The following is a 72,089-nucleotide window of genomic DNA, read 5'->3' as shown; positions in this document are numbered from 1 at the left end:
TAAAGATGTGCACCATCATGCCTGGCTTATAATTGATTTTTTGTTTGTTTGTTTGTTTTTTGAGACAGGGTTTCTCTGTGTAGCTTTGTGCCTTTTCCTGGAACTCAACTTGGTAGCCCAGGCTGGCTTCGAACTCACAGAGATCCGCCTGCCTCTGCCTCCCAAGTGCTGGGATTAAAGGCTTGCGCCACCACCACCCGGCTTATAATTGATTTTTAAATCTTTACTCTTGCATAAATCTAACAGTCTTCCTTGAATTTTTCTATTTTTCAATAGGTTTAAGGTGTTTTGGTATGTTTCTGCAACCATTCAGTGACATACTTTCTACTATTATTCTTACACACAAACCATATACTCTCCCTCTCATTCCTACCTCATATGGAATCAAACCTCTCCAGTTTCTCTTTTTTCTACTTTGTCAGCCTCTATTCTCTCAGTTGATCTACTTCCCTTCTACTTCTGAACTTAGGAACTAATACTTAGTATAAACTATTATCCTTGTTCCACTATATACAGAATTTAAAGGCAGCACTTTTTATGTGTGGTTGTTTGAAAAAGAATCATTATGTAGCCCTGGATGGCCTGGAACTCACTATGTAGACCAAGGCTGACACGGACCTCACAGAGACTTGCCTACTTCTGCATCCCAAGTGCTGGATTAAAAACATGTGCCACTACATCTGGCCATAACACTGTCTTTTGTTTGTTTTTTGTTTGTTTTTTAACATGCCTTGCATAGTGGTCCTTTCTAGCCATTATGGTTGTTTCTGCAGTTGGAGTAGTACTGAGGATCACAACTCAAGGCCTCTGCACATAGACTATTTAGCTACTAACCTACAACCCAGTATACTGATGAACAAATCCCAGCCCTTACTATAAACTAGTTCCCTTTGCAAACTGCAAATATTAGAATTGAAATAAGACAGCAGTTATTTTAGGGAGGGGAGGAGGGAATCTAACAAGATAACCAGAGATATGGAAATCCCAAAGCACAAACATGAATTCGAATCATGGTAGAATGCCATCTTGGATAATGCCAAATTCAAGGAACTGGATTCCAATGACAGTGAATCAAATGAAATCAAAGTACTCCAAAAGACAATCATAAGAATACCTAACCAAAAAATAATACAAATAAAATCCTGAATAAAATAAGAGAATACAAGTAAATGTACCCCCAATAAAATTGAGGATTCATTTCAAGATATGAAAGAAGGGTGCAATAGCTATAGAAAAACTAAGAACATCAAATTGAAATCTTACAAATGAAGAGGTCATTAAGACAAAAACTCTGTAAAAAGCCACAGGGGCTAGCATGAGGTTCAGTGGGTAAGGGCACTTACCACCAAGCCTGATGACCTGAGTTTGAACCCTAGGACCCACAGGGTAGAAGGAAAGAATTGATTCCTCTGACTGTCACACGTCCATAGAGGCACACTCACACGCACATATAAGCACAAATAAATAAACAAACCTAGAGGCTGGAGAGATGGCTCAGAGGTTAAGAGCACTGGCTGCTCTTCCAGAGGTCCTGAGTTCAATTCCCAGCAACCACATGGTGGCTCACAACCATCTATAATGGGATCTGATGCCCTCTTCTGGCATGCAGGCTCTATATGCAGACAGAGCACTCATATATAAATAAATAAAGAGATCTTTCAAAAAAGAGAAACAAATCTAATTAAAGAAAATTTTAAAACCTACAAAAATATTATAGATCAAGTAGAAGGCAGTATCAACTTTTGGAAGACAAACATGAATGAGAAGACTCAGACACTGATAAAGAGAAAACAAACAAAAAGCATGAACAGAGCATGTAAAATCAACCCCCACCCAAAAGAAATTACATTTATGAAAAACTTAAGAGGACAAGAAAATATCAAACAATGGTGAAAGTAACATACTCAATAAAGCCGTAGAGCAGGAAATTACCTAAATATAGGGAAAGATTACTCTTCTGACTCAGGAAATATTTAGGATACAAACTGAAAAGATTGGGGAGCACCTACATATACCATATTATATTTAAAACATTAGCACAGAGAATAAAAAATGCCAGTAATGGAAAAAGTCCCATGAAAAAACAAAGTCACATATAAAGACAAAGTCAATAATACTAGAAATTTCAACAGAAACTCTAAAAGTCAGATGTTCTCCATCCTCTAATAGAAAGTAGCAGTCGGGAGGTGGTGTTGCACACCTTTAATCCCAGCACTCAGGAGGCAGAGGCAGGTGAATTTCTGTGTTTGAAGCTAACCTGGTCTAAAAAGTGAGTTCCAGGACAGCCAAGGCTACACAGAGAAACCCTGTCTTGAAAAAACAAAACAAACAGACAAAAGTAGCTACTGGAGCCAATGAGATGCTCAGCAGTTAAAGGCACTTGGTATGCAAGCCTGATGGCCTGAGTTCACTATCCAGAACCCACATAAAGGGAGGAGAAAATTCTGGCCACATGTGTACCTTGTCATGAATGTCCATACATTACATAAATGAACACACACAGTAATGCTATTAAACACACACACACACACACACAAAATTGCAGGCAAATCTTCATAAAGAACACACCTATAAAAATTGTAAGATAGGCCGGGCGGTGGTGGCACACGCCTTTAATCCCAGCACTCGGGAGGCAGAGGCAGGAGGATCTCTGTGAGTTCGAGGCCAGCCTGGTCTACCAAGTGAGTTCCAGGAAAGGCGCAAAGCTACACAGAGAAACCCTGTCTCGAAAAAAAAAAAAAAAATTGTAAGATACCTGAAAACATAAGTCAGCAACATATAAAAACCATCATTCACAATCAGGTTGGCTATATCACAGGAATTTATAGGCAAAAATCACACATAAAATGCAATATATCACATAAATTTACATAAATGTAGAAATCACAAGATCATACCAATAGAAGCAGAAGTTTTTACTTTTTCCCATTCAGACAAAGGTGTTACCAAAATCCAGCACCCATGATTAAAGTCATGAAGAAAGTAGAAATAGAAAGAACATCCCTCATAAAATAAAAACAATATAGAACAATTAGCAAACATTATAGTAAATAAGAAAAAAGTCAAAGAATATTCATTAAAGTCAAGATAAAGACAAGGGTGGTCATTTTCTCCATTGTTATTTCAACATAGTGCAAGACATCTTGAGTAGACCAATAATAAAAGGGAAGGAAATAAAATGTATACAATAAGGAAACATCAATGTATGCTGAATTGCACACAATATCAGATAAGAAACCCAAAAGACTACACCAGAAAAATTAAAAGTGATTTAGAAAAAAAAAAAAAGTCAGCAACATCCTAGAATACAAACTCAAAAGCATGACTAGGGAAATGGCGCAGTGAGTAAAAGCACTTGATGTGCAAGCCAGGTGACCTGAGGTCAGGATCCCAGAACTCATAAAGCACGTAAAAGCATGATGTAGTAATTCAAGAATCTATAATCCTTTCATAGCTATGGAAAATGACACAGCCAAAAGAATCTAGCAAAGTTCAAGGCTAGCCGGTCTATTTAAGAGGCAGTGTCTTAAAAGAAAGAATGAGTGTGTGTGTGTGTGTGTCTCAATCAAGGAAAGCAAGGAACACCTAAAATTTGTCCGCTGGCCTACACATGCACACCCACTCTTACACAACATATATATACAAGCACATACACATGAACACACACACAAAATCAGAGGCTTTCTGATGTCAATAATAACAAGCACACTATAAACGAAATCAGGAAAACAATTGCATTCAAAATAGATACATGCAGAAAAGCAATCAAAAATCCCTGGAATAACTTGTAATAAGAATAAACAAGGAAGTGAAAGGCAGTTATTCTGAAAAGTGTAATGGTAAAGAAAAACAAGTTAAAACAACACTTCAAAAAGGAAAAACCTCCTGTGCTATGGACTGGCATAATTAATGTAAAGATGGCTGTAACTCCAAAAGCAAACTTTGAAGTTCCATGCAATATGCATGAAATTTCAATAACATTCTTTATATATAAAACCAAAAGTCCAGCTAGGTAGTGGTGGTGCATGCCTTTAATCCCAGCACTTGTGAGGCAGAGGCAGGTGAATCTCTGTTAGTTCAAGGCCAGCCTGGTCTACAAATCAAATTTCAGGACAGCTATGGCTACAACAGAGAAACAAAACAATTAAAAAATTAGAAAACAGAAAGTTCTAGTGTATATGGAAGCATAAAAGAATATAGCTAACCAAAGCAATTCTGAGGAAAAAGAACAATGTTCATGTTATTTCCATATCTGATTTCCTGTTTTACCACTGAGTCAGTAACAGAAACATCGCCAATAGAAACATGTGACTCCCTGGAAGAGAGGACCCAGATGTAAACCTATGCAGCTAGACCCACCCATCTTTGGCAAAGATGCTGCCAACATACAACAGAGAAAAGACAGTCTACTCCAACAGCTCTTGCTACCAAACTGGATATCCACATTCAGAATGAATAAAATTAGAACTTCTCCCTCTGCATAAAATAATTAATTCTAAATGGATTGAATACCTTAATATAAAATCTGAAATTCCAAAAGCTTTAGAGGGAAAAAACAAAAAACAAAGAAAACATTTCAAGATAAGTATAGGCAAGGACATTTGGGGTGGGAGAGCACTCAGGGAGAGCACAGCAGGTGTGAGTGAAATAAAAAAAAGCTGCAACAGTGTGAAAAGACAGCTAACAGTCTGCGGAACAGGAAAACATCTTTGCTAGCCAAACATGCAATGACAGGACTAGTATGTAATATATATAAAGACAAAAAGAAAAAAAATAAATAAATCCTGCAACCCAATATATAAATGGGCAAATTCTCAAAGAATGATTTCTATCGTAGTAGTCAAACCTTTCTTGGATTCAGTTGGGTTTTTCTGCTTTAAGATTTATTTATTTATTTTACGTATGAGAGCTCTATCTGCAGGTATGACTTTATGCCAGAAGAGGGCATCGGATCCCACTACAGATGGTTGTGAGCCACCATGTGGTTGTTGGGAATTGAACTCGGGATGTCTGGAAGAGGAGTCATAACTGCTGAGCCATCTCTCCAGCCCCCTCGGATCCAGTTTTTAGTAATTATTCTACCAAATGTAGTATACATCATATAATAAAGCTTCAAAAGGCCTACAGAATTCAGAGCTACCTCCACAATTGAGAAATAAGACATTTCATGCTACCACTTGTTACTGCCTACTTGGAATATTTTTATCCTTTAATAAGTGAAAAGAGAAATCATTTGATTAGAGACAATGAAGTACAAATGAAGCTTGTTTGCTGAATAAATCATCTATACACTATCTCATTAACCTTTATTTTGATCTTTTTCTTATTTGACAGTAGTGGGTATCAAAGCCAAGGCCAACCACATTGGAGAAATGTTCTTGAAACTGACAACAGTAGCTTCATTTCCAACTCACTAATACTTGCCCAATGTTTACTCACCACCCCTCAATTTTCTCACCAAACTGTCAACACCAGCACTGCAACAATTAGTCTTCTTGTTACAATATAGACAGAGCAAAGATTCCTTCAACTTCCTTTGCTTAATTCTGAGTGCTGGCATGCAAAGGATGCTTGAAAACCACCATCTAATACATACATGCATCTAATATCTATATTATGTGTGTGTATAGATATATTATATATACATACATATATATAACATTTTACTTTTAATTACATGTATGTATATCCAGATATGTACAACTAAATGTAGATGCCCAAAAACATAAAAAGAGGGTGCTATATGCTGGAGTTACACGCAGTCGTGAGTAGACTGATAGAGTTAGGAACTCAACTCTGGCCCTTTGCTAAACCATCTCACCAGCCCACATAATTCATGTTTTCTGAGGAACATATAAGCTTTATTGAAAACAGTGGTGCTGTTTCTATTCATTACTAGCCTTACACTGAGAAAACATATTAAACATACTTGTCATTAATGTCCATTTAAGAGATAGATTATAAATAATTAACATGAATGGGCTTATGCACTTCCATCAATGTGAAACATAATGGACTAACCAGTATGTTTATATAATTTATTTATAGATATGTCTGTATAAACGCATTACCAACCTTTGACTTACATCACATCAGTGCAAATAGTTTCTTTATATATTTTCTGTTGATGCTCTGTCAGATAGTGTCTTACTGGTTTTCAATTGTAGGCTCAAGCTATTTTCCTGCTTCGGCGTTCTATGGAGGGCAGGGATCACAGGCAAGCAAAATTAGGACAAAGTTACTTGCCAATCATATTTTTCAAAAGTAAAATGTTGAAAAGCCAAGATGTCTTGTTAGGAATAGACCAATGATTAAAAATAATACACCTGCAATGTTATTACATTGACTTGTTTTATTTCAAGCACATTTAATAGCTTCAACTCCTGGCACTTCCTCCTTAAAGGCAGCAACACTACATTTAAAAATACTTGGGGCTGGAGAGATGGCTCAGCAGTTAAAAGCCCTGGCTACTCTTCCAAAGGACTGGGATTAAGATCCGCTGCACCCATATGCTCACAAACATCTGCAACTTCAGTTCCAGCATGCTTCTCTGGACTCCACGGGCACTGCACAAACATTGTACAGGTAATACACTCACACACAAAAATTAATACTTTGCTCATCCCGGGACAGAATGTTTGTTCAATTGATAAACAAAATAGATCCCAGGATAGGACACTGAATAATGTCCCGAATGGCACTACACTGCACACTGGGCCTGGCTTAGGTAAGTCTAAGCACAACAGATTTCTTTCAAAGCTGATGTTTACTGACACATGGGTGGGTTATGACAACCACCTTTTCACATGAGGAATTTATTGTGGCTTACCTTTTCCAAATGTTTATTACTAATTTTATGTAATAAGGAAGATTATGAAAGGCACAGGCAATATCATGAGTTAGACTAACGTTTTTAATAGGTTTTTTGATGAGTTACTTTGGTATACATATGTTCTCTGTGTTATGAGACAAACTGATGTTATAAGCTCGGCAAAACAGAACATACTTATGTAAATAATAAAGTTTTTAACAAATACTCAGAACTTATTGTATCTCTTTCATGTGGTTTATTTTAAGAAACACTCAACAAATTAATCTTCAATATCTTCACATTTCTTTCATAGGACTCAACCACATGAGAAATTTTCATAAATTTTATCTTATTGGTAAAAACACAACTTCCTTATATTTACAGACAATTTCATTTAGTTGGAATTGGTTCTTAAACCTCCCATGCTATGTTTAAACCCAGTAACTAGCACAGGCTTCATTTAATACTGTAACTGTCTAGCCTCTATTTTCTTGTTGCTGGAATGAAAGGCACACACCAGCACACCTGGTGTACAGATTCTCATCTTACAGAAAGCTGCATACAAGGCCAAAATTGTACTTCTGCAACTCTCATAATCTAGTATCTCTCTGCTTTCTTCGTTCATACCTCAAGATAAAAGTTGAGGTCAGACATTCCCACGATTTACGCTGGTAGAAATATTATTCAGAGTTTCTTTTCATTGTGAGTTCTTTCATGTCTAAGAAGGTATGTGGAGCAGGTGAATGCTTTTCCACACTGCTTACATATATAGGGTTTTTCTCCAGTGTGATTTTTTTCATGTATTTGAAGGGATTTGGAAAAAGTGAACGTTTCCCCACATTGAGCACACATGTATGGTTTCTCTCCAGTGTGAGTTCGTTCATGACTATAACAATCATCACGTTGGATGAAGGCCTTCCCACATTGCTTACATACATAAGGTTTTTCTCCAGTATGAATTCGTTCATGTCTTCTCAAAGAAGTTCCCTGACTGAAAGACTTCCCACACTGCTTACATACATAGGGTTTTTCTCCACTGTGAGATCTTTCATGTATGTGAAGGGATCTAGGGAAACTGAATACTTTCCCACACTGCACACACATATATGGTTTCTCTCCAGTGTGGATTCTTTCATGCTTGTGACATCCAGTAGCATAAGCAAAGGCTTTTCCACAGTGCTTACATACATAGGGTTTTTCTCCACTGTGAGATCTTTCATGTATGTGAAGGTATGCAGAACATTTAAATGCTTTCCCACATTGCTTACAAACACAGGGTTTCTCTCCAGTGTGAATTCTTTCATGATAATAACAAGCACTGGAGTAGGTAAAAGCTTTTCCACAATGTTTACATACAAAAGGTCTCTCCCCAGTATGAATTCTTTCATGGATGAGAAGTTGGCAGGAACGAAGAAATGCTTTCCCACATTGTTTACAAACATAGGGTTTCACTCCAGTGTGAGTTCTTTCATGATTGCAACACGTTCTGCGATCAATGAATGCTTTTCCACAATGTGTACATACATAAGGTTTCTCACCAGTGTGGATTCTTTCATGTTTGTGAAGCTGTGAGGGACGACTAAATGCTTTTCCACATTGCTTACATGTGTGCCGTTTCTCTTGAACGTGACTTTTTTCATGCCAGAGAAGGCTACAGGAATCACTCCATGCTTTCCCACATTGTTTACAAACATAAGATTTCTCTTCAGTGTAAGTTCCCTCATAATCATGATCAGAAGTGAAACTCCTACAGGCTTCGTTAGATTGTTTGTTTTCATAGGGTATCTGTCTCATAGGAGGGCTTTTATGTATCTGAAGCAACTCAGAATAACTGAAATCCTTCCAACATTTCTTATATTTTAAAGTCTTCTCCATATGTTCCTGATACTGGTATGGTTTCTCTCCAGTTTTGCCTTTGAAGTGTGTGTCTGAGGGGAAATGAGCAATGATGTCTCTTTCACACTCGGTTATTGCAGGAGGCACTTTTTCATTCACAATATGCTCTGGACTCTGTTGGTGGGTTTCTCTATTCTGATTACCACGATCATATTTACAGAGTCTCTCAACCATCAGAGTTCTGCAAAAAATAAAAGGAGTAATAGTAAGTACACTAAGAGGTAATGGCAGGAGAAAAGCCGGTTTGAGGCCCAACTGTACCACTTTAAAAGAGCCTTTCCCAGGGAAAGAAATAAGAGTATTGACTTAACTGGGTGGTGGTGGTGCATGCCTTTAATCACAGCACACGGGAGGCAGAGGCAGGCGGATCTCTGTGAGCTCAAGACCAGATGCAAAGCTACACGGAGAAACCCTGTCTCAAAAAACAAAAAACAAAAAGAGTATTGACTATTGACTTCATTTCCCTAAGAATTTATAAACTTTGGGAGGTCAGATGGCTCAGTAGATAAAGGCATCTGCTGGCAAGTCTGAAGCTGAGTTTGATCCCTGAGATCTGCATAGAGGGAAAGAACCCACTCCGGAGGGTTATCCTCTGACGTCCACAACCGCTCCACTGTGTGCATGCATGCACCAATGAACACAGATACAAATAAACACGTTTAAAACGAGAATCAAGAAAGGCGACAAAGCTACACAGAGAAACCCTGTCTTGAAAAACAACGACCACAGAAGTCCAGGCTGGGCTGGAGAACACTGTCGGTGGCGTAGAGCAGTGCAGACTGATTACACGCCTTTAATCCCAGGACTCGGGGAAGGAGCCATAGCCGATCAGCTGAGGAGTTGGTCAGCAAGCAAAACGTGACCTGAGAGCACAAGAGAAGGAGCCGTCCAGCCACCGAACCAGATCACCAGAATCATAAGCCCACCCTGCACCAATTGGGAACAGCTGCTCCCTGAGACAGAACCCACTAACACTGATTGGACTAAGCTGCTCCCTGAGAAACAGAAACCTAACAGCACCGATTCGACCGAGAACTCCCAGTGGACCAAGACTATCAATTAAAACAAGAGAGGCACCTTCAGACACAGACACTGCCTGCACCGAGCAGAAGAAGAGATGAATAGACGCCAGTGCAAAAATACAGGCAACAACATAAAGACCTATATGACAACATCAGAACCTAGCGATTCTACACCTGTAAGACCTGAACATACAAACGCAGAAGAAGCAGAAGAAATCAGTCCTAAAAATGACTTTAAAAAATGATAGAGGCCCTTAAAGAGAAAATGAACAACTCCTTTAAAGAGGAAATGAAAAATTCCCTTTAAAAAATGGAAGAAAAAACAAACAAAAAATTGGAAGAAATCAAAGAAAGCAAAGAAAAAGCAATTAAATAGATGAAGGAAACAGTTCAAGATTTGAAAATTGAAATTGAGACAATAAATAAGACACAAACTGAGGGAATACTGGAAATAGAAAATCTGACTAAAGGAACAGGAACTACAGATGCAAACATAACCAACAGAATGCAAGTGATGAAACAGAGAATCTCTGACACTGAAGACACAATAGAGAAAATAGATTCGTCAGTCAAAGAAAACACTAAAGCCAAAAAAGTAGTAAGAAAAAACGTCCAGGAAATTTGGGACACCATGAAAAGACCAAACCTAAGAATAATAGGGATAGAAGAAGGAGAAGAATACCAACTCAAAGGCATAGAAAATATATTCAACAAGATCATAGAAGAAAACTTTCCTAACCTAAAAAAAGAAATACCTATGAAGATACAAGAAGCTCACAGAACACCAAATAGGCTGGATCCACACCCTCAAAAAAAAGTCCCCTCAGCACATAATAATCAAAACATTAAACATACAGAACAAAGAAAAATATTAAGAGCTGCAAAGGAAAAAGACCAAGTAACATATAAAGGCAGACCCATCAGAATAACACCAGACTTCTCAATAGAGACTATGAAAGCTAGAAGGTCCTGGTCAAATGGTATGCAGACAGTAAGAGATCACAGGTGCCAACCCAGACTATTATACCCAGCAAAACTCTCAATCACCATAGATGGAATAAACAAAATATTCCATGATAAAATCAGATTTAAACAATACCTATCCACAAATCCAGCCCTAGAGAAAGCACTAGAAGGAAAAATCCAACCTAAGGAAATTAAACACACCCATGAAAACACAGGCAATAGATAATGCCACACCAACATACCAAAGAAAGGAAACAACACTGCCACCAAAAAATAACAGGAATTAACAATCACTGGTCTTTAATATCCATCAATATCAATGGTCTCAACTCACCTTAAAAAGACACGGCTAACAATGGATACGAAAACAGGATCCATCCTTCTGCTGCATATAAGAAATACACTTAAACTTTAAAGACAGACACTACCTCAGAGTAAAAGGCTGGGTAAAGGCTTTCCAATCAAATGGGACTTAAAAAGCAAGCTGGTGTAGCTATCCTAATATCTAATAAAATAGACTTCAAACTAAAATAAATCTAAAAAGATCAGGATGGACTATGGTGATATTTTATTTGTACTGAAATGTGATTTTAATTGTATGTTAATAAATAAAGTTGCCCTGGGGTCAGAGCTATTAGAGCCATAGCAAGAGCATGGTGGTTAGAATAGCTAGGTAGATTTCTGTGTGTTCAGGGATACAGCCAGTATTGGAAACATACGCCTTTAAGACCTGGAGGGCGGTACTTACAGGCAGTGACGAGGCAGTCATGTGTTTGGGTTTACAACCAATGAGAAGGCAGAACAGAAAGACTATTTAAAGACAGACAAACAGGAAGTAGCTCTCTCTCCCCGGGGAAGCTAGGAGCACTGCAGGAGGTAAGATTTTAGCTCTGAGCTCTGACCTCTCGACTTTCTCTTTTTTTTTGTTTTTGTTTTTTCGAGACAGGATTTCTCTGTGTAGCTTTGTGCCTTTCCTGGGACTCACTTGGTAGCCCAGGCTAGCCTCGAACTCACAGAGATCCGTCTGCCTCTGCCTCCCGAGTGCTGGGATTAAAGGCGTGCGCCACCACCGCCCGCCTCGGCTTTCTCTTTTACATTGGCTCTGTGTTTCTTATTTTAATAAGATGATTGGTTACATCTACATATTTATCACAGGAAAAATCCACCAAGATGAAGTCTCAATTCTGAACATTTATGCCCCAAATACAAAGGCACCCACATTTGTAAAAGAAACATTACTAAAGCTTAAATTGCACATCAAAGCCCACACACTAGTAGTAGGAGATTTCAACACCCCACTCTCACCAATGGACAGATCTACCAGACTGAAACTTAACAGAGAAATAAAAGACCTAACAGATGTTATGACTCAAATGGACTTAATAGATATCTACAGAATATTCCACCCTAACACAAAAGAATATACCTTCTTCTCGGCACCCCATGGGACCTTCTTGCAAATTGGCCACATGCTTGGTTACAAAGCAAATCTCAACAGATACAAAAACACTGGAATAACCTCCTATATTTTATCAGACCACCATGCCTTAAAGTTAGATTTCAACAACAACAAAAACTATAGAAAGCCTACAATCTCATGGAAACTGAATAATGCCCAACTGAAGCACCAATGGGTCAAGGAAGACATAAAAAAATTAAAGATTTCCTAGAATTCAATGAAAATGAAAGTACAATATACCCAAACTTATGGGACACTATGAAAGCAGTGCTAAGAGGAAAATTCATAGCACTAAATGTCCACATAAAAAAGTTGGTGAAATCTCACACTAATGACTTAACAGCACACCTGAAAGCTCTAGAACAAAAAGAAACAAACTCACCCAGAAGGAATAGATGCCAGGAAATAATCAAATTGAGGGATGAAATCAATGAAATAGAAACAAAGAGAACAATACAAAGAATCAATGAAACAGAGAGTTGGTTCTTTGAAAAGAATCAACAAGATAGACAAACCTCTATCAAAATTAACCAAAAGGCAGAAGAAAGAGCATCCAAGTTAACAAAATCAGAAATAAAAAGGGAGATATAACAACAGACAATGAGGAAATCCAGAGAATCATCAGGTCATATTTCAAAAAACTATACTCCACAAAATTGGAAAATCTGAAAAAAAAAAAAATGGACAATTTTCTGAATAGGTACCAGATACCAAAGTTAAATCAAGACCAGATAAACTATTAAATAGACCAATAGCCCATAAGGAAATAGAAACAGTCATCTCCCAGCCAAAAAAAAGCCCAGGACCAGATGGTTGCAGTGCAGAATTCTACCAGATTTTTAAAGAAGAGCTAATTCCAATACTCTTCAAATTGTTCCACACAACAGAAACAGAAGGAAATTACCAAACTCTTTTTATGAGGCTACAGTTACCCTGATACCCAAACCACACAAAGATGCAACAAAGAAAGAGAACTACAGACCAATATCCCTCATGAACATTGATGCAAAAATACTCAACAAAATATTGGCAAACCGAATCCAAGAACACATCAAAAAAATTATCCACTATGACCAAGTAGGTGTCATCCCAGGGATGCAAGGATGGTTCAATATACGAAAATCTGTCAATGTAATACACCATATAAACAAACTGAAAGACAAAAACCACATGATCATCACATTAGATGATGAAAAAGCCTTTGACAAAATCCAGCACCCCTTCATGATAAAGGTCTTAGAGAGATCAGGAATACAAACATACCAAAACATAATAAAGGCAATTTATAGCAAGCCAGCAGCAAACATCAAATTAAATGGAGAGAAACTCAAAGTGATTCCACTAAAATCAGGAACAAGACAAGGCTGTCTATTCTCCCCATATTTATTCAATATAGTACTTGAAGTTCTAGTTAGAGCAATAAGACAACAAAAGGAGATCAAAGGGATACAAACTGGAAAGGAATCAAACTTTCACTATTTGTAGACAATATGATAGTATACATAAGTGACCCCAAAAATTCTACCAGAGAATTCCTACAGCTGATAAACTACCTCAGTAAAGTGGCAGGATACAAGATCAACTCAAAAAAATCAGTAGCCCTCCTCTATACAAATGATAAAAGGGCTGAGAAAGAAGTCAGAGAAACATCACCCTTTACAATAATCACAAATAATATAAAATATCTTGGGGTAACATTAACTAAACAAGTGAAGGACCTGTATGATAAGAACTTTAAATCTCTGAAGAAAGAAATTGAAGAAAATATCAGAAAATAGATCTCCCATGCTCATGGATAGGTAGGATTAACATAGTAAAAATGGCAATCTTACCAAAAACAATCTACAGATTCAATGCTATCCCCATCAAAATCCCTACACAACTCTTCACAGACTTGGAAAGAACAATACTCAACTTTATATGGAAAAATAAAAAAGGGAATCAGGGCTGGAGAGATGGCTCATCGGTTAACAGCACTCTTCCAGAAGTCCTGAGTTCAAGTCTCAGCAACCACATGGTGGCTCACAACCATCCATAATAAGATCTGGTGCCCTCTTCTAGCCTGCAGGTATATATGCAGACAGAACACTGTATATATAATAAATAAATAAATCTTTAAAAGGATAAAAAATAAATAAATAAGTGAATCACTATGAACATTTAAGGGCTAAACATTTAACTAGAGGTCCTGAGGATGGCATATAACCAAATAAGGTTCTATAGTACTCTCAGGTGTTTCACAAACATTAATCGTATATGGCACTAAGCCAAGACAGCAGTTGAACATCATAATGCAAAATGGCTTTTATTATGGCATTTGAAATAAATGAATAATTGTTCACATGATTTACTAAAGATGAGTCTCAATCTAAACCCCAAATTCACTTTACTTCATACACTCCTTATATTCAAACCTTGATTAATATTCTGAAATTTTGTGCATAAAGGAAAGTTGTACAATGAATCACCGAAAATGTCATATAACTTCATGGATCTTTCAATATTTTAAGTGTTCAAGCTCACTGTATTAGAGAAGTTCTCAGATTTCCTATCACCACCAGATACTAGATGTGTATCTTTTTGTGACGGTAATTTACCTCAGGTCTCCCTTAGGCTTCTGGTACTCTTCAATATCTTCTTCTTCTGTTTTCCCTAAAGTAAACCCAAAGAAATTATTCAGATTTATTCAAAATAACATTTTTTTTGTTATAACCATGCATGTGACATTGGATAACATCATTCTTTCACTTTTTAAAAAATTACACAGATGAACAGGAAACAACTGTTATGATTAAAGTAAAGGAATTTGAGTAGTTCTGTTTTTACCTATGGAAATCAGGTTCATAAAGGTTTCCTTCATCACATCTCTGTAGAGCTTCTTTTGACTGGAATCCAACATAGTCCACTCTCCTAGGGTGAAGTTCACAGCCACATCCTCAAAGGTCACTGGCTCCTAAAATAATCCACATACATTTACAGGAAGAATAGGAGAAAAACACATACATAGTCACATGATCAGTTTACTTCATGCTTCATTCTTCAAATAGTCACCATACATCTGGCTGCCTCCTTTTATTCTCACCTTCTAACTTTTACTTTTCCCATTCTACTTTCATTTTTTTTTTAAGAAGTTGAGATTTTTTTTAAGACTTATTTATTTATTATATATACAGCATGTATGACTGCAGGCCAGAAGAGGGGACCACATCTCATTACAGATGGTTGTGAGTCACCATGTGGTTGCTGGGAATTGAACTCAGGACCTCTGGAAGAGCAGCCAGTGCTCTTAACCTCTGAGCCATCTCTCCAGCCCCCCCCCCCATTCTACTTTCAGATTTTTTTTCTACTTTCAGGTGTTTTCTACATGCAATGTACAATATACAGTACTTATTCTTCCTCACTCTATCTTAGTTACAATGATGGTGCTGGACTTTAAAACATTTTACTGAAAATGACATGATCTATTTCTTTTAGGATGTATTTATGTGTGTGTTTATGGGTTAGTACATGGTGTGTGTGTGTGTGTGTGTGTGTGTGTGTGTGTGTGTGTGTGTGTGTTTGCAGAGGTCAGAAGATGACAGTAGGACACACACACACACACACACACACACACACACACACACACACCCGACCTGAAGCTAGAACTAATGAGTTACAGGGTACATATGCTGGGAACCAAACTTGGATCTTCTAGAAGAATACTAAGTTCTTTTAACCATTGGGCCATCTCTCCAACCCCTGGTACCTTTCTTCTTTATAGCCATACAATTCACCATAGTGTTTATATGTATGTAGGTGAACACACAGACATAAATATAGATCACACATTTACATACATAATTTAATAAACATATAGATCATGGTTTATTAGTTCATTCACTGATATACAGCTAGGTTGATTGTATGATATGACTATTCTAGAAGTAGCAGGGAGGCAGTGTGACAGATGAGAGTCAAAAATCAAGACATGGAAAAATCAACCTGAAACAGCTAGAAGCTTCCTCAATACTGAGGAAGAAAAGTCATCAATGATCTTATCAGCTGCAAGCCCAGTGACCTATAACACCAACATTCTAGTCAACACATACCACAAGTGCAATAGTAGCATGAAGGTTATTGAAGTGTGCTGACTAGTTTTATATCAACTTGACAAAGCTAGAGTCATCTGGGAAGAAGGAAATTCAAATGGAAAAAAAAATGCATCTACCATATTGGCCTGTTGGCAACCCTGTATTGCATTTTCTAGCCTGATGATTTGATGTGTGAGGGCCAGGTCATTATGGGTAGTGCTATCCCTAGGCAGGTAGTCCTGAATGGTATAAGAAAGCAGGTTGACTAAGCCAAGGTAAGGAACATGTTCAAAAGACAGCATGTCACACCTCTCCTTGATTTCCCGTTTGGCCTCTGCCTCAGTTCCTGCCTGCAGGTTCTTGCCCTGACTTCCCTCAATGACAGAATGGAAAGGTAATACAAATATACCATTTCTTCCTCATATTGCTTTTGTTATAATGGTGTTTTATCACAGCAATAGAAACCCTAACCAAGACACAGGGTAACCAACTGCTTTCTCACTGGATTTGAGGCATTCTCCACATGAAAGAACACACGTTTGTTACTCTAAACCTGGTCAGATGTCCATTGCAGAGAAGTTACAGGCCCTAAGGGGGAACTACTGCTGCTTTTCTAAACCAACATGCTGTCAAAACTGTTCTTTAGCTATTTATAAACATATCTACAGACACACACTGTTCTCAGACTTGGTGAGGAAGCATTTATTTGCAGAAGCTAACAGTTAATGCAGAGACTACTCAACTGGTTGAGGCACTGAGAGCAACTGTGAGTGCTCAGGCCTAAACAGGAAATCAAGGCGAGGTGTGACATGCTGTCTTTTGAACATAACGTAGCCAGTGTACTTCTGAATTCAGAGACTGTGGTTACCTGCACAAGATGTTGCCCATCAACATTCCATCATGAACAGGGGAGGGGTTCTTGAGGGCCCAGCCCTTTCTGAGGAGATACTGGTTGTCAGTGATGGCTAGGGAAGGAATCAGTTTTGTTCAGTGCTATAGTTGTCCATACTCCAGTAAAAACAAGCCTACAGCTGGCTGTGATGGCACACATCCTTAATCCCCAAAGTTGGAGGCAAAGGCAAACAGGATTCTCACGTTTCAGGCCAACTATAGCTACATAGTAAGAGCCAGTCTCAAAAAACAAAATAAAATCTACACATGGTAATTCAAACAATCCCAATTAAATTCAGTAGGTTTCAAACAAAGAGGGGGACTTGTTAGGAAGAAAGGCTTCACTTGTCAGAATCCAAGAAGCTTCACTCCATTGGTTATCTGCCATTTTGAGACTACGAGGAACTGACGTGTAGATGGAATCTTCCATCTCAACTTTTTTCCTCCTAACACCTCCAAGCACCCTGTGCCACATGAACACAGTCTCCACTCCTGCACGGAGATAGAGGCTTTTCAATTGTTTTGATTAAAAGAACAATTCTGGCCAGGCAGTGGTGGTGCATGCCTTTAATCCCAGCACTTGTGAGGCAGAGGCAGGCAGATCTCTATGAGTTCGAGGTCAGCCTGGTCTACAGAGCAAGTTCCAGGACAGCCAAGGCTACACAGAGAAACTCTGTCTTGGGGGGGAGGGGGGAACAATTCTGCTCCTGGAGATTTCTTTCTCTCTCTCTCTCTCTCTCTCTCTCTCTCTCTCTCTCTCTCTCTCTCTCTCTCTCTCTCTCTCTGTCTCTCTCTCTTTCTTTCAGATATATTTATTTATTATGTATAAAGTGTTCTGCCTGCATGCCAGAAGAGGGCACCAGATCTCATTGTAGATGGTTGTGAGTCACCATGTGATTGTGGGGAATTGAACTCATAGCCTCTGGAAGAGCAGCCAATGCTCTTAACCTCTGAGCCATCTCTCCAACCTTCTTTTCTTTATTTTCATGTTGTATCTATCAATCTTAATCTAGTACACACAGTGGCTCACAACTGTCTCTAACTCCAGTTCCAGGGGATTCTATGCCCTCCTCTGGGTCCATGGGCACCAGGCATACATGTGGCACACAGACATACATTCAGGCCATACACCCATACACATATTTTTCTTTCTTTTTTTTGGTTTTTCAAGACAGGGTTTCACTGTGTTGTGTAGATCTTACTCTATAGACCAGGCTTGCCTTGATAGAGAACAGCCTGCCTCTGCCTCCTGAGTGCTGGGATTAAAGGTATATACCAGCCCTCATTCTCTTCACCCTACTCCCTATGCCCCCTACCCCCAGACAACATAGTTTTTTTTTAGGGGGTGGAGGGAGAGGTATGGGAGAAATGACTCAGTAGTTAAGAGCACTTGCTGCTCTTCCAGAGGACCTGGGTTCCATACCCAGCATCTACATGGTGGTTAACAACACCCCCATTAACTGCAATTCCTGGATATCTGAACCCTACTCTGACTTCTGTGGGTGCCAGGCAAGCACGTAGAGCATACATATATGCAGACAAAATATTCATGCACATAAAATAATTTTTTTTAATTTTAATTAAAAAAATGTAGATCCAACTGTCTAATGTCTCTAAGAAACATACTTCATTGATAAAGACACCTAAGGTCAGGGAGTAAAAAGATGGAAGTCAATCTATTCGGTGAATGGAAATGTAAATCAAGATGGCATATTTTGTTCTCTGATAAAGTAGACATCAAAACAAAATCAGAAGATATAAAAAGTTCACTATACATTAGTAAAGGATATATTAAAACATAAAAATGTAAGCATACATAAACCAATTACTGAAGCTCCCAATTTCAAAAACAAATACTAATGGATATAGGTCAGCTATGTCTTCGTATAGTAATAGTAAAATTCAGTAGCCCACTCTCATCCTTAGACCATTCAAAGCAAAAATTTACAAATATGCATAGCAGTAAAATTATACCACATATTAAATGGATGTAACTGATATAAAAACATCTCATCTGGGCTGGAGAGATGGCTCAGAGGTTAAGAGCACTGACTGCTCTCCCAGAGGTTCTGAGTTCAATTCCCAGCAACCACATGGTGGCTCACAACCATCTGTAGTGAGATCTGGCGCCCTCTTGTGGCCTGCAGACAGAACACTGTATACATACTAAAAATACATAAATCTTTAAAAAAAAAAAAAAACTCATCTAAGAGATACAGATTGTATTCTTTTCAGCAGCCCATGGTACCTACTCTAAAGTAGACCATATTCAAGGATACAAAAAAATTGAAATAATATATTATATTTTATCAAATAAATAAAACTAAAAATTAATATCATTGTAAACTTTAGAAAAATCATTAAGTAGAAAATCAACAATACACTCTTGAGTATCCAGTAAGTCACTAAGAAAATCAGAATATCAGAATTAGAATAAAATGAATATAAAAAAGCAAAACTTGCCATGAACTTTGGGATACAACCAATGCAATATAAAGGGAAGGTTACAGTTATAAGTGCTTATATTTAAAAAAAAAAAAATAGCTGGGCAGTGGTGATGCATGCCTTTAATTCTAGCACTTGGGAGTCAGAGGCAGGTAGATCTCTGTGAGTTCAAGGACAGCCTGATCTACAGAGCAAGTTCTAGGACAATCAGGGCTACACAGAGAAACCCTGGAGAGAGAGAGAGAGAGAGAGAGAGAGAGAGAGAGAGAGAGAGAGAGAGATTTTAAATAGCCTAATAATGCAAACACATGGCCTTAGAAAAACGAGAATAAGCAAATCCAAAGGTACACAATAGAAATAGTAAAGATCAGGTGAGAAAGCATGAAATGGACACCAAAGGAATATAACAAATCAAACAGCTGGTTTATAGAAAAAAGATTTGCAAGTACCTAGCAAAATCAACAAAAAGAGAGGAAGAGAACAAATTAATAAAAAGAGATGAAATAGGGGAACTTATAAACATTCCAGGAAAATGCAGAAGGACATCAAATAATACTCTGAAAACTATATTTTAAAACCTGGAAAATACAGAAGAAATGAACAATTTCTTAGGCACAGATGACATACTAAATAGAATCAAGAAAATAACAATCTAAACATATCCACAAGCAACAATACTGGACAGTTATAACAGTATGTCTGAGACAAAGAAAAGTCCAGTAACATACAGAGTTGCTGCCAACTTCTACAAAAGCTTTAAAGACGACCCAATACTAATGCTCTTCAAACTGTTGCATAAAATAGAAAGGAATCAAACTCATTCTACAAAGCCAGCATTATCTTGGCTCCCACTATATAACTAAGAGTAGAAAGCAGCAACCAGGACAGCCTGAATACTGCTGTCCTGTCTTCAAATTTCTTCTACCACACAAACTGGTTAATACTTTTAAATTCAGCCCCCACTCAATTTATCAGAACACAGGAACATAGCTACATTTTTTTTTTTAAAAAAACCACAGCCACATGAATGACCCCTGGCCCACTTTCTAAGAGTCCTTGTTCCTTCTGAGCTGGGTCTCTTAATATCCTCATTTTTCTTGGCACTCTAGCATTCTAAACTCCCACCAGATGGCCCTTTAAACTCTTCTTGCAGCATTTTAGGGCTCCTCTGGCTAGCAGCAAATTCTTCAACATTTTTTGTGCAGCTATTTCCTATTTTTAAAAGTCCCTCCTGCAGAGAAAAAGGAAGCTTATAAGTTTCAAGAAGCTCCTAAAACTTACAAGACCCATACATAATACTCCTCCCCAAGGTCATCCCATAAGCAGAAACTGGGGAGCTGAGACACTCAACAAGTAAATCTCTGAATGTTCTTCGGGAAGTTTCAGGAATATAGCTTTCATGAGGCTAGGGTGGGCCTGTTGGTGTTTCTGCCCCTGTTGAGTTAGTTACCCATGCTCTTGTTGGTAAGCCCTTACCCATACAAGTAACCCTTGTAAACTAACTAGTTCACTAAATTATCCCACTTGGGATCATTTCTTTGGCCAGTACTCCATCTGCAGAAACTAGGCATTTGTTTACACAGTGCTGGCAGCGGAGTCGGGAGTGGGGGGGAACAACCAACAAAACATTCCTCCCATAAACCAGCTCCAAAGCCTAAGAACCACATGGCCACGTTCACTGTGGTATTGGAACACCTTCTCGTACCAGTCTTATTACTTTTCTCATCACTGTGACAAAATAGCTGGCGAAAGCAACTTAAAGAAGGTGCTGACAAGATGGCTCGGTGGGTAAAGACATTTTATAGCAAGGCTAATAACTGACTATGATCCCCGAGTCCCATGTGGTAGAGGCAGAGAACTGACGCCTGCAGTTGTCTGATTGTCACAAGGGCACTATGGCACACAGTAAATAATTTCTTAAAAGTTTTTAAAAGAAAGGTTTCTTTTGGCTTACAGTTAAAGAAGAGATATGAGTTTCATCCAGGGAAAAGCATGATAGCAGCAGCATGTGATGGGCCTTATTACATCTACAGTCAGGAAGCAGAGAGGGGTCAGGACCCCAGGCCATGCTATAAAATGTCAAGGCCTGGCCATCTGACCCTAGTCTTCCGGCGTCACTCTGCTTCCTGAAGGGTCCAGAGCCTATAAACAGCACCACTTCCTGAAAACTAAGTGACCAAACACATGAGGCCATGGGGGAATATTATACCATTCAAACTAACAGGCGGTTAATGACAGTCAGTGAGTGGCTTGGCCTTTAATAATCCTGTGATTACTCACACACCTGCCTCCTGTCTGCGTATATTTTAGGATTTCCCTGTCAGAATCTAAGAAAAAGGCCAACTTTTAAAACTGTACTGCAAGGCTGTAGATATGGCTCAGTTGGTAGAGTGCCTGCCGAATATGTTCAAAGCCCTGGGTTCCAGGTTTTGCCTAACGCCCGGCTTGTAGGTACACTGCCAGCACTTGGGAGGTGAAGGCAGGAAGATCAGAAGTTCCAGGATAGTGTAGGATACATCAGAACTTAACTGGAATAACAAAAATACTCTAAACACTAAAATCAACTTTCAAAATAGTTTCTGTAGCAAATAGAAAATAAGCATGTCTTTCTTTCTGACTGGCCAATCCAGATTTTCTCAATGGTCAGAAATCACACTGCCCAGAGTTGGAGAGATCGCTTAGCAGTTATGAGTACATATTGTCCTTCCAGGGGGCCCAAGTTCAGTTCCCAGGATCCACAAGAGCTACTGACAACTACCTATAACTCCAGTTCCAGGAGAGCCATACTCTCTTCTGGCCTCAGCAGGTCCCCCACACAGGCAGCAAACATTTATACAACATACACTCACACAGACATACATATTTATATGCATACATTTAAAATTTTTTATTTAAATTAATTTTAAAAATAACAACAAAAAAATTACACTGTCTACAAAGACTAACTACCTGAAGACAATAGGAAGGAACTGATGGTATTAATATTTTCCCCAAGGACTATAATCTTGGTGGAGTTTTGTTTGGTTTTTGTTTGTTTAGGTTATAGCCCTGGCTATCCATCAACATTGAGATAGGCCTGTCTCCACCTCCACTGGGATTAAAGAAATACCTCCCACTCACTACATTTGGAGAAACAGCCTAGAGCTAGCTAAACAACAGAAATAAAATTATACACAGTAGGGAGAATCGCCTATAATCCCAGCACTGCGGAGGATCTTAGTTCCAGGCTTGCTTGGTTTACAAAGCTAGTTCCAGACAGACCAGCCAGAAACTCTGCATAAAAAAAGAAAAAAAGAATTACATAATCCCTCCCCTCCCTGGGCTTCTGTCAGCGCTATCAAGGTGGGAAAGACTTTCCAAAACTCACATTCTGCCTCAGAAATGATCAGCTTAGCTGATCAGTACAAATAAATTAAATTTTAAAAGTAAATTTAAATGTCTCTCCTCTCTCCAAGTTAGGGGATTTTGCCTGCACAGAGCCAATCACAGCTACACAAATCCAGCTGCATTTGCATAAGACAAACCCAGGACGAGGTACTTAAAAAGAAGTTTAAAGAAAAAACAACTCTCCGGGGTGACCATAGTGTAAAACTAATGCAAGGAACAAGGAAATGAAAAAGTGCAAAGCAGCGCACACCACCCACAGCGCTGTGCCTTCACCGCGGCGTCACCAACTCGCCAGAGCCGCGAAGTCTGCAGAGGCGCGGGTTCGCGGCGCAGACTCATCACGGCAGGACAGGGACTGGGAACGAAGCCGCTTCACAGGAACAGGACTGAACTGGGCGCCAGACTCCCGGCTGCCGGCTTTGCCCACAATTCAAGTGCACTTGGGGGTGAGGGCGCCAGTGCCAGCCAGAATCCACCACCTCAGACTCCGCTGCACTGCGCCAGGGGAACGTCGGGGAGCCGGCGCCACACTGCAGCAAAGCCGCAGCAGGGTCACAAACCCGCCACCCACCACTCCGGGAGCCCGCGGCAGACGCACCATTTCCTGCTTCTGATGCATCCAGGGGTCCCCCATAGGGAGCCGGCAGTCAGGAAGCCCGGGCACAACTCTCCTCCCTTCAGCTACCCGGAACTCAAATATGGCGGCAAGGGCGCCACCTTCCACTATCCGTGCTCCTCATTGGAGAGCTCAAGGGAGTAACAGTGTCCCTGATTGGTGAATAATACCAAACCCAACTCCTTAGAACTGAGTTAACAAGTCCAGCAGCATTTACCCTCCAAAAGGATCTGTAAATACAGATTGCAACGAACAATCCCGTCTTGGCTTAGTCTTTTTCTCTGGAATAATCCTCGTTCATACTGGAGGGTGTATCACATTTAACAACACATCCGAGGCCGGCCATGGTGATGCACGCTTTTAATGCCAGCGTTTGCTAAGCGGAGGAATTCTGAAAATTCCACGCTAGCTTTGTCTACATAATGAGTTCCAAGCCAGCCAGAGCTATGTAGTGAGACTGTTTCCCCTCCCTACACGCACGTCCAGGGCTTCTGAAAGATTTGTTAATTTTTTTTTTTTTAACTTATGTTTCTGAGTGGATGGATCCGTATGTGTGCGCGCGAGTGTTCTTGGAGGCCAGAAGAGGGCGTCAGATGTCCTCTCGCTTTTTCTTTCAGGCAGAGATTTTTTTTTTACTCATCAGTTTACCGCGGGCTCCTGTTTCCTTAGCTAAGCTGGAAGCCAGCTAGCCACAGTGATCCTCTTGTTTGAGGCCCCTCAAAGATAGGATTTCAGGCGTGTACAGGGAACCTCTAACTTGAGTGCTGGGATCCGGTCGTCATTACTGCTTACTTATCAAGCACTCTAAACCACGAACTCTCCAGCCCCATTCACTGCCTCTTGTGCTTCCTGTTTTTTCCACATATAATTGGTGTCACAACATCCCTTTTGAATAAGTCTCATCTTGAATCGTTTGCTCTTCAATCACAGTAAGCCACAAAGAGTTGGCAAACCAACACTGGTAGTTTTAAAATTCCTCTACTAAATAATTTTGGCCATGTTCACTCTGATTGGCTTTTTTAAAAAATCCCTCCACCTGATATTATCTTCCTCTTCCTTAACAGACTTGCTTCTATTTTCATATCGTCTCCTATTTAAACTCATAATGTAAGAGCAAACGTGTAATATCTGTTGACCTTCCAGTTCCATACATTTTTCTGCAAACAACATTCTTTGTGGATGAATAATACTTCACTGTGCATAAATACCACTTTTTAAAAATCCATTTATTTACCCCCTGACCTAGGCTGATTCCATCACTTGGCTGTTGTACTTGATGCTGCGATAAACATGTGTGTGCAGGAATCTCAGTTATGTGGTGACATTATTCTCTTATGTTTATGTAGGAGGGTATAGCTGGATAATGCAATGATTTGATTTTTAGTATGGAGTTGGATGTTAAATGTCCCCCCAAAGTTTGTGTGTCACAGGTGATGGTGCAGTTTGGAGGTGATGGAAACATAGGAGGTAAGGGTGTGCCCTTGAAGCAAGTATTGGAACTCTAGCCCTTTCCTAAGGACCCAAGCATTAACTTTTATCTCTCTGCCTCTCAGTCACTGTGAGCTGAGCAGCTTGGCTCTTTCTTTGGGCTTCCCACTGTGATCCTCTGTGTTACCACAAACCTAAACCAATGGGACCAGCTGACTATGACCTAAAACCATGAGCCAAAATAAGTTCCTCCAACTTATAAACTATTTGTCCTGGGCATGTTGTCAAAGCAACTGATTTCTGGCTAAAATACATTCAATCTATTAATATAAAGATATGTATCACATTTATCTTGAGATATATAACCCAGGTTCATTTTGAACTTATACTCCCTATGCCTCAGCCTCCCAGATGGGCATATTACACATGTGTGCTGTGTCTGGCTTCTTTCTATCTTAGCAGGTTTATTTTAAGGACTGGTCCATGTGGTTATTTGACAGACAAGTCAAAAATCTGTAGAGCCTCTGGCTCCAGGCACAAACTCAGACAGATGCTGAGTCTATAGGCACAGAGCAGAATTTTGTCCTTACTGAGAAAGTCAGTTTTTGCTTTCTGGCCTTTCAACTAAAGAGTGAGACCCATTCACATTAACGAAGGCTATCATCACTTTTTGTAGTACCAGGAAAAGAATCCAGGGCCTCTTGCATGCCAGGCATGAGCTCTACATACAACAAAGCACATGAAAGCCACATATAGATGGATCTGATTAAATCATTGAGTGCTTTAGTCCATCTAAATTGACAAAATAATCTGCCACTATCACAACCTCTCAATGGGATAGTGAAACAGGTTGACACTATCAGGAAATGGGGGACAAATGGCCATGTCTTATGAACATTGTAGTCCCACATCTTAAGGGACATCCATTCTTTCCATGGCCTGGCATGGTTAGTGGTATTCCAACTAAGTTTTGTCATCTGAGGGGTAGTAGGGAGGGGCTTAGAAAGATGTTTGGTCTTTTCCATCTTGGAAGTGTGGAGAGGCAAGATCAGCTGATCATTCCTCAGTCACTCTTGGGATCTATCAGGTTTTTACCCCAATATTTGAATCCTGAGTTTTATTTAATAATAGAACAATATAAGTAATTGCTGAGGGGGGAGGAGTTAAGAGAAGAGAGAGAGAAAAGAAGAGGAAAAGAATGAGGGGGGAAGGAAGGATAAAAGAACCAGTGACAGGCTGGAGAGATGGCTCAGCAGTGAAGAGCACTGGCTGCTCTTCCAGATGGCCATGGTTCAATTCCCAGCACTCACATGGCAGCTCACACCTGTCTGTAACTCCAGTTGCAGGGCTTCTGACATCCTCACACAGACATACGTGCAAAATACAAATGTACAGAAAATAAGAATAAATTACGTATTTAAAAAAAAAAGGATCAGTGAGTCACATGCATTCTTGGTCCCCAATGTTATTCATCCTCTCATTTAAAAAAAATTCTCTTGTTCTTCTACCTTCCAGAACAGTTCACTAGGTCCTTTGCAACCCAAATTAAGAACATAGCACATGTCTAAGCTGGTGTTGCTCTCAAATGGGTTTTTCTTGGTTGGTTGGCTGGTTGGCTGGTTGGTTGATTGGTTGGTTGGGGTTTGCTTTGAGACAAGGTCTCATTTTATGTAGCACTGTCTGTCCAGCAACTCACTATATAGATCAGGCTGGCCTCAAACTCACAGAGATCCACCTTCCTCTGCTTCCTGAGTGCTGAGACTAAAAGAGTGTGCAACTATATTGGGCACACTTTTGTTGTTGTTGTTTAATGAAGTTTTGCTTTGTATGTAGTCCAGGCTGTTCTTGAAACTATGATCTTTCTTGTTGTTCAAATCTTAGATAGTCTTATAATAAAAAACCCAGAGCCAGATATTGGGGTGAAAGCTGAAAGATCAGAGAAGCAGAGCAAGCTACAGCTACCACGTATTACCTCACCAACTCCATGAATCCTCTGACTGAAATCCTCTGAGTCTTCACCCGAAAGCGTCTCAGCTGAACTGCCTTACGTCCTGTTTCTTCACATAGTTCCTTATATACCTTTCTCCCTCCTGCCGTCACTTCCTGGAATTAAAGGTGTGTGTGCTCCTCAGCACTGGGATTAAAGATGTGTGCCACCACTGCCTGGCTGTTTTCAATGTGGCCTTGAACTCACAGAGATCCACATGGATCTCTGCCCCCTCCCAGTGATAGAATTAAGGGTATGTGCCACCACTGTCTGGCCTCTATGTCTAATCTACTGGCTAGTTCTGTCCTCTGATCCTGAGGCAAGTTTATTAGGGCACACAATATATCACCACACTTCCTCATGGCTACAAAAGTCTTTTTTACTCCTAAATATTTAAAGAGCATCTGAAATATGTTACTTTCACCTGTGTTGTCATGTTTAGTTACTTCTCTGTGTGGCTTAAGCAAGTGACTGCACCTCTCTGTTTCCTCTTCCTTCCTGCTGACTTTCACCATCTGCTGGCTCTTCTCTGAAAGGTGGATCTGCCACAGTAAGGAAAGAGGAGGATCTAGGGATCATGTACTCCCAATATGCTGAGGCCTTCAAAACCTTCTAAGACCAAAAGTTGGTCTAGCTGGACTGGGAGACATGAAGAGGAGGGAAAGAAGCATGAGCTACCTCCTCAGTTTCCCATGGTCAGGCTCCCAAGTGAGGAAAGTACCATGAAGAGGGCACTAGAGTGAGAGGACTGAGACAGAAATTCTCCCTGCAATAGAGAGAGTGTTGGGGAGGCCAGGTGTGGTGGTGCAGGCCTGGAATCTTCAGCACTCATGAGTCTCAAGAGAGAGGATCATGAGCTTGAGGACTACCATGGTTACATAGAGAGACCCTGTCTAAAAAATCAAGAGGTTGGGGATGTAGGCCTCTCCCCAACAATCCTTTCTATTTGTTCTCTCTCTCTCTCTCTCTCTCTCTCTCTCTCTCTCTCTCTCTCTCTCTCTCTCTCTCTCTCTCTCTGTGTGTGTGTGTGTGTCTGTGTGTGTGTGTGTGTGTGTGTGTGTGTGTACAGGTTGTGGAAACCTGGATTTAATGTCAAGTGTCTTCTTCCTCCATTGCCCTCCACCTTGTATGGTGAAGTAAGATTTCAAGTGAGTCCAGAGCTCACAGATTCAGCTAAACTTGTTAGCTATCTTGCTGTGGAAATCCTGTTTCTGTCTTCCATGGGATTATTGAAGAAGGAGGAAGCAGAAGATGAGGAGACTACCATTGTAGCTTAGCATTTGTGTAGGTGTTGGGAATCTAGACTTCATTTGTAAATTTGTACAGCAAGAGCTTTATGCACTGAGCCAATCCCCAGCCCTGTGTAGAAAGGGGATGTGGCTTCAGACAGATGAAGTCTTTAGACATGGGTCTGGTGGGTGTCTTTGGGGTGGAGAGTTTCCCTCTGATGCTTCAGTTTCCTCTTCTGTAAAGGTCATCAGGATGAGGACATGGAATCATGCTTCCAGCATACCAAGAAGCTCAGCAAAGAACATTTTCTACTCCACCACACAGCAGTCCTGGAAAGTCACCCCGTTTGTATGGTTCAGTGTTTTTATTGCTGTAATAAAAAAAAAATCATGACCGAGGCAGCTTATGAAAGGAAGGGTTTATTTGGCTTATAGTTACAGAGGGCTGTGAGTCCATTAAGACAGAAAAACATGACAGCAGGCACCAGACATGGAGGCTGGAGCAGAAACTGAGGGTTAACATCTTGAACCACATGACCACCAACTGGGGACCAAGCATTCAAATGTCTGAGATATGACAGACATCTCATTCAAACCACTACATTAATGTCAACTGTTGGATAATATCTCTTTCTAATTATCACACCATTTTAAGTCACTGGCTTTAAATTGGGCACCTGTAAACTCAAACTTGGGTGACTGTGCCAGGTGGGTGAGTTTCAGGCCAGGCTGGACTATATAACAATACCTTCTCTCTCTCAAATAAGGGTCTTGGGTGTATCTCAGTGCTAGAGGGCTTGCTTAGCATGTACAAGTTCTTGAGCTGTACATCCAACAGTAGGAAAATCAAAGAAAAGGAGAAACAAAACAGATAGAAAAGCAACTTTGAGTCCTTGCTGGGCCAGCTGGACCGTTCATTTGTCCCCTTCCTTCCTTATGGCAGTTTGCATTTTCTAGCAAGGAATACAGGGCTCCAAGAGAGAAGAGGCAGGACACTTAGGATCTCTATGGTGGTATTTTATTTGTACTGAAATGTGATTTTATTTGTATGTTAATAAATAAAGTTGCCTGGGGGTTAGAGCTAATAGTAAGCCATAGTGGAGCTGGACATTCATGGTGCACACCTTTAATCCCAGCACTTCTTAGGCAGAGCTAGGTAGATCTCTGTGTGGTCAAGGATACAGCCAGCATTGGAGACACACGCCTTTAATCTCAATACCAACCATAGAAGACCTGGAGGTCTGTACAGACAGGCAGTGACGAGGTGGTCATGTGGGTGGTTTATAACCATTGAGAAGGCAGAACAGAAAGTCTATATAAAGACAAGAACACAGGAAGTAGGTCTCTCTTGGCTAAAGAGGATCGCTGAAGCAGGAAGGGTAAGGCTCTTAGCTCTGACTTCTTGGGCTTTTATCTTTACATTGGCTCTGTGTTTCTTATTTAATAAGACGGTTACTTCTACATTTGGTGCCCAACGTGGGGCTCAAACTCATGACCCTGAGATTAAGAGTCCCATGTTCTACCAACTGAGCTAGCCAGACAAGAATCCATTAAAAACCACTTGACTTGGCTTGGTGGCAGGTCCAGTTTCCCGCCTGGGCGGCCAGCTCCCTAGCTTGGGCCCAGGTCGTCTTGGTCTCAGGCCGGACTGACCGTAGCCCTAAGCGGTTAGCTGCAGCTGGAGCTACTTGCTTAAAGCTGGTGCTACAAACAACTCAGGCCTACCCTGCCAAACAGGGCCCCTGCCTGTAAAGTCAACGCATGTAGTCAGAGCTTAAGAGAGCCGGAGCCAAAGCTTGACTCATCTCAAGCAGGAACGCGTGGCTGATTTAAGCTTTTAGCCAGAATTTGTGGCTATGATTTCTTGTTCTCTCTCTCTCTCTCTCTCTCTCTCTCTCTCTCTCTCTCTCTCTCTCTCTCTCTCTCTCTCTCTGGATTCACACCTTGGACACTAGATGGTTGTTCTGAAATTCCCTCGGATTTCTACTGTTCTATGCAGACTTGGTAAGTCAATTAACATATCAGATAATTTAAGGGAAACTATTTAAAAGAGAAATTTTTTTTCACATTAAAAAATGGGTTTTATGTGAACATTGGAAGAAAATTGGGCTTTCTTTGAAATTTTAGGCAGTCTGACAATGGAACAACTATATGAGAAGATTAATGTTGATCAAATTATGCAGTTTATTACTTTTCTTATCCTCATTTTACTATTTAAAAAGATAGTCAATTTAAGTGCCAGGATAACAGTTTTGAAACACCTGTTAAACCTGTAAGAATGAATTATAGAGAAGTTCAAATTCAGACAGAAGAAATTAACAGTGAAGTTGTTTCAGGATTGGATCATAAAGCTACAGAAAGAAAGCCTGTTTTCACACACCCTTAATTTATCCTGAAACCGTACAGCAGTTGCCTAATCAAATGATTACACAAAATATTTGGGCTCCAATTGAAATGTTAGATTTACGAAGGTTTAAGGAGGCAATAGTATCTTATGGCATGCATTCCCCATATGTAAAGCAAATGTTAAACTCTTGGTCAACATATAATAGGATTGTACCACAGGACTGGCGGGAGCTGGCACAAGCTGTTCTGGAACCCAGTCAAAGGCTCCAGTAGCAAACTTGGTTCAAGGATGAGGCTAAAAACATAGAAAAACAATGGAGGGATAAAGGAATACAAGTCTGCCAGGATCAGCTTATTGGAGAAGGCCAATATGCTTCAGTACAAACACAATGTTTATATGATGTCAAAACCCTAATTCTATGTCAAACGACAGCCTTGAATGCATGGGACAGAGTTGAGGAACCAGGAAAAAAACCTGAGTTGTTTACAAAGGTTATGCAAGGTCCAAAAGAATCTTTCACAGATTTTTTACAAAGACTGGCTTCAGCAGTAAAGAGAATGGTCTCAGAATCAGAAGCTGGTAAGGCAATAATTGAATCTTTGGCATTTGAGAATGCGAATGCAGCATGCAAAAGAATAATCAGGCCATTAAAGGCAAGATCTGCACCTTTGGAAGACTGGATTATAGATAAGGTTAATGTTGAGGCTCATGAGCATGATGATATGTGGGTAGGAGAAGCAATTTCAAAAGGTTTGAGGAATGTTAGATGTTTTGGATGTGGAAAGCAAGGACATTTTAAAAGGGACTGTAAACAGGTCATTCCTAGAAACAATGTTTCTTCAAGGAATAATGGCAACAGAATGCCCCTTCCTTCTGGAGTATGCCCAAGGGAAAATACTGGACCAACGAATGTAGATCAACAAGGGACAGGCAAGGTAATCCTTTACCTCGGTCTTCGGGGAAATTCCCAGAGGGGCCTCATGCAGACCCCCATGGCAAATCCAGTTCAAACATTTCCTGCAGTTGTAGAGGAAACCCCTACTCAGAGCAATTAAATAACCAAATACCTATTGGAATAAATCATGCTGGTCAGGATGATGAAACAAAGAGAATAGAAAATTCAGGAAAAAACATAAAGAAAAATTTTGGCAAACTTCTATTAATGAACAAAGACCAAAATTAACAATAAAAATAAATGGTGTTTTGTTGTCTGGTCTGGTAGACACAGGTGTGGACGTTACCATAATTGCACCAGAATTTTGGCATCCAACTTAGCCTCTTCAGGAAGTAAACGTTCAACTGTTAGGAATTGGCACATTATCTCAAGTGAAACAGAGTGCAAGATGGCTGGAATGTATAGCTCCAAAAGGACAGAGAGGAAAATTAAAACCATATATGGCTAACATAGCTATGAACCTGTGGGGTCGAGATTTGTTGCAACAATGGAATACTCAGATTAACATCCCTCCAACTCAGAAACAAATCATAAACTAGCACATGTTTCTGAGAGAAATGTTAGAAGATATTATTCTAATGAGTGGTCACCAGCCATCCATATTATACAAGAACAGGGAACAACAACTGATGATCTTCCAAAGACACCAACAGCTCTACCTTTAAAATGGTTACCAGACAAGCCTGTATGGGTACAGCAATGGCCTTTAACAACAGAGAAACTCCAGGCTTTAGAAGAGCTGGTAGAAGAACAGTTAAATACTCAGCATATTGAAGAATCAACCAGCCCTTGGAATTCTCCTGTATTTGTTATTAAAAAGAAATCTGGTAAGTGGAGATGGTAACAGACCTTAGAGCAATTAACAAAGTAATTCAACCAATGGGCTCTCTACAATCTGGGATTCCTTTGCCTACTCTGTTATCAAAAGGATGGCCTCTCATAGTTATTGATTTAAAAGACTGTTTCTTTTCAATACCCTTACAAGAAAAAGACAGAGAAAGATTTGCTTTCACAGTGCCTACTTATAATAATTCTCAACCAGTTAAAAGATTTCAATGGAAGGTCCTCCCACAGGGAATGTTGAATAGCCCAACTCTATGCCAATATTTTGTACAACAGCCATTGGAAGTGATACGTAAAAACTTTCCCAAATCTATAATTTATCATTATATGGATGATATTTTGCTAGCTGACTCAAATGCAGATACTTTAGAAAGAATGTTTGAAGAAGTAAAGAAAATTTTGCCTTGCTGGGGATTACAAATTGCTCCTGAAAAGATACAAAGAGGAGATTCTATTAATTATTTGGGATATAAAATAGAGCTACAAAAAATTAGACCCCAAAAGGTGCAAATTAGGAGAGATAGACTACAGACTCTTAATGACTTTCAAAGATTATTTGGAGACATTTCTCATCTAAGAACTATTGTTGGGGTAAAAAATGATGAACTTAATAATTTGTTGAAAACCTTAGAAGGTGACAAGGATTTAAATAGTCCAAAAGAATTATCACCTAAAGCTGAGAAAGAATTGGCCTTGATAGAAAAGAAAGTACATGAAGGGCACATAGGTCATATTGATCCAAAGCTAGATTGTATTTTGGTTATTTTACCTTCTAGGCATTCCCTAACAGGAATATTAATGCAGAGGGAAGATATTATATTGGAATGGATATTTTTACCAAATAAACCAAATAAAAAATTAAAAACTTATGTGGAAAAAATCTCTGACTTGATTTGGAAAGGAAAATCCAGATAAAGCTCAGATACTGGGTTTTGTCATGTCTCATGACCTTTTTACCCAGTAACCAGTGTCACTCATCATTTTTTAAAACAACAGTCTGTCTCCCATTATTTCGAGACCCCAGACCCAACACTACCAACTGAACTGTATCCCTAGCCCTAATTTTTCTTTTTTTATTTGGTGACCTGTTGTACTTACTTCCAGCTGCTGTGATAAAACATTGCCCAAAAGCAGCTTAGGGGGAGGAAGGATTTATTTGAGTTGTATGTCCCAATCACACCCTAACATTTAAGGATGTCAAGACAGAAGCTCAAGCAGGAACAGGGCTGGGAACAGTGGAGAAAATCTACTTACTGGATTGCTTCCTAGTCTACTTTCCTACTCCGTCCCACAAGGGGCTGGACCCTACCACATCCATCAACAGTCAAGAAGGTGCCACCCACACATTGCCTACTGTGATGAAGGCATCTATCTCTGTGGTTCGGCTTCTCTTCTACCAGCTGACTCTATTTGTGTTGGCAAACACTAGCCGGCACATTTCTGAAAGGCTCCTGTGTTGCATGTAGGCTTGGTCATGAGCCGGAAGTGTTATATGGAGGGCGGAGCTGTCAGAAGTGGTGCCCATCAGTTGAACTTAGGTTTTAGTGGTATGCCCCTGAGGGGGAGTCTTGCTGCTCAGCTCTTGTTCTCCTTTGTCTCGGCCACCATGAGAAGTTTGCTATGTCATGGTCCCCTACCATTATGCTCTGCTATGGACCCTAAACCCATAAATGCTGTTCACTATGGCCTAAAGCTTCTGAAAGGGTGAGCCAAAATAAACATTTATCCCTATAAATTGTTCATTTCACATACTTTACTACAGTAACTACAGAAGGCTGACTATATTAGTTACTTTTCTCATGGTGACAAAAAAAGATGTTAAAAGAACTCAAGGAAAGAATGGCCTGGAGGGCAGGGCTGCAGGGGGCCAATGCCGTCCTGAACACGTGTGGTTGTTGATGGAGCACAGTCTCCTCAAGGGCCCTGAGGCCTCAGACCCATGGAAACGGTGAGGCTCAGAGGGATGGCAAAGCCTAACTATGGAACTTTAGCTAAAACCAGTGTGTGCAGAAACTGCTCCCCCATAGAAACTTCCAGACCTAGACTAGCTAACCCCCCCTCCTTGTGCTGTGCATAATAAATGCTCACCCACGTGGTGGAAAGAGAGAACTGATGCCTATAAATTGTCCTCTGACCTTCACAAGTGTGCCATGGCACACACACACACACACACACACACACACACACACACACACACACACACAAAAGAAAAAAAATGCAATTAAGAAAATTAAATACAAACTACAAAACCCTCCCACAGCTGTACCTAGATGTCTTTTTCATGAAATAACTGGGTAATGTCATTCAACCAAGTTGAGACAGAAAACACACAATCACCTTTCAGTGGGGGAGGAAGCATGGTTTGCCACCGTAGTAGGAAGGGGGCTGATTTTTACAGGTTACATTTCCCAAAGACCCTTCTTTTTTTTTTTAAACATAATTTTTTATTGACTCTTTGGGAATTTCACATCATGCACCCCAATCTGTAAGGTTTATGTCCTTAATTACGTCACCAGCCTTCGACAGCATCTCAGCCTAAAAAGCGGGCGTGCCCTCTGTGCCCTCTCTCTCTTTCCACACTCTCTCCTTCCGTATTCTCCCCTCTCTGCATGGTCTCCCCCCCTCTCTCTTTCTCTCCCAATAAAGCTCTAGAAAGGTAACCATGGCTCGTGACTCTTCCATCACCAATACATCCAGCACTCTCCTCCATCGACATGGCCACCATGAGCGCCGCTGCTTAGCCAACATTTGGTGCTGCTCAGACTAGGATAGACCACCGAGAATCTGCTGTGACTGCTGCCGCTTGCCGCCTCCTCCCCCATCCAGCGAGACCGGGAGACTGAGAGCGTGTCCCTCGCCTCCACTGGACCCCCATCAAGATTCTTCACCACAGTGAGTGAGTCCACCATTCTCGCAGTGACAGACACCCCCGGGGTGGGGGTGGGGGTTGTCCTCCGGCTGTGCTGACAACGGCAGACACATTTTCACTCCTGACAAGGGGGTCAATGCTGTCTCGGGTCCAATGGCGGACCAACTGCAGTGCAGCTACAGCCCTTACCGTCCCTTGACGAAGAGGACCGGTAACTTGAGCTGATTCATAGATCTCTCTTCACTCCTTGGGGACGCCGGAGATTGGATTCTGATCCCAGTTTGTTATTTTAATTTTTTATTTTTCTCTTGGCTACAGCCATGGGACAAAGGGGTGGATACACTTACCTCTTACATTGGCGGAAAGGGGCGGGTACTGGTAAGGGCCACATAGCAGCATCTCGGGAACTTCTGCCATCAAACAGGCAAATAAAAGAGTTACTTTATCCCCAAGCTAAAGCTAAAGCTCTAAACTCTTCTTCCTCCCTATTTCTGCCTCTGCCACGTGCAACCTTTTCTGTCTGACTTCTGCAGGCAGTGGGCAGGCTCAAATGGGTGGGCTTGAGTGGCTTCTACTGACTCTCACCCTAACTCACCTTAACTCCACCCACTCATTCTCAAACACCTTGATAAGCACAGACAGGTCTGGTAGTGGCTAAGATCCATACAAATAAGTTTACACAGTCAGGATGGCTCTTAAGCCAAAAATCAGCTTATAGCTGATTTATAGCCTCAGACAAGTCTTCCAAGAGGATTGGTTTATAGTCTGCCTCCTGGCAGATCTTCCAAAAGCTGTCCTTAAGCCATCAATCATCAGGGGAAAAATATTCAAGACACAGAGTAAAATCTGTCTCTTGCACCTCAGACCTCCCTGACTAAAACTTAAGCATCTGGAGAGCAAGGTTCCAGACCCCACAGGCAAAAGAGTCATCTGTGGCATTTAAGGTGTGCCAGGGAAGAGATAAAAGCCTGAAAACAAAATTGCCAAGTGCTGGCACTCACTGACTCCCAAAAGCTGTTGGGTCCCTGTTTTAAGTGAGGAAAAGGCCACGGGCTAGGGAATGCCCTGCCAGGCCATCAACAGCCTTGTTAAAAAGTGCGCCTAGAAAGACAATCAGTCAGCTGACTGCCCCCAGGTTCCAAGATGCATGAGTACATCAAGCTAAGATCTCCAACAGACCTAGGTTTGGCTACAGACATGACAGGGAACCCAGAACGCAGCAGGGAAGCAATCCGTTTCTTTACTTCTGGACACCAGAACCACTGACTCAGTCCTGGGAGTTTGGGGATGTCACCTCTCCTTTCTCTATCATCGGGTACAGAGGACAGCCTTACCCACCTCACCAGACTTAATTGCACTTTCAGAGTTACTTAATGAAAAAAGATTTCCAGCTAAGAGCTCATTGTTTCACTCCAGATCTACTGCCTGTGTTTTTCACGTGCATACAGACAGGGCCCTGATCTTTGCCTTGTCCCTAATTCCAAAAAATAAATTCTCATGCACCACAAACTTTTCTCTTCCCAGTTCCCTGTTCTAACTCACTGTTCAGCTAATGGTACAGGACCACCATGGAGCCGGAGTCCAGAGATCATCAAGTAAGAAACTGTAACAGCTAAAAGGTATTTATATCCCCAGACCCAAAAGCGTCTGGGCGCTACAAAAAAGACTTTAATGTAAATATCTATTACTGTGAGATGCTTTTAACAATTGATCACCTATCTCCTGGATGCCGAACTAGTAAAGAAAACAGGTGCATTAAAATAATCTGTTTCTGATAAAGCTTAACATGTTTCGAAATCCATCTGGACAGGCCGGATCTACCTCAGATAAATGTCAACATAAAATAATAATGATTCTTTTCTCTCTAAGCTTTTTTCTGTTTCACCAGCATCTTGTCAGACAAAAGGTTCCCAGCCACAGCCAAGAGGGATACATGTCTCCAGAACAACGGATGACAGACAGTATCCTACAATGCCTGTCTACTTCAAAACACTCCCCTTCCCCATTTCCCCAAGAGCCACCCGACATCCACCATTCAGCCGGAAGCAGTCTTTGAGAGAAACGACGCCCCTATTCTCATATACCTGCTTTTTTTATATATATATATATAATAAGCGGAAGTCTGGGGTGTAAGGATTATGTCCTTAATTATGTCACCAGCCTGCGACAGCGTCCCAGCCTAAAAAGTGGGCATGCCCTCTGTGCCCTCTCTCTCTTTCCACACTCTCTCCCGTATCCTCCCCCCTCAGTGCAGTCTCTCTCTCTCTCTCTCTCTCTCTCTCTCTCTCTCTCTCTCTCTCTCTCTCTCTCTCTCTCCCAATAAAGCTCTAGAAAGGTAACCATGGCTCATGACTCTTTCATCACTGGTTCATCCAGCACTCTCCTCCGTTGGCATGGCCACTGCTTAACCAACACAATCCCACTCATTTCCCAGTCCTTCCATATCCTTGTAACTTCCCTCCCAAAAGAAAGTAAATAACAAATAAATAAGGAACAAACAAACATCTCACCGACCTCCTGGGCACGACCTGCTCTTCCAGCAACCGCAGTCTTCCTTCACTCCTGTCACGGCTGTTGAGTCTACAGTTCCACTGTGCTTGGATCATTCTGCTTCTCCGTCTTTCCCGCCTCTCCATGATAGCCGAAGGATTTCCGTGGTTCAGCACAACAGCGGGATGTCTGAGAGAGGAGTCTAGGCCAGGGTCCAGTATTGATGGTGTTGCAGAAGTCAGAGGTCTTGAAAGGGACCAATGACTCATTGAAATGAACATTTGCAAGTAAAGCTGTTTGGACAAAAGAGTCTACTGCACCGCAGTAGACACACACCGCAGCTTCCAGCCACTACAGTGAACGAATGTGTGAAGGGACCCTTCTTTCAGAGTTCCCTTTCCAGCTCGGGATGATTGATGTTTGTCAGGGTAAGTTTTTGTAAGTTATTATCATCCAATCTAAAGGAAGGGAGGGACGGAGGGACGGAGGGAGGAGCGAAGGAGGGCTGCAGGAGGAAGTAGAAGATTCAAGAAGAATTTGGCACATTCCCAATCCAATCACGCCCTCAATATGCCTCAGGGTTCTATGTGGAGCCCCCCAACCTTTTTTTTTTTAGACAAGTTCTCCCGCATATCTTGATCTTGAAACTGTGATCTTCCTCGTAGCTACAAAAGTTGTCTGACCCCCATAGTAAATGAGCATCTGACACCAGCCCATGCCGAGCTCTTCCCTCCACTGCCTTACCTCCTCTGCTCATGGCTCCTCTTAGCCTGACCTCCACCCCCACGCTTTTCCCTCAAACCTCGGACACCTCAGCCACCAAATGAGCTTAATCTATAGACTGTGACCCCGGTAGTTCCAGCAGAGACGCATTATTTATTCCTGCCCTGGGAGTCTTCTGTCAACCCAGGACGTGCTGCGCAAGAAGGAAGAAATTGATCTCTACCAGGCTGTTCAGCCAGTGGGCGGGGACGTTTCAGAGCCTCCCAGTTCTGCGCTGAGAAACGCTGTCCCCCAGCCTCTGTGCAAAGGAGTTAGGGAGATGCTCTGGAATGGGCCTGGCCTGAACCTGGCACCCTGGCTCCTGAACTCTCATGCTCATGTTTTTATCTGCCAGCTCTTGGCCTTGGGAGGGCAGGTGCAGTTGTAAACTTGGAGTCTCAAGACACCTCTGTCCCTGGTTCAGACAGAAGGTGTTGAATCCTGAGGATCCGGGGGTTGCCTGAATCTGTGACTCAGCCTGTTGTAGTCGGTTTAAGGCTGGACCCGCCCCCACTCCTCTAGGCCACCTGCCAAGGCACGGAGGTGGCAGCTGGGCCTGCGAGGGATTGGCTAGCTCAGCCCAGTCCAATTCTCCACACAGCTTCCGGTAAGTCAGAAGCCAGGGACAAAGACGTTTCCGAAAAGACAGGAGGTCTTGGAGGACTCGCTGCTCCTGAGAGAAGGTGCCAGGCTGGGAGGCGGCAAAGGGGGTTCTCGCTCTGAACAGGGAGAACTCCGCCCAGGGCTGGGAGGGCTGCAAGTGTCTGCTGGCCTTGGAGACTTCTGCTTTCCTGGTAATTGCACCCAGGGCCTATGCTCCAGGCTGAGCCGTTCTAGAATGCAAACAGTTCCTGTCTTCTGTCCCTTCCTCTCCCGTTGTTCCTCTTCTCTCTCATTATGTGGTCCTCCCACTTCTTCCGGCTCTGCCCCCAAGTCACCCGGTCTATATGGCTATAACCCTATCCAGTAAACCTGGACGTCCCCATCCCTGCCGGGGGGCCTCAGAACCTCAACCTCTGCCCATCTGCCCTGCAGGATGCTACAGCTGAGCCTGTCCTGGCTGGGGCTGGGGCCCGTGGCTGCCTCCCCATGGCATCTTCTGTTGCTGAGTGGAGCCTCCTGGGTTCTGGCCCGAATTCTGGCCTGGATCTATTTCTTCTATGACAACTGCTGCCGCCTTCGTTGCTTCCCGCAGCCCCCGAAACCGAACTGGTTTTGGGGTCATTTGGCCATGGTGAGTGTGGCAGTAGGTGGTCTTGGAGTATCAGGATAGATGTGTTCCCAAGGGGTGAGGAAAGTTGCTCATGGAATGAGGGTCAGGAAAGGACAGTAGAGAAGTGAGGGAGGGTCTGGGAAGCGTGCCTCTCCTCGGCCCCAGCATCCACTCCAAACCCTGAGGCCTTTCTCTTTCTCTCTCTTCCCTGCCCCAAGCCTGCTTCAGGTCACATTATCACCAGGATTCATGGTCTGAGGTCTCTTCCCCTCATTTATGCAAATCTGGCCTACACAGGAGCTCCCAGGGAGGACAGCCCTGGTCCATTCCCTTTGAGCTGACGGATTTGAGGCCTCACTGCAGCATGCAAAAGTCTGGCCCCTGCCTGGCCCATCCTTGTTGTCCTTGGCCAGTGTGTGTACCTCCCTGGACTGCCATTTGCCCTTTAGTGATGAGCTATGATCCCTGTGTGTTCCCCTACAGGGACACTGAGGGGCAGAAGAGAGATATGAATAGTACATCTTCGATTCCTCGGGCCCTGTTCTTTTCTTATCTTACCCTCCCCTCTCAAGATATATCAGTGTATCCATTGTCCAACTTGAGCATTTTGTTTTTGTTTGTGGTACTGGGATGAAGCAAGCTCTCTGCCACTGAGCTGCACCAAAGCCTGACTTTGTTCTTTTTCATTAGGGACCACTCTGGCCTCGCCCATAATAGCTACACTTCCTAGGAAGGGCTCCTTCCTCAGCATCTCCCCTCATTCCCAGCGCTCCTTGCTCCATGCTGCCCTGGCTCCCATTGCAGGGTCACACTTTACATTTCTGTGTCATCTGTGAGGGCACCACCTCCAACGCTGTTGATTCAAGTGCCGCTTTCTCTCCACGCAGTCCTTTCTCCTTCCAAAATCCTTCTTCACCCTTGTCATGCCTGATCAGGTAGAGTCCTGTAGGAGAACAAAACCAGAAATATGTGTATACACACACACACACACACAAAAATATGATTTATTAGAGTGGTTTACAATTGACAAGACCTGGATAGATCAACAGTGGCCATCTGCACACCGAGGAGAACAGAGCAGTTGCACATCTATGAAACAGGATGCCTCAACAGTCCCAGTCTGGTGCTCCAACGTCCAGAAGGCTCATAGAAAATTTCTGGTCTTCAGTCCACAATGGAAGGCCAAAGAAGTAGAAGTTAATGTTATTAAAGATGGATGTGCTCATGTGCAAGAGACAAAAAGCAGCAGGCAAGCAATACCCTTTTCCTCAAACATTTTTTAATATTTATTTTTATTTTATATGCATTGGCCTTTTACCTGCATGTACGTCTGTGTGAAGGTGTCAGTTTCCCTAGAACTGGAGTTACAGACAGTTGTGAGCCTCCATGTGGGTGCTGGGAATTGAACCCCAGTCCTCTGGAAGGGCAGTCAGTGCTCTTAACTACTGAGCCATCTCTCCAGCCCCTCCTCAAGCCATTTTTGCATCAGAAAGTGCCACCTACTCAAGATCTTCTCCCATATATATGAAACATCCTCACAGACTCACCTTGAGGTTTGCCTCTCAGCTCCAGCTCTTGTCATATTTACCATCAAAATTAACTCTCACAAGCCGACCCCTTGTCAGCTGGACCACAGCCACATTTTCTCCTGTCATGGTTAATTTATCTAAATCAATACAATAATAAAATCACAATTCCACCTGACCTAACTAATCCTACACATAGCCAATAATATGCTAATTCTTTGCCCTCCCTCAAGTAGATGGAAAAGGCTCTTGAGGAATAATCAGCCTTTTAGTCCTTAAGGTAAAAATGATGGTACAGGTTTACAACACTTAATTACTGATATTTCTTTTTTTGTTTTTTGTTTGTTTGTTTACTTTTTTTTCAGACAGAGTTTCTGTTTGAGGTGCCCTGGCTGTCCTGGAACTTGCTCTGTAGACCAGGCTGTCTTCAAACTCACAGAGATCTGCCTGCCTCTGCCTCCTGAGTGCTGGGATTAAAGGTGTGCGTCACCACCACCCGGCTGATTTTTCAATAAATGTTGTGTTACACGGTAAAGGAATAAGAGAGGAAAAATACAAATGTCTGCTTAATGTATGTGTATATATGCACAAACATATTCTTTAACAATATTATTTTTTTAAAGATTTTTCTTTATTTATAATGCATAGTGTTCTGTCTGCATGTAGGCCTGCAGGCCAGAAGAGGGCACCATATCTCATTACAGATGGTTGTGAACCACCATGTGGTTGCTTGGAATTGAACTCAAGATCTCAGGAAGAACAGTCAGTGCTCTTAACCTCTGAGCCATCTCTCCAAACCAACAATTTTATTATTTTTAACTGTGTGTGTGAGTGTGTGTTCCCACATGAGTGCAAGTGCCCTCAGGAGCCAGAGGCATCAGATATCCTCCCATAGCTGGAGTTACAGGTGACTGTGAGCCACCTGGTGCAGGTGCTGGGAACTGAACTCTGGGCCTCAGGAAGAATGTATTCTTAACTGCTGAGCCATCTCTCTGGACCCTGCACAAATCTATTTTGTTTTCGTTTTTTTTGTTTGTTTGTTTCTTTTGTTTTGTTTTGTTTTGTTTTTTGAGACAAGGTTTCTCTGTGTAGCCCTGGCTGTCCTGGAACTCACTCTATAGACCAGGCTGGTCTTGAACTCACAGAGATCCACCTGCCTCTGTCTCCCGAGTGCTGGGATTAAAGGCGTGTGCCACCACTGCCTGGCTGCAAATCTATTCTTAACAAAATAGGAAAGACCTACTCATAACAATTGCAATCCTTGTTTTTTGGGTTTTTTTATTTTAACTTGTCACACAGCATTAGCTTTTTTTTTTTTTTTTTTTTTTTTTTTTGGTTTTGGTTTTTCAAGACAGGGTTTCTCTGTGTAGCTTTGCGCCTTTCCTGGGACTCATTTGGTAGCCCAGGCTGGCCTCGAACTCACAAAGATCCTCCTGGCTCTGCCTCCCGAGTGCTGGGATTAAAGGCATGTGCCACCACCGCCCAGCGCATTAGTTTTCCTAGAGCTAGAGTTACAGAGGGGTGTGAGGGGCATAACATAGGTGTCTTGCTAGGGGGAGGAAGACAGGATAAATATTGTGCCCCATTTTGTGAGCATATCTAACTTAAATTCCCAGCAGGACTCATGGTCTGAAGTCTCCTGCCAGCTCTCCAAACCCAGTCACTTGTTTTCTTGGTGGTAGCCATTCTAACCAGATTGAGGCAGAATCTCAAAGTAGATTTAATTAGTTTTTCCTTGGTGAATAGAAACATTTAAAAAATACTTTAGAATATTTACTGGCAATTTGCATTTCTTATTTTGAGTAATGTTCAGTTTGTTGGCCCATTTATTAATTGAGAGTATGTGGGATGTTTAATTTCTCTCAATTTATATATTCTAAATATTAATTCCTTGTCTCATATTTTCTCAAGTTCTGTGCACTGTCTGTCCATTATGCTGATAGTTTCTTTTGCTCTACACATCTTTTTAACTTTTGTGTAACCAAATTTTTCAGTTCTTGGGGATGTTTCTTGTATTTCTGGGGTTCCATTCAGAAATTTCTCACACCTACAATATCTAAAGTTCAGTTCTAGCTAATATTTTTTAGTCCTTTACTATTTACCTATCACATGTCCTTGTATCCTCTATGTTATTTATCAAGTGTGTCTCATCTATAAATCATTTGTGTATGTGTTCCTGATGATTCATCAAACCACTGTTTAAGATAAGAAACATAAAAGTGAAGAGAGAGTGAGATGTCAAAGAGAGGCATGTAGGTTGAAAGTTGAATATGGGAAGAGACACAGGATGAACCTGGGGTGGCTCAGCAAGAACCATAGATTAATGCTGCAGGTAGACGGGGTGAGAGAGGTGGGGAGTGACTGGCAGAGAGTGGGGGGACACCTTTCTAGGACTAGCCTCAGACCTCTCATTTCCTAGATGAAGAGCAACGAGGAAGGCATGCAGCTTGCAGCACGCTTGGGCCACATCTTCCGTGATATCCACCTCTGTTGGTTTGGACCTGTCTACCCAATTCTGCGGCTCATCCACCCGAAGTTCATTGCTCCCCTGCTCCAGGCCTCAGGTATCCCTCCCAGGATCTCAAATGGCCTCTTCCCTGCTTCTTCTCCCAGTACTTCTCACACCTACACAGACCAAGCTGAGCAGGAGATGAAGCCCTATGCATCAGACGCCATAGCTCTGTCACCAATCTTCGGAATGACCATGGACAAGGTCCTGGGTCTCCCGGACTGCTGAGGTCTGTCTAGAGTGAATGAAGCCCAATCTTATCCAACAAAGGGAATCTGGGAGTATAGCTCAGAGGGAGAGCACTTACCTTCATGTGCAATGCCTTAGGGAAAGGAATCTGTTGTTATTTGAGGTCAGGGAGGGAGGTCTTCAAGCACAACTGGATAAAGGTTGTAAACAACAGCTCCAGGAACTTTCATTTCTCAGTTCTGTTTTTGTGATGGTTTCACAGATGACTCCTAGAAGCTCAGCCTCCTCCAAAAAGTCCATGTAGTACTGGGAAGTGTTTTAAGGTTCCTCTCAATTGATTTTGATGGGAGAACTGGCTACTTCCTCTAATCACTGCAACTTGATCGCTGAGGCTCTGGGTGGCATGGCCACCTTTCCAAATACTGGGATCGAGACTGGGGAAAGTGTGATAAGGTGCTTGATCCAAGAAAATAGAAATGTAGAGGCAGACACTCCGAGTCATCCATCTGTTACTGGAGTACCGAAGCTTTTTCTGTCCATCAGTGCTAATGACGATGGTGAGCAGACAGAAGTTGTATGTTTAAGTTGCGCTTTATTCAGATACCTGGTGACCTGAGAAGGCACCAGTTTAACATGCTTTATTAGTTACTTTTCTATTGCTGTGATAAAACACTATGACCAAGACAACTTATAGAAAGAAGGCTTTATTTTGGGCTTACGGTTCCAGAGAGATGAGTCTGTTACCACTATGATGTGGAAGTTTAGCGGCAGGCCAGCATGGTGACTAAAGCTGAAAGCTGAGAGCTCCCACATCACACCACTAACAGGAAGCAGAGAGAGAAAATTGGGGGTGGTGAGAGGCTTTTAAACCTCAAAGCCCACTCCCAGGGTCTCACTTCCTCCAGCAAGACCATCTAACCTAGCCTACCTCAAATAGTGTCACCAGCTGGGAACCAAGTATTCAAATGCCTGAAATATGAGAGACATCTCATTTAAACCACAGCACTACAACACTGCCTTACTAAAAAGCTGGGTGTGGTGCTATGCACTTGAATTCCCTCTACCGAGGAGGTAGAGACAGGTCAATTCTGGAGCTCACTGGCTAGCTAGCCTTGTCAAATTGGTGAGCCCTAAGTCCCAGTGAGAGACTTTGTCTCAAAAACAAAAACAAACAAACAAAAAACCAAGGTAGATGCCTTCTGAAGAATAACTCCTGAGGTTGACTTTTAGCCTCCATGTGCACGGGCACATGTATGCCATCCCCTTACCCCACACATGCATCTCTCAAGCAAGCAGCAAAAGTCAGTCAATATTCCCAGAGTTCAGGTTTGCCCCTTTGGCCTGGCGTTCAGGGCATTAAATGCTGTGCAGCTAGGCCATGACATTCTCATGGACATTGAGTCTTGTTAGTGTCTGTGGTCTGTATTGCATTCTTTTTACTGTTGCCGGGGCTGAGAGCAGTTACCTCAGAATAAGCAAACCATTAACTGTGTATATGTACAGCTCTATTTTCAATGTGTAGATTTCTATCCTCAATATGGAGTGAAAATATTTCCTTATAATATAAAATATAAAATCCCCTTAACCAACCCTTCAATCCATACCATCTTCCACCCTCCTGAAAGTACAGCCAGCATTTTTTTTTTCATCAGCTTGATATGGTGCAAATTCTTATCCTAATAGTGAAATGTTTCACTAAATCTTGCCCAGTGATTGGGCAAAACCAAAACTTAACAAATCAATATCTTAAGAGACCTCATTGATTTATATTGTTTGATGTTGGGTCGTAGGTGCTGCAGTAGAGAGAGAAGCTTACAGAGATGCTAAGCCTTCATTTTCTGAGGGAGCAGAGGGGTTCAGCCTTCTTGGAAAAAACTGACACCCAGCTAGCTCACTCCAGTTACTTTATTCAAACATGTACAAGGTTAACAGGGGCTGGGAAAGGTTCCCACTACCAGTCATCTTGCTCTTGCTGCCCATGAGAGCAGACAACCCACACAAACCTCAGTCCCTTTTAATTATGACTAGCCATAATCAAGAGTAAGAACTCCAGGTTTGCCAGGAGTGTCTTAGGACCAAGATCAGTGCAGCTGCAAGTTCTCACATAGCACCAAGTGCAGACTCTCCAGAGAGACAACATTTCTTCAAGGTTCGAACAGTCTCAAAAAAATTTCTCAGCCTCCAGTGATTAACCCAAACATAGCAAAGGCTTTGCTGAAGCATTTCTCTCAAAGCCAGACACAAAGGCTTTACTATACATTTCACTTAAAGCCAGATATTAAGGCTTTACTTACATATCGCTACAGATTTAACCAGAGAGTCGGACTTTAGTTTTACATTCATGTACTGAATTTTGACCTCAGGAATTTTAATAACCTTCAATCGCTATATGCTACTATCATTAAAGAAGATTCTTTTCTACAACCCCTCTGTGATTTGCTTGGGTCTTCTGTGATGTGTTTAATACCTCTGGTTTTATCTTTGTCATTTTAAAAAAATAGTCATCTTATCTTAGGGCAAGATCTTATTTTACTGTGCCAAAAATCCATTCTTTAAAAAAATACCTTTTAAATTTTCTTACCAAAAATATACATTTCTGTTTTCTCTTACATTTCTCTCTCTCCCACTAAACTGTTTTGTTGTTGTTGTTTTGGTTTGTTTGGCTTTGTTTCTTTTCTTGATATTCTGAGACCCAGAAACACAATAAACAAATGTATCCACTTCTTAAGAAAGTATTCAATCCAAGTTACATTTATGACATAATGTAGCAGATATAATTACTCTCTCACATTTATTGAGCTGTAAAGTTCCTGTCTGTGCAAGACCTAAGCAGACTTCATTGCTGCTTAGATTTTTTTAAAGTCTGTTTTACACATTTTTCCTTTGTCTCACTAATGTCTGAGAGTTTCAGAATCCTACATTCCAGCAGAGGCTGGCAAGATAACAAAGCCTTCAATGATCTTGGATGGGGAACTATATTGTATAAGCTAGAAGTCTTACGGGAGGGGGCCAAAAATCTTTATGCCAGTCCCGTAATTACATTATGAGATACAAAAGGCATCTGTTACCCTGAAAACTGTGGGAGAGAGCAAATATCTGGCTTTTTACTGAAGAAATAAAAGGCAGTGGGTATTCAGTAGTGCAGACTGGGCAGGAGACTTAGTGTTGGGTCTACCCACAACAGATTGGACTCAGAGAGTTTGTGTATTCATTCTAAAATATAACATATAAAACAGAGGCTGTAAATCTGTCACTCATTCATAATCAGGATCTCTAAGGCCAGATTAAATTTTGTTATAATAGATACAGAATACAAAATGGCACATAAAACAATTACACTATGATTGGTGAGGTGGCTTGGTGACCAAAAGCACTTGTTGCACAATCCTAACAACCTAGTTTGATCCCTGGCACCCACTAAGAGTAAAATGACAGAATTGACTCTACAGATTTGTACTCTGACCTCCACGTGACTGCCATGCATGCACACACACCCACGCATCCCACATCCCACACACACATTCACAATAACAGTAAAGGAAATAGATTTTGAAAACAATTCCATTAATTCAGAGTGCACTCTTAAATGGAAACAAGGTAGAAAATTTATATCTCTTGAACAGAACTTCCTGAAATGAAAGCAAAATACCAAGACTATTTGAAAGTAATAATGAGTATATATATATAACTATATAATATAGTTATATGATAATGACTATAATGAGAATAATCTCATTGTGTGTATTTAAGGTAATTTCTTTCCATTGATTTCTGATCATTGGATAAACAACAATAATTGTAAGATATTATGAATAATTATAGAAACATCTAATGACCACCCCCACCCCCAGAATGTAATACATACAGTGGCCAATATTTTTACAATAATTTATCATTTTCTTTTTCTTATAAGATAATAAACTTAATCAGGCCAATTGTCTGGATGTTCCTCCCTAAGTGGTTGTCACCAGGAATGGAGCCTATGACACCATTAAAGCAGGCAGAATTGTGAAGTAGATCAAACAACAGAACAGAACAGAACATTTAAACCAGATACCACGTGCGCCACAGCCTGAGAGAAGGAAAAAACTGCACTAGAGCACACTTTTAGCCCAGAAGCCAGGCAAGCTGCAACCCAAGCACAAACTGGAAGCACCGCAATTCAGTTCACTAAGTGAAGGTGACAAGGAGTGGCAGGAGCTGGGACAGGGCAAGACATGTGAGCCTAGGAGCCCTAGCCCAGGCAGTCATTGAGACTCCTTGGTAAGTCAGTGACTAACTGGAGAGTCAAAAAGCCATCCAGCCAGAGGTACCACACTAGATAACCAGAACACCGAGGTTCTTACTGCCTATCAACATGAATGCCAATGACTAGAAATTAAAACTTAATCTTTAAACTGTTCTTTATTGGGAGAGCCTCAGTCTGAGAAGGCAGAAAGTTTTAACAACAAAAACGGCTTTACGTCTCATCCTCAGCCAGCACGTTATATAGCGGGGGGTGGGGAGATGATGGAGGATCAAAAGACTCATTCCAGAGCTCAGCCTTGCCCCTCTGGCCACATGGTCAGCCCTATCCCTGAGGTTCACAGTGCCGATGCTGCTCCTCCTATCATGTCCTACATCTCTTTCCTTCCAAGAATGTGCCAAGTGCTTAGGGCCAAGGACTCCCCTACCCTCAAAGATACCCACAGGAAGCTACCCCCATGTACCCACCACTTAGAGCTGCCACTGCCCCCTCCATCAGCAGGGTCAATGCGACACAGCTGGACTCATCTGGGCGATGGTGGAGCTTCCCCTGTAATGTTCTGAGCACCATCTCCCTCCCAGATCACCCTCCAGCGTGGAGGCCCTTCCATCTAAACTGTTTGGGGTAATGAGTCACTGAATCATGGGGGGTCCTTCATATGTCATTTGCTTCCCTCAGCGTCAGACTCCTCCCTCAAGCATTGTCCGTCTTGGGGTTGGAGAGATGGCTCAGGGGTTAAGAGCACAGGATGTTCTTCCAGAGGACCCGTTTCAATTCCCAGCACCCATATGGCAGCTCACAACTGTCTGTAACTCCAGTTCCAGGGCTTCTGACACCTCACACAGACATAGATGCAGGCAAAACACCAATGCACCTAAAATAAAAATAAATAAAAATTAAAAAAAAAAAGAATTGTCCATCTTGTCAGAATGCTATTGAATGTGATAGGAGACAGAAATGCCTAGGATATATCTAAGTCACATTTGGGACATTAATAGGACTTTATTTAAATCTTGTCTGAGATGTATCTGAAGGGCACAATTTGATCAAGCCAGACTTTGTGCCATGTCAAGGAAGACCATGTATGTTGTGTCCATGACAAGTCACATGTCATATGTCCAAGGATGTGTCAGTGAGATCAGAGAGTTGCAATAGACACTGTGTCCTAGCTCTGTGGGAAGGCCTGGAGAGTGCTGTGCTGTGTTCAGATGTGGAAGGTGGGCTAGACAAAGTAGGAGCCACACGAAGGCATGATGGGGCATGTGTGCCATGTTAACCTGACCTTTGCTCTACCTTTGCTACAGCTTGGTCTGGTCCCCTCCTGTGTCCCCCCTTATCCCTGCTTTCTTTGCCTTTGCCCCCTTCTTGTCATGCTGAGCTTGGAGGGGAAATGCACAGCCCTGGCTGAGTCCCTACCCCTCCTCAAGGCTGTTGCCTACCTTTTCTGTGGCCCCTGATTGTCCTCTTCTGTGCCAGCTGCTGTTGCACCCAAAGACATGACCCTCTATGGCTTTCTGAAGCCCTGGCTTGGTGAGTATCTGAAGGTGAAGGTCAGGGGACTCCCTTGAGGCTGGGGGGAGGGCACTACCCTTGTCTATTGTCATGGCTGCCCTCCCAGGGGACGGGCTCCTGCTGAGTGCTGGTGACAAATGGAGCCGCCATCGTCATCTGCTGACACCCGCCTTCCACTTTGACATCCTGAAGCCCTATGTGAAGATTTTTAACAAGAGTGTGAACATCATGCATGTGAGTGTCTTGAACACAGGGTCCCAATGGAGCCTTGTAGAAAGCGATGTGGGGATGTGGTTCAGATGTAATCTGCAGGCGTAGCTCTGCTAGATGCCTTTGGAACCACAGATTTCCCTCTCCAAACCTTAGCTTTCTTTTTCTTTCTTTTTTTTTTTTCTTTTTTGGTTTTTTGAGACAGGGTTTCTCTGTGTAGCCTTGGCTGTCTTGGAACTTACTCTGCAGACCAGGCTGCCCAGGAATTCAGAGATCTGCCTGCCTCTGCCTCCTGAGTGCTGGGATTAAAGGCGTGCGCCACCACCACCCAGTTAAAAAAGATTTCTTTTGAAAAAAAAAAAAAAAAAAAAAGAAAAGAATAACAACTTCACTGGCCTTGTTGGGCCAGCTAGATCTGTCTTTATACTCCTTAAGAAAGTCTGGGTTTTCTAGCATGGAGAGACTGGGTTCTGAAAGAGAGAAAAAGCAGAAAGGCTTAGTATTTCTCCAAGTTTAGCTTCAGAGATAGCACATCATCTTTATAACATTCCTCAGATCAGAACAAATAAATCCCTAGTTCAGCTCAGATTCAAGACATGGAGAAGCAGGCCTCACCCCAATGGAGAGAGCTGCAAGGGCTTGTTGCAAAGGCTGAGGGTGGAGGAATCATGAAAAACTGAAGCCATTTCTGAAGCTTCCTACCACCGTGCTAGCAAGGATGGCAACGTCAGACATTTACTGATCACCTACTTCAGAAATACAGAAATATTATGACAGCGCCAAGACCTAACTCACCCGATATAATTTTCCACACTGCTCTAAGGTAGAGGTGACTGTGACTACTACATTATGGATGGTGAAACTGAGGGCCAGAGAGGTCAGGGAGCATGTCAAAGCTCACCAGCAGGAAGAGAGTATAAGCAGCGAAGCAGATATTTAAGTATGGTTTATGGGACAAAAAAATCAGGTCAACTTAATTATTACTAAAGATTTAAGAGGAGGGACCTTGTGCTAAGGCACACCGAAGGGGGACTTGAACTCGGGGCTCCTGTCTCCCAGACTTGCATGTTTGTCTCATATAATAATACCTCTTCTCACCCAAGTCTGGCCTACCCCGGGGTGGAGTGCCTGGGGCAGAGGAATGGCTCTTAGCAGGGTAGGAGACTCTACTCCAGTGTTTGGAGTTGTGTGGTGCCTCAAGAAGGCAAGATTCAGAGGAAGGGGGTTTAAAAAAAAGGAGAAAGAAGAAGGCAAGATTCTGTGCCATCTCAGTCCACTTCTCTGGCCAGGCCAAGTGGCAGCGCCTGACCGCCAAGGGCAGCACCCGTCTGGACATGTTCGAGCACATCAGCCTCATGACCTTGGACAGTCTGCAGAAATGTATCTTCAGCTTCGACAGCAACTGTCAGGAGTGAGTCACTGTCTTTGCCTGGGAGCGTGAGGAACCATGGACCAAGGGAGGAGGCTGGAGAGGGAGGGACTGGCCAGAGGGAGAAAAGGTGGGCTATAAGTGACATTTAGGACAGTGTAAAAACAAAGAGTGGTCCTTTCAGAGAGATGGAGTTGTTTAGCTAAGGCAGGAAGTTGTAGATGAAGACTATATTAACAGGCAGTTTGAAATAAGACATCTGGAAATTAGGTTGTGACACACAACCTGGGCAAAGAGCTTAGAGGAGAGCAGATTGGTTTGAGCTCCTGGTGTCAGAGGTTCAGTCCTTCCTGGTCAGGAAGTGAGGGGCGGAGCACCCCCATCACAATGGTGAAGAATACAGAAGGAAGGATGGTTATGCTTGCAACCAACCTTTCTCCTCCTTCCCCTGTTGAGTCCAGGAGGCCCCAACAATGGGATGTGGCTGTCCACATGCTGAGCAGGCTTCTACCCAGGCAGTCAGTCTTCTGGGAAATACCCTATAGACATGCGCAGAAATATGCTTCACTAACTCCTCAGGGTGTCTTACGCCAATCAAGGTGACTATCAAGATGAACTGCTACTGATCCCAGTAAGAAGAAAGGAAGTGGGCACAAAGTCCCGCCCCTAGCTGGGAAGCTGTTTCCATTGGTACCCTCTGGGAAAGGAAACAATCAATCTTCTTCAAAGGAGTGATACTGGGTATATCTACCACACTCCAAGACAGACCTCATTGAAGGGTTTACAACACGCCCCCCACGGTCCCATTTACCAGGCGGACACTTCCGCCTAGCCATTTCCGGGTCAAAGCGTCTCTCGTAGCCAGGATACCTGGCGGACCCGGACATCTCCGCCTAGCAAGTTCCGGCCAAGGCATCTCGCGTGACCAGAATCCGTGACGTTACATGGCTACGTAAGCGTGCTACGTGACCATGTGATCTACACACATGCATGGAGTAGTGACGTGACCTGGCCATGCCCCCAGCCGGTTTTTAAAGCGGAGCGCCATATTCCCGGCCTTCTCTCTTCTCCTCTTCCTCTTCTCCGCTCACGTGTCTCTCCCACAGGCCTGCACTCTCTATCCCTGTATCTCTAATAAACTCTTATAAGCGGATTCTGTCGTGTTTCGTGACACTTCCTTGCAGGGTAAGAACACAACGCAGCTAAATAACTAACATTTTGGTGCCGAAACCGAGCGGGCGCTCCCGGGTGCTTTGCGCCTGGAAACCCGCGAACCGGGGAATTTGCTCCGTATGCAACAGACCGCTCACCATTCGCCTGAATCGCATCCAAATTCCATACAACACCGCTTTCTTCGATTGGTGAGTCCCCCCATTTTTCGGCCAGCGTAAACGGTTTCCTGAATCTGTGAGAACGACCGTTGATCATCCGGCGCCTCACAAGTATTCTTGAGACCGGGGAACCCCCAGCCATGGTCTTCATTGGCTATGGTCGGCCCCTATCGCAGGCCTAACTTTTCTAGCCGTCTCCCACGTCTGCAGCCTGAGATATTTCTCGAGTTAGGGCCATCACCGTTGGTGCGTTCTGGGAGCCACGTGAGGCCGGCACGTCCATCTCCTTGACGAAGGGGTAAACGCTGTCTGGATTCCCGGGGAATCCTTTCCTCACCGTGGAGGGGGCCCCTGCTTCTGTGGCTGACGAGTCAAGGAGCAGCCTGCGCCCGGTATCTGCCCTTGGCCTTGGGGACGCCTGGGGCCTTGGCTCCGGATCACGTTTATTATTGTTAGGGCCACCACCGTTGGTGCGTCCTGGGAGCCACGTGAGGCCGGCACGTTCATCTCCTTGACGAAGGGGCAAACGCTGTCTGGATTCCCGGGGAATCCTTTCCTCACCGTGGAGGGGGCCCCTGCTTCTGTGGCTGACGAGTCAAGGAGCAGCCTGTGCCCGGTATCCGCCCTTGGCCTTGGGGACGCCTGGGGCCTTGGCTCCGGATCACGTTTATTTTTTATTTTTCTGCCTCCGCTGCAGACATGGGAAACGACTTCCAACCCTGTTAGTCCTTCCTCTCTGTTAGGCTGTCTTGTTGAAGCTTTAAAACCTCTCAGTTTAATGCCTTAGGTAAAGATTTCTAAGCTAACTTGTTTATGTTCAAAAAAAGTGGTCAAAGTATGCTTTAAAAAATAACAAAGAGCCGCCGAGCGGCTCCTTAGATCCCGATATTTCACGGGAGCTATCCAATCACTGTCGGCGTTCAGGCAAATGGAAAGAGTTGCTTTCTTCTTTCTCAATGCTAAACTGTCTCTTCTCGTTTCCTTCTCTCCTGCTCATATGATGTTAGCTATGCCTAAACCGGAAGATTCTCTGACTCCGGACTCTCTAACTTTAGACCCTGCTAATGAACCTCTACCTATCCGACCTCCGGCTCCAACTCCTAGAACAACCGTTCCTTCCGCTCCAGACTCTTCCTCTTCTAAAGCTGTTTCTTCCTCTGCAGCAGCTGCTTCCAAAGGCCCTGCCCTGGCTCCAAACTTCACTCCCCCTACCACCCGCTCTCGAGCTGCTAAATCAGCTGATTCCAGCCATCCAGAACCTTCCACTGTTCTCCCTTTGCGAGAGGTGGTGGGTGTGGATGGACTGGTTAAAGTTCATGTTCCATTCTCTCTAGCAGAACTCTCTCAGATAGAAAGTAAGCTGGGTTCTTATATGTCTAATTCTGCTTCCTTTATTAAACAATTTCAATATATAACTCAATTTTATAGTCTTACCTTTCATGATATATATATATATGATACTTTCTAATAATTTACTCCGGGAGGAGCGCAGGCGGGTATGGGAGCAGGCTAGGATTCACGCAGACGAAATTCATCAAACCAACCTTTCACACCCCCCAGGAGCCGAAGTGGTTTCTGACCGAGAGCCACACTGGGACTACAACACCCAGAGTGGCTGTCTAGCCAGAGATAGGTTTATTACCTGTCTCCTGACAGGCCTCCGTAAGGCTGCCCTAAAACCAGTAAATAATTCAGGATAAGGACGAAAATCTGTCTTTTGTTCCCCAGACCTACCTGACTAAAACTTAAGCATCTGGAGAGCAAGGCTCCTGACCCCACAGGCAAAAGAGTCACCTGTGGCATTTAAGGTGTGCCAGGGAAGAGATAAAAGCCCGAAAACAAAATTGCCAAGTGCTGTCACTCGCTGACTTCCAGAAGCTGTTGGGTCCCTGTTTTAAATGAGGAAAAGGCCATGGGCTACCGAATGCCCTGCCAGGCCATCAACAGCCTTGTTAAAAGTGCCGCCTAGAAAGACAGAGTCAGCTGACTGCCCCCAGGCACCAAGATGCATGGGTACATCAAGCTAAGACCTCCAACAGACCTAGGCTTGGCTACAGACATGACAGGGAACCCAGAACGCAGCAGGGAAGCGATCCGTTTCTTTCCTTCTGGACACCAGAGCCATTGACTCAGTCCTGGGAGTCTTGGGATGCCACCTCTCCTTTATTGTCGGGTACAGGGGACAGCCTTATCTACCTCAGCAGACACCGCCATTTAATTGTATTTTCAGAGGCATCCCTCTCACACATACATTCTTAGTGGTGCTAAGTTGCCCTGTACCTTTAATGGGGAGGGATCTCCTAGCTAAGGTAGGAACGTCCATTTCTTTTCACTCCACACATTTGCCTCCTCCCAGACACGCCAGCAGCTCTCTTACTTCTTCTCCTAGCCACTAACTCTACAGACTCCAAATATGCTTTTCATATCCTCCTGTCCCACGCTGCTATTTGGAGGGAGCGTGGACTTCTCACAGCAAAAGGAGGATCTGTGTCTCAGGCCATATAATGGCCATGCAGCAGGAAAAGTTAAATATCTCCTCAGACCAGTTCTAACACCAGGTCTTTTTTTCCAAGCCTCCAACTGTTCCAGATAGACTGTTAACTCCTCTTTTATGTCACCTAAGGTCTATTCTATGGAGCTATGCGGACTGTTCACTGCCTCAGCCATGTGACAATCCTTGCCCATCTCCAATACACACTGGAGATCAGGTTCTTCTCTCTCCTCCAGGTCATTTCCCTAAGTGGCAGGGACCCTTCAAAGTAATTCTTGTAACCCCTACAGCTGCTAAACTCAAGGGCTTTCCTCACTGGGTCCACCTGTCTTACCTAAAACCTTTTATCTCACCTCCATCCCAGAAAAATCTCTCTTCATATACAGTGAAACAAACAGGGGCCTCTCATTCTCAAGCTCCAGAGGACATCAGGATCCACTGCCTTGTCACCAATTCCAGAGGAATAAGGTATCACCCCTCCCTTTCCCAACCAGGGCCACACAGAGCCGGAGGCAAAAAGGACCATCAAAAATATCCAGGTGGTAAGGAATAATGTAATACAACCATTTATCATTGTTCAATACTCAGCAACTGATCACCTGTGTTTCCTAAGTGTTAACCTAATAAGGGAAACAGGTGCCTTAAATAAACTACCTCCAGCAAGGCTTGCCTAAGGAAAACAGGTGCCTTAAATGAACTACTTCTAATGAGGCTTGTCTCAGATAGAAATTAAGCAGGGTACTAAGACCAGATCTACCTCAGGTAAATGTCACATGCCTCTATCTGGACAAGCCAAACCTACCTCAGACAAATGCCAACTCCAAAACAAAATAATAATGATTCTTTCTCTCTAAGCTCTCTCTATGTCAACAGTATCTTGTTAAATGGGAGGTCCCCAGCAGCAGCACGGATGGACAGCCGCAGAACCAGGAGACGGCAGAACATCATTCCAGGACCTCCACCATCATCCCCGGACTTCACAAGATACCCCTCACCCCCCCAAGAGCCAACCAACGCCCACTATTCAGCTGGAAGCAGTTTTTGAGAGAAACGTCGCCCCCGTACCCAGTCAACCACAATTTTTTCTTTTTTTTTAAAAATAAGAGTCGGGAATGAAGGGTTTACAACACGCCCCCCACGGTCCCATTTACCAGGCGGACACTTCCGCCTAGCCATTTCCGGGTCAAAGCGTCTCTCGTAGCCAGGATACCTGGCGGACCCGGACATCTCCGCCTAGCAAGTTCCGGCCAAGGCATCTCGCGTGACCAGAATCCGTGACGTTACATGGCTACGTAAGCGTGCTACGTGACCATGTGATCTACACACATGCATGGAGTAGTGACGTGACCTGGCCATGCCCCCAGCCGGTTTTTAAAGCGGAGCGCCATATTCCCGGCCTTCTCTCTTCTCCTCTTCCTCTTCTCCGCTCACGTGTCTCTCCCACAGGCCTGCACTCTCTATCCCTGTATCTCTAATAAACTCTTATAAGCGGATTCTGTCGTGTTTCGTGACACTTCCTTGCAGGGTAAGAACACAACGCAGCTAAATAACTAACACTCATGCTCAGGAGTAGCTGATCAGCACAAATCAGACACCTTTTGTTGTTGTTTGTTTGTTTGTTTGTTTGTTTTGTGTGTAGATGTTTTGTGCCGGCCTTTTGTTTCATTGTGGAGTTTTTATTTTTATTTATTTTTTTTTTAAGAGAGAGGAAAAAAAAACATAAAGTTGGATGGGTGGGAAGATTCAAGAAGGAATTGGCAGAGGGGAAAGAATATGATCAAAGGTTAAAAAAAATTATTTAAAAAAAGATTTAACTGTCACCAGGCGGTGGTAACCAATTCCTTTAATCCCAGCACTGGGGATGGAAGGGGGTGGGGGGAGAGACAGGCAGATCTCTAAGTTCCAGGATGGCCAGGTCTACACAGAGAAACCCTGTCTTAACAAAAGCAAACAAAAAAGATTAAATGTCACTGAGGATTAGACAGTGGAAAATTGCCTTCTTTTTTCTTCTCTTTTTTTTTTCTTTTAATTTTAATTAAAGTTTGAGTCAGGCTGGATTACGTAGAGAAACTTTTATTTAAAGAATATGAAACTTTTCATTTTTAGAAAGGGTCTTACTACATGACCAGGTTGTCATGGAGCTCACAATCCTCCTGCCTCTTTTTCCTAAGTGTTGAGTTTGCAGCATGAACACCAGGTCCAGTTGGCAACTAGATGTTAATGATGTCAAACAATCATCCAGAAGGATGTGAACTTCATAGTGCGTTTTTTCAGGCAGCCATAGGTATTTAAGACGAGAGTTTAAGTCACAGCTGAATTTGGATACCAGCTCTTTAGAGGACGGACAGTCAGGTAGATATACAATGTAGGATCTGGAGAGGGAAAGTTCTGAGCGTGGTGTGGAAAACCCGGCAGATATCGGCAAGAGAGCTGAGAACAATGCCCATGCCCACCCTGGAATCCCGGGAACATGAGGGCTCATAAAGAGTAAGAGGCAGAGAGAAGTATGGTTGGAAGGCACCTTTTTTTGGAGGGGTGGATCTTAGTCCTGGTCTCTGCATTAGGGAGGGGATGGTTGTGGGGTTTCATGTGTCCTAAGAGTTTGCTTTCTCTCTGCCCCTCCCTGCCCTGTAGGTCTCCCAGCGAATACATTGCTGCCATTTTGGAGCTCAGCTCCCTCATAGTAAAACGGCACCGCAAGCTCTTCCTGTATATGGACTTCCTGTACTACCTCACTCTTGATGGGCGGCGCTTCCGCAAGGCCTGTGACATGGTGCACAACTTCACAGATGCTGTCATTAGGGAGAGACGCCGCACCCTCAATAGCCAGGGTGTTGATGAATTCGTGAAGGCCAAGGCTAAGTCCAAGACTTTAGATTTCATCGATGTGCTCTTGTTGGCCAAGGTGGGCTTTCCTGGCATCTGATTTGCGTGGATCTTGATGTTCAGTGTTAGCTAGAAGTTGAACTTAATCTAGAAAGTACTAGGGTGGCATGAACAGTGGTTATAAAAAGGAGGAAAAGATTGGGGATAAGCCTTAGAGGTGACTGTTGAATGCTATGTAGAAGAAGCAAAGAACAGCAAAACGCCAAGGAGGAAATTGTGTGGAAGGCTCTGGAGATAATACAGGGGAATCCTTTGTGCACAGTGGGTGTCAGGGCTTGTCTCAAGACAGACTCGGGAATGCTCAGAGACTGTATGAGTTGTGGTCTTGCTTTGTCTACAGGATGAACATGGAAAGGAGCTGCCAGATGAGGATATTCGGGCAGAGGCTGACACTTTCATGTTTAGAGGTGAGGGTCCCTGTGTAGAGCTACAGAGAGCGTAGGATCTGTTAGTCCAGAGTCATCTGTCAGGGGCATACTCAGGATCCCTCCATTCCTTCCTTCCATCCCTTCCTCATCCTTCCCAAAGACCTCACTGTGTAGACACTGTCCAGCCTGTGGTGTGGAAGCAACCCAGAGACACAAGTCTTCCCGTCTATCCTGCAGGCCATGACACTACGGCCAGTGGGCTCTCCTGGGTCCTGTACAACCTGGCGAGGCACCCGGAATACCAGGAGCGCTGCCGGCAGGAGGTGCGGGAGCTGCTGAAAGACCGAGAGTCTGAGGAGATTGAATGGTGAGTACAGGTCCTTATGATCTGTTCTATAGCCCATCTCTTCGACACTGCTCCCCAGATGGGGAGGAGAAGCTCTTTTTGTTGATTCTTCCATTATTGCTTGGTGTGCATAGAAGCCGAGCTCAGAGGGCGATACCCAGCCTGGCTGGCGAGAGAAAGGCTGTATGCTCAGTGACAGAGGTCTCACTAACTTGCTAGTCAAATTGGCAGAGGTTTATCAGTCATCTGTATGCTGTGCAGACTGGGGAACCGTGCCCTTCAGGGTTGCCTGGGGAATCGGTGGCAGTAGGAAGAGAGCAGATGCCACCAACACAGATTCAAAACTCCCCTCCCTCCTTTGCTTGTCTGCTTAAACTTGCATTTCCTCCCGGGGCCTTAGCTCCCCTTTGTTTTTGCTCTTCTGTTTAATTCACACATTTCGGTCAATGCTGGGGATACACAAAGATCTCAATGGATAATAGGTATCTAGCTTTTCTTTCATGAAGTGAGTCCACAGTGCCTACCATGTCATAACTCTGTCCTGGGCAACATAGGGAAACACTACCTCAGAATTACAGGTTTTTTGAGGAAGGATATCTTTATGTAGCCTAGTGGGATGATTTGAATAGGAATGACCCCCCCCCCATGAACGCATGAGTTTGAATACTTGGTCCATGGGGAGTGGCACTATTAAGAGGTGTGCCCTTGTTGGAGTAGGTGTGGCTTTGTTGGAGGAAGTGTGTCACTAAGGGGTGGGCTTTGAGGTCTCAGAAGCTCAAGCCAGTTAGTTCACTTCTCCAGCACCCCGTCTGCCTGCACACCACCATGCTTCCTGTCATGATGATAATGAACTGAACCTCCAAAACTGTAAGCCAGTCACAATGAAATCGTTTCCTTTATAAGAGTTGCCATGGCCATGGTGTCTCTTCACAGCAACCCTAACTAAGACACTAGAGTGGCCTCAAATTAATCCTCATGCCCTTCTTGAGTGCTGGTATTATAAAACCATGTCACCATGCCCATTCCTAGATACATTTTTAAGTTGATCAGTTTGCAGTGGGATATTTGCTATGCTGCCCAGGCTGGTACCAAACTGATGGACTCAAGCAATCATCCTGCTTCAGTCTACAGAATGGCCAATCTTAATAGCTGAACAAAGTCGAGTCAGAAAAAAAAAAAAAAAAATGGAAGCCAGTCTGCTTGATGGCACAGTAAAGGAGGCAGTCGCAAGTTCTTCAGGTCAAGGAGACATCTCTGCTATACCAGGAAGGAAACATGCATGAAGATAGTTTGTCATGCTTAGGGGTCAGAGAGAGCAATGTGCCTGGATGCTCGCAAATGCACATGTGAGGACCAGGTAGGCTTCTCATGAGACTGGAACTGGGAATACAACATTTTGAAACTGTGAAGAATTTGAGCTTTGGCAGGCGGTGGTGGCACACACCTTTAATCCCCAACACTCAGGAGGCAGAGGCAGGTGGATCTTTGTGAGTTCCAGGCGAGTCTGCTCTACAGAGTGAGTTCCAGGACAGCCGGGACTGCATACAGAGAAACTCTGTTTCAATAAATAAATAAATAAATAAATAAATAAATAAATAAATAACTCACTCAAACTTTAACCAAAGGTGTGTCCACTGACGACCTTTGGAAGCCAGTGTAAGATCAAAGGCAAACGTGAGTGGGAAAGCCAGGTGTGGTGATTCAGTCTATAATATCAGCACCAGGATGCTGCAGATTATAGTGAGCTCTATTCAGCCTAGGCTGTAAAGTAAGACCTTGTCCCAAAATGAACAAAAGAAATGTGTGTGGTGTGCTGTCTTTAGGGCAACCAGACCCTGTGCAGATGTGGCAAGGCATTTGTGGGCCATGTGTTTCACTGTTGGCCAGAAGCACCCTGGGGAGCATGCCTGAGGCTTCAGCTTTCCCTTCCCCATGCTTGATTTCCCCTTTTGTCTCCTGGGAGGTCTCTAGAGCCTTCAGTCATATGCCCTTCCAGGTCTTTCCTCAGCAGTACCTCCTGTACACATGTGTATATAGTGATTTATTCTTTTTACTCAGCATCGTGTCCAGCTGCTCCTTCTTTTGGGTTCTGTGTGGCATTCCACATTTGTTCAGCTCAGATCTCCACTGGGGACATTTATGGAAATATTTTCAATGAGAAAACATATTGCTGAATTGCCTTTTAGCATCTCTATGCCGATTTACTGTCCAGTGTGTAATGGGACTAGTGGTTCCTATTTCTACCTTTAGACTAACTGTCAAGTATTTTGTTAAATGGATGTATCATGATTTATCAAAACATTCCTATCTTAATGGACATTTTCCTAGCTTCCAAACTTTTTCTCTTTTTTAAGTATCATATTTATTTATTTATTTACTGTGTGTTTGTGTGTTGAGCCATCTTGCTGGCCCTCCAGCTTTTTCCTCTAACAAACACAATCTAGGGAGTATCTGTGTACTTCAACCCTTTGTATCATGTGTGAATACCTGCGCAGGACAAATTCCAAGACTACAGTTGCTGAAGTAAGACCTTTTGACTGTATGCTGGTAAACTGTATATTTAACAATGCCTTTTGGATTGGAGAAGTGGCTCAGCAGTTACTTGCTATTCTTGCAGAGGACCAAATTTTGGTTCCTATTTACCCACATTGGGTGACTCACAACTGCCTGTAACTTCAACTCCAGGGAATCTGATACCTTCTCTGGCCTCTGCATACATATATAAACACCACTCATGAGTTCTATAACTAATGAGTTCTATAACTCAGTGGCTCTTGGAAAATCAACTTCCACATACAGACCTGGAGAGTGCTCAGTTCTCACTGTCTTCTTCAGTATCCGTATATGTTGTGGAACTTGAAAGTGTTTGCCGATCTGACAAGTTATAGCACACTCTGCTACAAGAATGAACACCACTGTATATATTGATAGTGTTGAACATGACGTTCATCTTTTTTTTTTTTTTTTTTTTTTTTTTTTTTTTTTTTTTTTTTTTGGTTTTTCGAGACAGGGTTTCTCTGCGTAGCTTTGCGCCTTTCCTGGAGCTCACTTGGTAGCCCAGGCTGGCCTCGAACTCACAGAGATCCGCCTGGCTCTGCCTCCCAAGTGCTGGGATTAAAGGCGTGCGCCACCACCGCCCGGCTCGACGTTCATCTTTTGATCAGCCTTGCATACATCTTTTTCTTTTACATATCAAATTACTTTGTATTCATACCTTTGGAATTTCTATGTTTTTTCCTGATTTGTAAGAACTCTTTTTAAAATGTTTTTAATTTTTGTTTTGAGACAGGGTCTCACTATGCTTTGGCTGTCCTAGAACTCACTTTTAGACCAGGCTGGCCTCTAACTCAGACAGATCTGCCTGCCACTGTGTGAGATTAAAGGCACATACCAATACATCTAGCAATTATTTGACTTTTAATTTTTATATATTTTCATGTGCGTGTATGTGTGTGGCTACATGAGTGTCTGCCATGTGTGTGGTAGTGTGTTACAGATGACAGAAAAAGGCATCAGATACCTCGGAACTTGAGTTATAGGCAGCTGTGAGCTGCTTACCATGGATTCTGGGAAACAAATCGTTAACTGTTGAGCCATCTTTCCAGCTCCAGAACTTTAGAAACTGTGTGTATGATGTGTGTAGGTGGTAAGCATGTGTATATGGGTGTTTGTATGTGTGTGAACAAACATGTGTGCATATGTATATGCATGTGTGTGGAGGCCAGATGTTGACATCAGATGTCTTGGTTTTTCCCACTTCCTTTACTGAGTCAGTGTCTCACTGAACAGAGGTTGCTGGTGGGTGCGGTAAGTCTAACAGCTTATCTGGTCAGCTATGACCTGGTGGATGGTGGAGATCTGGACTCTGCTCTTTGTACTTTCATGGCAAGCATTTTATCTACAGAGCCATCACCCAGCCCTAAGAACTCACTACATATTAAAAGTCTCGTCTTGGTTCTTCTTTTTCCGGAATGGAAGTCATTTTGGTTTTAGTTAACCATCTGTGACACTAGGAACATTTAATTTACTGTCTTTCTTTGCAGTGCTAGGGATGGAACCCTGGGCCTTGGACACAGTAGGAAGTGATGTCGCTTGACTTCCCAGTGCCCTGGTGTTGGGTCCCTGGGCTACTGTCTGCTCACGACAGGTGGCCTCTGTACATGTCTGCATCCCCAGCATTAGTGCTTGGGTCCCTCTGTCGCCTCACACCTCACCCAGCCTCCATACATGTTAATTCTTGCCTGGAGTAAATGTGACATAACATCCCTCCCACTGCCAAAAATCTTTCATTTCTCTGATAATTTACGAGCTGGTGTGTATTTCCCCTTCCCTCTTTCTTTCTTTCCTTCCTTTCTTTCTTTCTTTCTTTCTTCCTTTCTTTCTTTCTTTCTTTCTTTCTTTCTTTCTTTCTTTCTTCCTTCCTTTCTTTCTTGTTTGTTTGTTGAGACAGGGTTTCTCTGAGGAGCCCTGGCTGTCCTGGAACTCACTCTGTAGCCCAGGCTGGCTTCAAGCTCACAGATCCGCCTGCCTCTGCCTCCCGAGTGCCGGCATTCCCTATTTTCTTTGGTCACCCCTCCTCCTCTTCTTGACAAGTTCTTATTCCACTGAACTGTTAGTCATATAGCCTGGGCTGGTCCTGACCTCCTTCTGCCTCAGCGTCTCAAGCCCTGCAATTATAGCTGACATAGCTGTGAGCCACCATGCATGGGATTTTCTTTTGTTTTTTTTTTTTGTTTTTTTGTTTTTTTTTGGGGGGGGGGGCGTTGAGACCCTATATTTCTACGTGCCATGGCTGTCCTGGTGCTCATTATGTAGACCAGGATTGCCTGGAACTCATAGAGCTCCGCCTGCCTCTGCTTCCCAGTGCTGGGATTAAAGGCGTGCGCCACTGAGCCAGCCTTCCTTTTGGTTTTCACAGAGTTGTCTATGTAGCCCAGGCTGGCCTTGAATTTACCATCTTCCTCCTTTTGTCTCCAGGAATTATAGACCCAACCTAGACATCTCTTTTTAAATATCTTATCTTGCCCCCATGTGAATTCTTAATTTATACCTTCTCCACTTTTCTCCTGGGTCATAGGTTCTTTATTTGTTGATTTTCGAGATTTCCTGAGTGTGTGTGTGTGTGTGTGTGTGTGTGTGTGTGTGTGTGTGTATCCTCTTTATTTACCAGCTATTAACTTCTCATGTATTTATGAGCATATCTGGAGTCTACTAATATTCCTTTCATCCCAGCACTTAGGAAGCAGAAGCAAGAGGATCAAGGTTAAAGGCCATCCTTAATCGTTTAGCTAGTTTAGACCAACATGAGAACTGAAACACCAAAGCAAAGGGGCTAAAGCAGAGATGACTCGACAGTTCAGAGCACTCACTGTTTTTCCAGAGAACTCTAGCTGAGATCCCAGCACCAACATCAGGCAGCTCACAACCGCCTACGATCCACCTCCAGGAGATCTGACACCCTCTTTTGGCCTCCACAGACATATGTGCCACACATGCATACACATGCGCACTCATAACTTTAAAATATTAATATTTTTTAAACAAACAATAGTTTGGGTACACAACCATGGATCAGCCTCACCGAGTGGCAGAGGGACTGGGCAGGGCTCTGGTATCGCTCCTGGATAACTGTGTGGTGGTTCCTCAGGGACGACCTGGCCCAGCTGCCCTTCCTGACCATGTGCATCAAGGAGAGTCTGCGGCTGCATCCCCCGGTCACGATGATCTCCCGCTGCTGCACCCAGGACGTTGTGCTCCCAGATGGCCGGGTCATCCCGAAAGGTGCCTCAGTAGGAGGAAGGACCTGGGTAGGATGGGGGTCCCCAGAAACAACATGGACCTTGTCCTCATGGTCTCCTTACTCAACAGGGAATGTCTGTGTCATCAGCATCTTTGGAGTTCACCACAACCCTTCAGTCTGGCCAGACCCTGAGGTGGGAACCTGTCCTTTCCCCAACTCTGGGACCTGAGGAAAAGGCACGGGCCTACCTGGGAAACCAGAACTATACTTCTCCTTTCTCTATGTCTGTCTTTACTGCGGTTGGCTCAATGTCGGAAGAGACACAACGGGTTAGCATAGTCTTGCCTGGCTTGCAGGTCTACAACCCCTTCAGATTTGACCCAGAAACCCCACAGAAGAGGTCTCCTCTGGCTTTTATTCCCTTCTCAGCGGGGCCCAGGTGAGGCTGGTGGTCTTGGGGTAAAGGGGGAGGAATATGGATCTGATAGTGGGGACAGGGGACAACTGGGTGGGTCAGGATTCTGGGTCTCCTTCCCGACCTGTGTTTGGGTTATGTGCAAAGGTCTGCAGAATCAAGGGTTGCAAGGCCAAAGGCTCTGTACTCTGAGCCCCGCCCTGGTTCGAGTTGGGCGCTGAGGGGAAGGTCCCAGTAATACGGACGGCCATCCAGCGCCCTCCTGCCCCTCAAACCGACCAGGTGCAGCGGGCACACGGTCAGCATGGGTCCGAGGGTGCCTGGCTGGGTCTCCGTGCAGTCCCCACCCTGTCCTCCCGCAGGAACTGCATAGGACAGACTTTCGCCATGAACGAGATGAAGGTGGCGCTGGCGCTCACCCTGCTGCGCTTCCGCGTCCTGCCGGACCACAAGGAGCCGCGCAGGCAGCCGGAGCTGATCCTGCGCGCAGAGGGCGGGCTGTGGCTGCGGGTGGAGCCGCTGAGCACCGGTGCACAGTGACCCCCCAACATCTAGCCTGGGACCACCCCCACCCACCCGCCTACCTTTTTGGATTTCTGAATAAGTAGAGCTGTCTCCTGTGCCTGAGGGGCAGTGAGCACCAGCCCAGAATTTGACCCCAAGAGTCTCACTGCCTGCTGGGTGACCACAGGGCCTCCATGCTGATCAGTGTTCTCCTGGAGTTCAAGCCTAGACTTTATCCTGTGAGATCTACCATAGGTGTTTTGAGTGGGAGAGGGGAGCAGGCTTTCCACTAGAATTGAGTCTTTGTGATCATTGAGGCAAACCCTGAAAGTCACTTCATTTCCACCTTTATTCTCTTGTGGTCAGACTTAGAGCGATCCTCCGGGAGCAGACCGCTTCACTAGACCCGGCCTCTTACATAGGAAGGGATAGTTGTAGGATCCGAAGTTCCTCCAGCGTGGGGACTCTCGGAACCCTGAAGGATGGTGTTAAATAACTTTTAGGGCTTGTGATGGCTAAAGCAGCTAAAATTTATGTGCAATTATACTGACAGGCTCCCCAGCTTTCTTTTGCCTTTTCGGCAACAGTGCAGTTGTCCATTGAGCACTCCTGCCTGCAGGAGGCTCTCACAAACTTACCCTATTGAATCACTTCCCAGCTCTGACTTTTCTTTTCCTATCACAAGATCGTTAAAACTGAGTTTCAAGGGCTGGAGAGATGGCTCAGCGGTTAAAAGCACCGACTGCTCTTCCAGAGGTCCTGAGTTCAATTCCCAGCAACCATGTGGTGGCTCACAACCACCTGTAATGAGATCTGGCGCCCTTTTCTGTATACATAATAAATAAATAAATCTTAAAAAAAAAAAACAAAAAAAAAAAAACTGAGGTTCAAGGTTCAAGGGCTGGAGAAATGGCTCAGAGGTTAAGAGCACTGGCTGCTCTTCCAGAGGTCCTGAGTTCAATTCCCAGCAACCACATGGTGGAGACACAACACTGTATACATAATAAATACAATGAATCTTCGAGGGGAAAAAAAAAATCAAGTCTTGGCTTTTGCACTAGGCTGACATGCTTGGTTTAAAACAAAACAAAACGGACTGACTTTGAATTGGTCATAGTGGCACGTGCCTACCCTCCCAGAGGCTGAAGTAGAAGGATGTTAGAGACTAATGGTTGCAGTCAGCCTGAGCTACACAGTGAAATACAGTCTTAAAGGGGGACAGAGGACTGTTGATAGAATGGGAGCCCTAGGTTCCATTCCCAGCATCCCATAACATGGTGTTACAAGCCTAAAACTTAGCACTTGGGAGGTGGAGGCAGGAAGATCAGAAATTCAAGGTCATCCTTGGCTACACAAGTTCCAAGCCAGTCTGGTGTACATGAGGTACTGCCTCAAAAAACATTATTTAAGCCAGGCGGTGGTGGCATACACCTTTAATCCCCCAGCACTCAGGAGGCAGAGGCAGGCAGATCTCTGTGAGTTCGAGGCCAGCCTGGGCTACAGAGTGAGTTCCAGGACAGGCTCCAAAGCTACACAGAGAAACCTTGTCTCAAAAAAAAAAAAAAAAGAATTGGAAAAATGGAAAAGTATTCAGGTTTGAGAGTAGCAAACACCCAGAAACATAACCCAAATAACTTAGCTTACCATGAATTGAAACAAGTATCACGTGATGTTATTTATTTGTTTGTTTACAGTTATTTGAGACAAGATCTCGCTGTGTAACCCTGGCTGGCTTGGTACTTTCTATGGAGACTGGGCTGGCCTCAAACTCACATAGAGCCACGAGTCTCTGTGTCTCTGGTGTTGGGATTAAGTTGTGTGTCACCCCTTGAAGTAGTTACTTCTTAAAATACATTGACTTATTCATTTTGTGTGTGGGAGCCGGGGGGGGGGGGGGGGGGTGCACGTGCCACAATGTATAAGTGGAGGTCAGAGGACAACATGGAGGAATGAGAGTCACCGCTGAGACTCCTGGACTGAATGCAAGCCAGCAGGTTTGGAGAGGGCTGCCTTCCCTGCTGAGCCACCCCCAGCCCATCAGGTGAGATCCGAATGGTCTTCCTACACTGGTGACACCACTCTTTGGTGTGTTGGGGTGATAGCTATCTTTGATTTTATACTTTTCAGAGCACAGCCACTCACTTCAGAACCTGAGGGATGCATCGCACAACAGGAAAGATCTTAGACTTTGAGCAAATAAAGGGGACAGGTGAACTCTGGGTTAGATTCCCTTGGGAATGTTGTTGTGTGTCCTTTGTTTGGGAGGAGACTAGAAAAAGAGTATTTTGGTAGTTGCTGGGTGGACTGTTTCGGTGACTGCAGCTGCTAACATTTGGCCACCATACCCATTATTCCCATGACATCTATTTATTTATTTATTTATTTAAGATTATAATGTAGTTATAACATTTTCCCCTTTCCTTTCTTCCTTCCAAACCCACCCATGTCTCCTTCTCCACCCTCCTTCAAATTCCTCCTTCAAATGGCCTCTTTTTTCATTGCTACTGTGTGCATGTATGAATATGAATACACATATATATTCCTAAATGTAGCCTGCTCAGTCTGGATAGTTACTTATATGAATGGTTTCAAGGCTGACCATTTGTTTATGACAGGTGAGGTGGCACAAGCCTTTAATCTTAGCACTCGGGAAACTGAGGCATGTGAATTTTGTGAATTCAAGACTAGCCTGGCCTACATAGCAAGTTCCAGGACAGCCAGGACTATATAGAGGGCTCCTGTCTCAAATAAAAAAAATATTTCTTTTTATTTTATGTGCATGAATACACTGCATGCATAAGTATAGATAAACACAGAATCCAGAAAAGGGCATTGGACTCCCCAGAACTAGTTACAGGCAGTTGTAAGCTGCCATGCTTGTCCTGAGAATTGAACCCTGTGCAATCCTAATTAGTCTTAACAATAAAAACCCAGAGTCAGATGTCGAGGATGAAAGCTGAAAGATCAGAGAAGCAGAGCAGCCAGCCACCAGAGACTTCTTACCTCTACAAATCCTCACACCAAATGGGAAGGGAAGGGGTCCTGTCTCTAAGAATCCTCAGACTGAAGCGGGGAGATCCTGTCTCTACCTGCCTTATTTTCCTATCTCCACCTCCCTAGCGCTGGGATTAAAGGTTTACACCTCCCGTGTGCTGAGATCAAAGGCATGCGATCCCAAGTACTACCCAGCTCCATTCCTCTTTTAGACAGGTTCAATCTCATGTAACCCAGAGAGGCCTTGAACTCCTGATCTCCCTGCTTCCTCCTCCTACGTGCTGGGATTAAAGGTGTTTAATTAATTAACCACCTGGCCTCTATGGTTAACTAGTGGTTAGCTCCACCCTCTGATCTCCAGGCAAGCTTTATTTGTCAGAACACAAATATACAACAACCCTGATCCTCTGCCATAGCAGCAAGTGTTCTTAACTTCTGAGCTGTCTCTCCAGCCCGGTGATTCTCATAACTATATAGCATGTTTTGAAGGGAGTAATGGGATTCTTCAATTATATTTTTATTTTCAAATAAATTTTGGCAATTCTGTGCCCTTTGGGTTTTCACATAAATTTCGTAATTACCTGAACATCACTTTTTAAAACTGCTCTGCCAGAGGTCCTGAATTCAATTCAATTCAGAGGCACGTACCTTTGATCCTAGCACTCAGGAGGCAGAGGCAGGTGGATCTAGGGAGTTCCAGGACACTTTGACCTACACGGTGAGACCCTGTCTCAAAATTAATTAATTTCAAAGTCAGTGTGTCTACTTCTACAAAGAGTGCCGCTAGGATTTTGTTAAAAACTTCTTTAAATCAATAGGTCAATTTGAACAGAATCAGCATTTTAACATTATTAAGTTATCCTATCCATGAACGTTGTATGTCTCTCCATTTATTTGGATCGCCTTGAATTCCTCTCATCAGTGCCTTGAGATTTTCATCATAGATGTCTTGCACATATTTGTACAACTGAGTACTTTAAAAAAAATTTATAAGATTTTTTTAAAGATTTATTTATTTATTATGTATACAGTGTTCTGCCTGCATGTTTGCCTGCAGGCCAGAAGAGGGCGCCAGATCTCATTACAGATGGGTGTGAGCCACCACGTGGGTGCTGGGATTCGTTTCATCAGGAAATGCTCCATTCTTTGCTTTATGATGCAGCCAACGGTTTCATAGAGTCGTCTATTTGTTGTATTGTTTCATTTCCTGCTCTGATAGGCTTTGAAGATTCTGCCTAGCATCACAATGTTCATGAAGAGTTAGGGGATGGGGGTCTGTGAGGACCTGACACTGCTACAGATGCCTGCTTCTACCAGGCGAGTGTGGGTCCTGTTTGTCTCCTGACCTTGGAGAATGCTCCCTCTATAGGACAGTTTGAGAACAGCAGGCACAAAGGGAGCCATCTTCATGGGCTCAATGTGTGTGTCCAGGACTGCAGTGGGAATTCTGGGAAGGTCACATATCACCCTTCTGAGGGCTCTAGAGACAGACTCCTGATGCTCTTGCTGACTGAACTGAGGTGGCAATGAGGCAGGTAGAGGGAGGTGAGGAGCCCACACACACACACACACACACACACACACACACACACACACACACACACACCTCGTCCCCTTCCCGTCATAGTAGTTCTGCTAGGAATATGACTCTTTGAGCACTTGCTCTATGGGGCCAATCACAGAGTAAGTCTGGACAGATTCCTGGGTGGTTCAAGGGGAATCATGTGATCTGGCCTAGGGGCTTGTCCTCCTGAACAGCAGTTAGCTCTTCTATTAAATGAACATCTTTTCTTCTCTGGATGCCATCACTTGTGTCTCCCCCTGTGACATCCAGGACTCTGGCCCAGACTGCTGAGGAGCGCATTGTAGGAAAACTTGAGGTTGCCTGCATGCAAGAATAGACACACCTTATACCATCATGGTCATCACAGTCCTTTAGAGGAACAGAGCCAATACAATGGAAATACATTACTAAAGGGTATGTTAGCATGTCTTACACAGTTCTGGCAGTCTGTATGGTAGAGAGGTTACAATGTCTATATGGTGAAGTTGAGAACCTTGTACTTGCTCAGTCCATGAAGCTGGATCTTCAGCAGTTCAAAACCTGGAGGGATGGGCTGGAGAGATGGCTCAGCAGTCAAGAGCACTGACTACTCTTCCAGAGGTCCCGAGTTCAATTCCCAGCAACCACATGGTGGCTCACAACCATCTGTAATGAGATCTGGCGTCCTCTTCTGGCCAGCAGTCATATATGCTGTATACATAATAAATAAATAAATCTTAAAAAAACAAACAAACAAACAAACCTGGAGGGTACCTGAAGAACCATTGGTCTATAGTTTACATTGGAAGAATGACGAATATAGATTCCAGTGTCTGCAAACAGTGGCAGATTCAGAGTAGATCCACTCACCAGCAAGGAGCAAAGGTGGACAGGAAAAAGCAACCCTGCTTTTCCTTCAGATCTCTCTATCTCTCTGTATCTGGGCTGCAGTCACCAGGTGTTGCCTTCTAGGGGAGGGTCTTCCTTTCCAGTTAATCTTTCCAGGAAATAGCCTCATAAGCTTGTCTGGAGGAATTCCTCTTAGTTGATTCCAGATCCAGACACCCAAGATCAAGCACTATAGCCACCTGGTGTACAGTAAGCAAGTTTTATGGGAAAGATGCTGCACTGTGTAGTACTTTCCTGTACTGGCTGGTTTTGTGTGTCAACTTGACACACAAAGAGTCGTCAGAGGAAGGAGTCTCGGGTGAGGAAATGCCACCATGAGATCTAGCTGTAAGGCATTTTCTCAATTAGTGATCAGTGTGGGAGGGCCCAGCACATTATGGGCAGTGCCATCTCTGGGCTGGTGGTCCTAGGTTCTATAAGAAAGCAGACTGAGCAAGCCATGAGCAGCAAGTCAGTAAGCAGCACCCTCCATGGCCTCTGTGTCAGCTCCTGCCTCCAGGATCCTGCCCTGTGTGAGTTCCTGTCCTGACTTCCTTCAATAATGAAAAGCAATGTGGAAATATAAGCCAAATAAACTCGTTTTCCCCCAACTTGCTTTTTGGTCATTGTGTTTCATCGCAGCAATAGAATGCTAAGTAAGACATTTCCCTGCATGCGATACCCTCTCTACTTACAGGGCTTGCTCACAGCAGCTCTTCCTTCACTCCCTCTGCTGGCACTCCTCTCCTCTCCTCAGAGGCTCTATGGACAGCTCCCTCCCCAGCTGTGAGAACTGCGGTCAGGAGAGCTGGCCCTCCCCACAGTCAGAGAAAGATGGGGTAGAAAGAGGACTCACTCAGTGTTCCTTTGTTCTGCTCTCCCCTGTGTGGACCCCATCTCCTCAGAACCCTTTTCAGTCCCACCCCACATGTGCCCTAGTGCCTGTACCCCTTGCCCTGCAGCTCAGCCCAGCCCCAGGCACGTTCTGGCAGCTGGGCTCATTATCTTTGCAATCTGACCTGGGTAATCTCCAACAGTGCTGGATTCTTTATAACTGATCCTTTTCACCTGGGCCCTGGTCTGCTTACATTCTAATTCTTAGGGGAAGGACATGAATTTTCCCAGGCTGTGAGACTGCCATGCAGGAGCATCATAGAACCTTAGTTTCACACCAAAAAAATGTTGCACACCATCCTTCCACCTTGCAAGCTTCTCTGGGGCTGGGATTACCTGATCCTGGTCTCCTGGTCTATGATTCTGTTCTTTTGCCTAATGTATCCTGTCCTTACAAGGACATGGGTGCTGGACATGTGATAACTCAGAATTACCTTTGCCC

The 72,089-nt window shown here is 43.3% G+C and overlaps 2 protein-coding genes across 4 annotated transcripts; one reads left to right on the top strand and one right to left on the bottom strand.

Annotated features, from left to right (window-relative positions):
- Positions 1-6,892: 6,892 nt before the first annotated feature.
- On the bottom strand, positions 6,893-23,650 carry LOC114680843 (zinc finger protein 14-like). Its single transcript, XM_028854012.2, has 4 exons — positions 23,546-23,650; positions 14,981-15,107; positions 14,752-14,806; positions 6,893-8,888 (listed from the first exon to the last, which is right to left on the bottom strand). Exons 1-4 carry the CDS (start codon positions 23,579-23,581, stop codon positions 7,496-7,498), a joined length of 1,611 nt encoding a protein of 536 aa, XP_028709845.1. The 5' UTR covers positions 23,582-23,650; the 3' UTR covers positions 6,893-7,495.
- A 15,064-nt stretch (positions 23,651-38,714) lies between these two features.
- LOC114680844 (cytochrome P450 4F6) lies at positions 38,715-66,122 on the top strand. 3 transcript variants are annotated; one of them, XM_028854015.2, is made up of 13 exons: positions 38,715-39,080; positions 39,509-39,707; positions 43,632-43,776; positions 49,633-49,686; positions 49,775-49,902; positions 51,168-51,289; positions 57,704-57,974; positions 58,296-58,362; positions 58,561-58,690; positions 64,317-64,450; positions 64,538-64,602; positions 64,766-64,848; positions 65,187-66,122. In XM_028854015.2, the coding sequence occupies exons 2-13, from the start codon at positions 39,510-39,512 to the stop codon at positions 65,362-65,364; spliced, it is 1,575 nt and encodes a 524-aa protein (XP_028709848.1). In that variant the 5' UTR covers positions 38,715-39,080; position 39,509; the 3' UTR covers positions 65,365-66,122. The 3 variants fall into 3 exon arrangements, with proteins under 3 accessions (XP_028709848.1, XP_028709846.1, XP_028709847.1); XM_028854013.2 differs by having other exon boundaries at positions 39,077-39,156; XM_028854014.2 differs by lacking the exon at positions 38,715-39,080 and adding an exon at positions 39,173-39,267.
- The last annotated feature ends 5,967 nt before the right edge of the window (positions 66,123-72,089 follow it).

The sequence above is a fragment of the Peromyscus leucopus genome, chromosome 22, assembly GCF_004664715.2.
Source record: "Peromyscus leucopus breed LL Stock chromosome 22, UCI_PerLeu_2.1, whole genome shotgun sequence".
Classification (NCBI taxonomy): Eukaryota; Metazoa; Chordata; class Mammalia; order Rodentia; family Cricetidae; genus Peromyscus; species Peromyscus leucopus.
This window is presented reverse-complemented; position numbering and strand designations above follow the sequence as displayed.

Bases quoted from the DNA above. Each gene is read 5' to 3' on its own strand.
- LOC114680843 (XM_028854012.2), bottom strand. From the start codon at position 23,581: ATGGGGGACCCCTGGATGCATCAGAAGCAGGAAATG. The intron at 14,807-14,980 runs GTAAAAACAGAA...GGTTTACTTTAG, and splicing joins TATGAACCTGATTTCCATAG to GGAAAACAGAAGAAGAAGAT. The intron at 8,889-14,751 runs GTAAATTACCGT...TATTTTTTGCAG, and splicing joins AAGCCTAAGGGAGACCTGAG to AACTCTGATGGTTGAGAGAC.
- LOC114680844 (XM_028854015.2), top strand. From the start codon at position 39,510: ATGCTACAGCTGAGCCTGTCCTGGCTGGGGCTGGGGCCCGTGGCTGCC. The intron at 58,691-64,316 runs GTGAGTACAGGT...GTGGTTCCTCAG, and splicing joins GAGTCTGAGGAGATTGAATG to GGACGACCTGGCCCAGCTGC. The intron at 64,849-65,186 runs GTGAGGCTGGTG...GTCCTCCCGCAG, and splicing joins CCCTTCTCAGCGGGGCCCAG to GAACTGCATAGGACAGACTT.